Consider the following 72,089-nt stretch of genomic DNA (forward strand, 5'->3'; position numbering starts at 1 on the left):
GGAATTCTGTTTGCCATTTTCTGGAAAGGGGTAGGCAATATTGATCAAGGTTATAAGAGCTCATTCAATTCAAAGCAATAGAGAGACATTAAGACAACAAATACTTTCAACTAAAGAATAAAAGGGTTGGTGATGCATCAGATATGCATAATTATAAACAATCACTGCCTTCTTAATTGGATGACTGGGAAAAGCTCTTTAGCTGTAGGCATACTACTGCTAGGGTCAAAAATGTTCATTGTGTACACTAGTGTCTAATGAACAGTCTTCATACCCATAGCTCTGGCTATCTATAAAAGTACTCGACCTTTAACTTTTCAGTAATAAAAGCAAACCAGCCTTAATTTGTAGCATGATGAGAAGTGGAAAAGGAACATGCTAGTACTAAATAAGGAAGATAACTTTTTCCTTAAAACCTATGGCAAATTCAAAACAGCTAATTAAGGCACAAAAAAGGTCATTTTATTTCCTGAAGCTAGAAGTTTCTGAATTTATATCTAATACAGTTCAAGCAAAAGTATGGACTTAATTTTAATGTCAATGGATTGGGAGTTATGTATATTTGTACAAAGATAAATTTTATTTAACTCTATACAGGGCTGATTGACTATTATGTAAGCTGATAAAAATATAGCTTGGCATCATTGTAGCAACAACAGCCAATGGAGCACTTGCTTTTGGAAATTGGACCAAAGCTAGTGATCCACGAAGAGCACTGGTATTTTCATGGTCCTGTAGAACTGGTCTTCATTTTTTTTTTTTCTGAAATTATCTGGATACTCCTAGTCAATTTCACACAGTCCACTGAGCAGCACATAGTTGCCTATGTCAGCCATCCTACATGATTTTTATAGCAACTTTCTGTAACAAACAAAGTAGATTTTATCCATCAAATATCTATCATAGAGTAGGGAAAAATGCAACCTTCAAAATGGGATGAAGAAGGCATTTCTTCCAATGTACTGCTACACTTAAAAAAGAAAGAAAGAAAAAAAAAAAAAAACTAGGTTAAGATTTAGCTTATTTCCCAGATAATACACTGCAGCAAAATCAGCAGGGAATCCATGCCTGCCAGGGGGTAGTTATAGTGACAGATACAGATACTGCAATCTGGTTTATTTCTAATTGTTCTGTCATTCAAAACATATTTGTGTGAAGATTAAGTAAAAAAGAGATGATACTTAAGTATGTGTAAGGGTGAGATAGAAAGTGAAAAGAAACCTTATCCCCCAGTTGACTGTTTTCTACCTTCTTTCCTTTGTGTCTCTGAATTTCAATATTGTGTTAAGTACAACCATGTTGTGCTATAATAATAGAGTCTTTCAAAATACCACAGACTAGAACATGAGTTGAGCCTCTATGTTTTATGATGCTATTTCCCCAGGCAGCCTGGCTTACTATACCTCGTCTTGCCTCAGCTTTAGCATTAGAAGGAAATATTAACAGTTCCATCATTGCCTGTGAGGTGAAATACATCTTTGAAGGCTCCATAAAGGCAGGAATGGAAATATTATAAAGAACTTCACCAGGGAATTAAAAAGGCATTCCACATTTATTTTTAGGTTTAAGAGTAAATGCCTAAGACTCTATTCAGATAGTAAGTTTCAACAAAACATTACATGCAGTGGCTTTATATATAATCTGACAAGGCATACTATTTTTCCTAATTTCAATTTGCAAAGCAAAAAAACATGCGATAAACACATATAAAAGCAAGAGAAGAATTGCCAAATCCAAAACTAAATTATTAGAGTACATCTTTCATTATTTTACATCCTACTGAATATAATTTTCTTAAATAGCATGTGTACTAAAATCCTTTGTGTCAGTTGCAAAACAGCATGGGCAGTTGGTCTGTAGCGCCAGAATTTTAAACCCATTAAAATTCGTACATATTTTTCAATTTTAGCAAAACTCCAAAGCTTCAAAATTAGAGCAAATATTTGCTACCATACTGTAACATCCATCAGGGTAAAAACATTTTTGTATTTGCCACTTTAGCCCTACCACAGAGCCTGTCAACTCCAGGACTAGGCCACCTCAGGTCAAACAGCTAAGCACACCCTGACCCATTAGCAGAAAGCTGGATTAAAGATATATGAGCATGGCCCTGCCCACCAGAGAAAGACCCAGTATTTCCCACAGTACCTCCCACCAAGAAGCTTGCCCAAACTTCTTATCCTCATTCATCAGAGTGCAGACAGAAAAAGCAAGAACTACAATCCCACAGCCTCCAAAATGAAAACCACAGTCACAGAAAGCTAAGCAGAATGATCACATGGGTCACAGTCTTGTATCACTCAATGAAGCTATGAACCATGCCATGTAGAGCCACCCAAGATGGACAGATAATAGAGAGCTCTGACAAAATGCAGTCCATTGGAGAATAGAATGGCAAACCACTTCAATATTCTTCCCTTGAGAATTCCATGAACACTATGAAAAGTCAAAAAGATATGATACTGCAAGATGAAACCCCAGGTTGGTAGGTGTCCAATAAGCTACAAGGGAAGAGTGCATAAATAGCTCTAGAAAGAATACAGTAGCTGGGACAAAGTGGAAACAACACCCTGTTGTGTATGTATCTGTTGGTGAAAGTAAATTCTGATGCTATAAAGAACAATATTGCACAGGAACCTTGAATATTATATCCATGAATCAAGGCAAATTGGACATGATCAAGTAGGAGATGACAAGATTGAACATACATTTTAGGAATCAGTGAACTAAAATGGATGGGGATGGACAAATTTAATTCAGATGACCATTGTATTTACTACTGTAGGCAAGAATCCTTTAGAATAGGTGGAGTAGCCATCACAATCAACAACAGTCCAAAATGCAGTACTTGGGTGAAATCTCAAAAATGACAGAATGATCTCAGTTCGTTTCCAAGGCAAACAATTTACCATCACAGTAATCCCAGTCTATGCCCCAAACAGTAATGCCAAAGAAGCTGAATAGTCCTATGAAGACCTACAAGACTTTCTAAAAGGGAAAGATATACTCAACCAAATGCAGATTTCCAGAGAAGAGCAAGGCGAAATAAGAAAGCCTTCTTAAGTGAATAATGCAGAGAAATAGAGGAAAACAATAAAATCGGAAAGACTAGAGATCTCTTTAAGAAAACTGAAGTTACTAAGGGGACATTTAATGCAAAGAGGGATACAATAAAGGACAGAAACCGCAAGGACCTAACACAAGCAGAAGAAATTAAAAAGTGGTCACAAGAATACACATAAAAACTGCACAAAAAAGTTCTTAATGATTTGGATAACCACGATGGTGTAGCCACTCACCTAGAGCCAGATATCCTGGAGTGTGAAGTCAAGTGACCTTAGGAAGTTTAGGAACCATTATGATGAACAAAGCAAGTGGAGGTGATGGAATTCCAGTTGAGCTACTTAAAATCCTAAAAGATAATGCTGTTAAAGTGCTGTAGTCAATATGCCAGCAAATTTGGAAAACTCAGCAGTGGCCACAGGACTGGAAAAAGTCGGTTTTCATTCCAATCCCAAAGAAGGGCAATGCCATAGAATATTCAAACTATCATACAATTGTACTCATTTCATATGCCAGCAACGTAATGTTCAAAATCCTTCAAGCTAGGTTTCAGCAGTACTTGAATCAAGAACCTCCAGGTGTACAATCCAGATTTAGAAAATGCAGAGGAATCAGAGATTAAATTGTCAATATCTAGTGGATCATAAAAAAAAATGGAATTAAAAAAAAAAACTACTTCTTCATTGACTGCATTAAAGCCACAATTTCTTGTGGATGACAACAAATTGTGGAAAAGTCTTAAATAGATGGGAATACCAGACCACTTTACCTGCCTCCTGAAATACCTGTATGCAGAACATGAATCAACAGAACTGGACATGGAACAAGGGATTTGTTCAAAACTGGGAAAGCAGTATGTCAAGGCTGTACATTGTCATCCTGCTTATTTAACTTATACGTAAAGTATATCATGTGAAGTGCCAGGCTGGATGAATCACAAGCTGGAATCAAGATTCCTGGGATAAATATCAGTGACCTCAAATGTGAAGATGATACCACTCTACTGCAGCAGGTGAAGAGGAACTAAAGAGCCTCTTGATGAGGGTGAAGTGAAAAAGGGACAGTGAAAAAGCTGACTCAACACTCAGTAAACTAAGATTGTGGCATAGAGTCTCATCACTTCATGGCAAATAGATGGGGAAAAGTGAAGGCAGTGGTGGATTTTATTTTCTTGGGCTCCAAAATCATTGCAGATGGTGACTATAACCACAAAATTAAAAGATGCTTGTTTCTTGGAAGAAAAGCTATGATAAACCTAGACAGTGTAGTAAAAGCAAGACATCACTCTGCTGACAATGGTGTGCATAGTCAAAGCCATGGTTTTTCCAGTAGGTCTTGTACAGATATGAGAGTTGGACCATAAAAAAAGGTGAGTGCTGAAGAATTGATCCTTTCAAACTGTGGTGCTGGAGAAGACTCTTGAGAGTCCCTTGGATAGCAAAGACATCAAACCTGTCAATCCTAAAGGAACCCAATCCTAAATATTCTTTGGAAAAACTGATGCTAAAGATGAAATTCCATTGCATCAGTGATCTGTTGTGAAGAGCCAGCATATTGGAAAAGACCCTGATGCTGGGAAAGACTGAAAGCAGGAAGAGAAGAGGGCAATGGAGGATGAGATGGTTGGATGGCATCAGAGACTCAGTGGGCATGAATTTGAGAGACTTCTGAAAGATAGTAAAGGAGAAAGAATCCTGGTATGCTGCAGTCCAAGAATTTGCAGAGTCAGCCATGACTTAGTGAGTGAACAATGAACATCAACAAAGTACCAAAAACTGTTCATGATACAAAGCAAATGCTCAAAAATATTTTTAACTAAAAGAGAATCGTAAATATTTTCAGAAGTAAAAATGACAAAAACAGCATATTTAGAATTTCTGTGCTTACCAACTCATAATTTTTTTCCACTGAGTGAAAAATAAATCCTGGCAATTCCTTTTAAATGATTTTACTGTTGGTTATACTTTATAGAGGTCTTCCTTGGTGGCTCAGTGGTAAAGAACCTGCCTGCCAAGCAGGAGATGTGGGTTTGAACTTTGGGTCAGAAAGATCCCCTGGAGAAGGAAATGGCAACCTACCCTAGTACTCTTGCCTGGGAAATCCCATTGACAGAGGAGCCTGGCGGGCTACAATCCACAGGATCACAAAAGAGTCAGAAATGACTTATTGACTAACCAACAAAAAGAAATACTTTATAGTATTATAAATCTCCTTCTTACACTGAAGTCTTAACCCCTAGCACCTCAGCATATGACCCCATTCAGACATCAGGGTCTTTACAGGAACAATTGAGTTTAAATGTCATTATGAATGGTTTTAATCTAAATATGGCCAGTGTCCACATCAAATATGACATGTAGGGGGAATGCCATGTGAAAATGAAAGCAGAGATCACAGTGATGTTTCTACAATTCAAAGAACAATGAAAGATTGCCAGTTAACCACCATAAGTTAAGAATAGGTGGAAAACAGATTTTCCCTCACACTCCTCAGAAGGAACCAACTCCTTGATCTTGGACTTTTAGCCTCAGGCACTGAGACAATAAATTTTTGTTGTTTAAGGGACACAGTTTCTGGTATTTTATTATAGCATCTCTACCAAAATAACACATCTGTGTAAGTCTTGTATGGTATTTGTTTCATATCAGGAAATATAATAATTATTCACAATATGCCACAAATATTACACTATTATATTTAATGTGAAAACAAACTTTATTTAAAAACACTGTTATCCTTATCAAATAAGGTCTGTATATTACATTTTCTCCATATTCAATAGAGATTTTTTTTCAACCCTAGAAGTTTTTCCAATTACTTTTTTGATACATTTAATGAATAATATTTTGCAGCTTTCTATAAATATGAAATTATTCAATAAATTCACATGTGTAAGAGAAGACATGTTTTAAATACTTTTCAATTCTCTAATTATCTTTAGACATGAAGCTTTCTCATGAGTTTAATTTTTTACAATCCCCATGGGCTATTTTAGCCAAATACACAAAAGAATCTTTTCAAACTTGTAAATATTAATATAATAACTATATTTTCAGTACAATTCAGTCACTCAATCATGTCCCACTCTTTGCAACCCCATGGACTACAACACGCCAGGACTCCCTGTCCATCACCAGCTCCCAGAGTTTACTCAAATTCATGTCCACTGAGTCAGTGATGCCACCCAACCATCACATTCTCTGTCATCCCTTTCTCCTCTCACCTTCAATCTTTCCCAGCATCAGGATCTTTTCAAATAAGTTTCGCATCAGGTAGCCAAAGTATTGGAGTTTCACCTTCAGCATCAGTCCTTCCAATGAATATTCAGGACTGATTTCCTTTAGGATGGACTGGTTGGATCTCCTTGCAGTCTAAGGGACTCTCAAGAGTCTTCTCCACCACAGTTCAAAAGCATCAATTCTTCTGTGCTCAGCTTTCTTTATAGTCCAACTCTCACATCCACACATGACTACTGGAAAAACCATAGCCTTGACTAGATAGACCACTGTTGTCAAAGTAATGCCTCTGCTTTTTAATATGCTGTCTATGTTGGTCATAATTTTTATTCCAAGGAGTAAGCGTCTTTTTATTTCATGGCTGCAATCACCATCTGCAGTGATTTTGGAGCCCCCAAAAATAAACTCTGCCACTGTTTCCCCATCTATTTGCCAGGAAGTGATGGGACCAGATGCCATGATCTTAGTTTTCTGAATGTTGAGCTTTAGGCCGACTTTTTCACTCTCCTCTTTCACTTTCATCAAGAGACTCTAGTTGTCCCTCACTTTCTGTCATAAGGGTGCTGTCATCTGCATATCTGAGGTTATTGATATTCCACCTGGCAGTCTTGATTCCAGCTTGTGCTTCCTCCAGCCCAGCGTTTCTCATGATGTATTCTGCATATAAGTTAAATAGGCAGGGTGACAATATACAGCCTTGACGTACTCCTTTCCCTATTTGGAAACAGTCTGTTGTTGTAATTCACATTTATGAAGATTCTATGACATTAAAAAATGTTTTATAAATCCCTTAATCCTCTCAACAGCTCTATTGGACGATATCTCAGGAGATATTTTTTGGAAATTTAACTGAACGTCAAATTAACCAAGACCTGGAGGAATTGGATATTTGACTGTGTTATGGAAAAAAGTTCTGAAAGAAGATAAAATGCAATACACATATATAAAATAGATAAACAACAAGGACCTACTGCATGCACAACTATACTCAACATCATGTAATATCCCATAATAGAAAAAAACTAAAAAACCATATATATATATATATATATATATATATATATATACACACACCTGAATCACTTTGCTATACATCTGTAACACTGTAAATTTGTACTATTAAAAATTAAAAATAAAGTCTTTAAAAATTTTAATACAATGTTCTACTTTTGTGATGATTATATACTGCTATTCCATACAACATACTGTATATATATGATACATATATCATACTTGTAATCTATATAATATACTGTATATGTATGATAAGAAGATAATCACCCTTGTATTTTAAATCAAACCCCACCCTAAAGTCTTTAAATGAGACTTGGCAGAGATATGTGTCTTCATTTTCAGCTTTGCTTAAATTTTAAACTCTTCAAATTAACTACAACTGGAAAATGTTTGCTTACTTTGCTCAAAGTTCTCGCAAGCTCAGCATGATCTTACAGAACACAAACTCTCAGCTTTCTGCATTCTTTTCTCTCTGTATGCAATGCTTCTGTAATGATATTCAACCTTTTAAGATGTCTCTTTTTTAATTACTCATCTTTCTGTATGTGTGAGATATCTCACCCATGCTGAGTCATTCTTGCTCACAAATCTGTAGCTATGATTACTCAGGATGTAAAGTAAAATTCAGAGCATGTCACTTAATCTTGAGTTAGAGTATGTTTAAAATAAGTGATCATCAACTTATACAGTTGAAGTAAAGAATTAAATAGCATTCTTTCTGAAATTTTATTTTTAAATTATCTATTACCTTTGCAATTACTCTTGATTTGTTATGAATAACTTTGGAAAATATTTTGGGATCTAATTCAGATGACCTATCACAGTTAATAGTAAGTATGCATTATTCAAAATTATGTCCCTAAACATTTAATTTCCTCTTGTTATCCAAAGTTTGGAAACTATGCTCATACTTGGCTTATAAGTGTTATTAACACAACTGCAAAGCTGCTGTAAACAATGAGAATATAATCATTTTGGTAGTTCTTTGTTTAACATAAACTGTCTCTAGTAATGAACATCTGTATCTTCTCTTACTTCGACTGAAAGTGAAGTGAAGGTGTTAATTATTCAGTACTGTCTGACTCTTTGTGACCCCATGGACTATAGCTCACTAGGCTCATTTGTCCACGGAATGTTTTAGGCAAGAATCCGGAGTTGGTAGCCGTTCCCTTCTCCAGGGGATCTTCCCAACCCAGGAATACAATCTAGGTCTCCAGCATTGCGGCAGATTATTTACTGTCTGAGCCTCCAGGGAAACTCAATGAGAATGTAATTCTCTAAAGTAGATCTGAGTTGGAGCATGTTTTTGGACGACTTGCTACTATAACTGACTATACTGATGCAAACTGAAAACTCCAGAATGTTCAGATACATTCCTCTATGTTGGTAGAAAAAAAAAAAAAAATAGCTTTCCTCTTCAACCAAAAATGTATAATTAACAAATGCAGAAGTTCATGCTTAGTCACTGATGCCAGTGAAACTATGACTGGCTGTACAAATAGTTATTCTAATGATAAAGCAGTTTCTGTTGCGACCTTGTAACAATTTTATACTTCAAATGGCTACTAAATACCCGTATTTATTTTATGCTGAACATTATGATGCAGAAAAGTTATCTATGAATGCAGAAAAGTTCTCTGGCTCAGGGGCTCTCCATGCTGCCTCACATAGCATTAGTGATTCTGGCTGTGGTGGACTGGTTACCTCATCACCATGTATGCATCACCCTTTGGATTGTTGTGAAGTTATCATGCCATTGTTTTCATTTTACCTGACACTGCATTGTAGAAAAACATGACAATCTCAGAACTTCCTTCTTTTTAATCACTTCCTTTGTTCCTTTCTAACATCATTAATGTCATTTATATGCAAGGAACTTATTTTATATTTAACATTAGTGAACATGAATAAATATACTAGAGCTCAGCATATAACAGAATTACAAAGGAAAAACAAAATCACAAGCAAAAGTGAAGAAAAAAACCTCAGTTTATGTACCACAAGATAGAATTATTGTTTTTATCGATACTGGTAAATGAATACACATTTCTAAACTTTCCAATTGCAAACTCCTAGCACTGCCCTGAACAGATAATTTCTTGCAGTTTTAGTGAATACTGTAAATTTATCAAAGTAAAGAACACATTCTCCACTAAAAAAATAATGTTTAATTTGGAGTCCTTTGCTCTGGGAATATTTCCAATCCACTGTAAAGAGAATTTCTTGCCTTCAAAATGTAATACTGTTTTGATTTTTAGCAAGGTAGTTTCTCTCATATTAATGTTAATGAATTTGAGATCAGTTTCACACCTGGAAAATCAATAAAAAGCATAAGAGCAAAGAGCATTAATTTGCACTAAAACTTACAGCTCAAAGTTACTACTTTTGAATTACTTTCTTATATGTCTTTCTAAGCACAAAGTGGGCAGTAGTCATATGTTCGCTAATCTGTGCATCCTTAATAAAAAACCATAACTTAGATCTCTGCTCATTAAATTTATCTTTTCAATTACATTGCATGAAATTGAATCAGCTTGGTTCAGTTGCTCAGTCATGGACGACCCTTTGTGACCCATGGACTGCAGCACACCAGGTTTCCCTGCCCATTGCCAACTCCCAGAACCTTGCTCAAACTCATGTCCATAGAGTCAGTGATGTGATCCAACCATCTCATCCTCTATCATTGCCTTCTCCTCCTGCCTTCAATTAGGGTCTTTTCCAGTGGGCCAGTTCTTTGCATCAGGTGGCCAAAGTATTGGAGTTTCAGCTTCAGCATCAGCCTTTCCAATGAATATTAAGGACAAATTTCCTCTAGGATTGACTGGTTTAATATTCTTGCAGTCCAAGGGACTCTCAAGAGTCTTTTCCAATACCATAGCTCAAAGGATCAATTCTTTAGTGCTTAGCTTTCTTGATGGTCCAACACTCACATTCATGCATGACTACTGGAAAAACCATAGCTTTGACTAGACTGACCTTTGTGGGCAAAGCAATGTCTCTGCTTTTTAATATACTGTCTGCTACTGCTGCTGTTAAGTCACCTCAGTTGTGTGCAACCCCATAGAAGGCAGCCCACCAGGCTGCCCCGTCCCTGGGATTCTCCAGGCAAGAACACTGGAGTGGGTTGCCATTTCCTTCTCCAATGCATGAAAGTGAAAAGTGAAAGTGAAGTCGCTCAGTCGTGTCCGACTCTTCGTGACCCCATGGACTGCAGCCCACCAGGCTCCTCCGTCCATGGGATTTTCCAGGCAAGAGTACTGGAGTGCGGTGCCATCGCCTTCTCCGAATATACTGTCTAGGTTGGTCATAGCTTTTGTTCTAAGGAGCAAGCATCTTTTAATTTAATGGCTACAGTCACCATCTGCAGTGATTTGGGAGCCCAAGAAATTAAAATCTGTCACTGTTTCCACTGTTATCCTATTTGCCATGAAGTGATGGGACTGGATGCCATGATCTTAGTTTTTTGAATGTTGAGTTTTAGGCCAACTTTTTCACTCTCCTCTTTCACTTTCATCAAAAGGCTCTTTAGTTCTTCACTTTCCGTCATAAGGGTGTTGTCATCTGTGTATCTGAGGTTATTGATATTTCTCCTGGCAATCTTGATTCCAGCTTGTGCTTCCTCCAGCTCAACGTTTCTCATGATGTACTCCGCATATAAGTTAAATAAGTGGGGTGAAATTTTACAGCCTTGACATATTACTTTACTGATTCTGAATCAGTCTGTTGTTCCATGTACAGTTCCAACTGTTGGTTTCTGACCTGCATACAGATTTCTCAAGAGGCAGGTCAGGTGGTCTGGTATTCCCATCTCTTTCAGAATTTTCACAGTTTATTGTGATCCACATAGTCAAAGTCTTTGGCATAGTCAATAAAGCAGAAGTAGATATTTGTCTGGAACTCTTGCTTTTTCAATGATCCAGCAGATGTTGGCAATTTGATCTCTCGTTCCTCTGCCTTTTCTAAAGCCAGCTTGAACATCTGGAAGTTCACAGTTCATGTACTGTTGAAGCCTGGCTTGGAGAATTTTGAGTATTACTTCGCTGACGTGTGAGATGAGTGCAATTGTGTGGTAATTTGAACATTCATTGGTATTGACCTTCTTTGGGACTGGAATGAAAACTGACCTTTTCCAGTCCTGTGGCCATTGCTGAGTTTTCCAAATTTGCTGGCATATGAGTGTAGTAGCACTTTCACAGCATCATCTTTTATCATTTGAAATAACTCAACTGAAATTTCTTCCCCTTCACTAGCTTTGCTCATAGTGATTCTCCCTAGGCCCATTTGACTTCACATTCCAGGATGTCTGGCTCTAGGTGAGTGATCATACCATGGTGGTTATCTGAGTCATTAAGTTTTTTTCTATAGTTCTTCTGTGTATTCTGGCCACCTCTTCTTAATATCTTCTGCTTCTACTAGGTCCATACTGTTTCTGTCCTTTATTGTGCCCATCTTTGCAAGAAATGTTCCCTTGGTATTCCTAATTTTCTTGAAGACAATGTATAAATGAATTCATTTGAATGAGTAAATGATTTTAAATCAGTTAAATGTCACATATTGATTCATCTTCACTTTATTTAGTGCCGCATCAGTTAAACTATAAAGATTATAATTGCACTTAGTTATATCATCCTTAATAAAAATACTTTTAAATAAATTGAATGATATTTAAGATGCACTAAAATTTTATAGTAAAAATGCTTTGTGCCTCTAGCAGATAGAAAATAAACTTTTATATGAATTATAAACTTGTACTTTGTCATCCAGGTTCACATTTCCTATAATAAAGTTTTTAAGTACATCACTTATAGACACTCTTGTAAAGTAATTAGCCTTCAATTAAAATAAATAAATTTAAATTAAAAAAGAAATTGTAAATTAAAATTTCTTACAAACAGATATTAATATTTAAGACAGAAGTCTTGATGAAAAATTTTAAACTGTTGACTTTTGGAAATATGAATGATAAAGCATAGATGGAAAGACTGGTTCATAAGGAAGTGCCTGGAGAATATAAAAATGGTGTGAATTCATTTCAGGTTTGGCGAGCTGCCTGAAACAGCATTGGAATCAGATACACGCAGATGGGGTTCAATTCCTGGGTCAGGAGTATCTCCTGGGCATAGCAACCCACTCCAGTATTCTTGCCTGGAGCCTGGGAGCCTACCTATAGGATTTGCAAAGAGTTGGGCAGGACTGAAGTGACTTAGCATGGATGAGGAAGAAAACAGGGAGGGGCACAGACAGTTTCAGCCCTTGCAGCTATTAAAAGATGATCACTAGAAATTTACAAAACTGAGTTTTGAAATACCATTATCTTCATTAGCATTTTAAATGGGAATCCACCATAACCACCCCCAGGAAGGAGTTCTCAGAAAGAAAGCAGGCAGTGGGCTGCACAATGTACTTTCACATAGAGTGGGAAGGAAAGGAAGGATGAGGTGACCTCTGGAAGTTGCTGGGTAAACTAAAATTCAGCTCAACCCTGAAAAACATGTTTTTTTACAGCTGGCATCTTGTTAGTTTAATTGAGTTCCTTCTTTATTCCAGATAAGCAACAGAGCTCTCTTTTTTCCCATCAGTGAGTTTCAGAATATCCAAGTTCCTTTTTATTGCTTATTAAATGTTTGTCAAATGAGGTGCTTGCTCAGGCCTGTTAATTGGTATGGTTTCCTATTTCCTGTCTTACTGACTTGGCCAGAAATGCAGCAAAATAAAGATCTGCTAATTAGTTGTGTGGGTCTGTTACAAGTTATTTCACAGTGCAAATGTGCACAGAAACATTGAAAATGCTTTTCATCTCTTTTCTTCCTTCTTTTTTAATATCTCAGTTTTAAAACCTATGCTTAAAAAAAAAAAAAAAAAAAAAAACCCTATTGTTAATAGACACCAGTGGCAAAATCTAATACAACAATTTTATGAAGTTCTACCAAAACTGCAAGTGAGATTAAATACATACAGGATAATATTGAGGAGAATTTGTATGATCTAGAAAAGATAGTAATTTCAGCAGAATTATGCAAAGATACAAACTTTTAAAAACACAACAGCTATGTAAGATGACTTTAAAGTAATTCATTATTTGGAAAGTAAGAATGGAAATAAAAAGCACTCCCGTGATTTCCACAAACAATAATAATAATAATTGGAATAATATAATCTTAATAATGCATCTAATTCCCAATATTTTTCTGCAAAGATAGAGTGAAATTGATGATAATACACCAGAATAGTCTCCCATTCAAATACTAACCAGGGCCAACCCTGCTTAGCTTCTGAGATCACATGCATTGAGAACCGTGTGGCCGTAAACAGAATGGAATGTTACCCACTAATCCCTTAATTCCATTCTTTCTGGCCAGTATTTAAGGCTTCTCTGGGACAGAGGTTCCTAAAAGTCTGGTTTTGGGCAGCCAGTAAGACAATCACTGTGGGCATCAATGTGCTCAAGAATCATTTTTTTTTAATAAATAAAATTTTAATTTGAAATAGAACTATCTCTTGCATTCTCTTTCTATATTAAAAAATGCATGCAATCCTCCATACCTTTCTATAATTGGAACCTGGAATGAAAAATGCAACTTGAACAAAAATTGAGCACTTACTCTATGATAGGTACTGCCCCCTGAATATTATCATTTAATGTTTTACTATATTTATTAATTGGCTTCCCAGGTGGCTCAGTGATAAAGAATCCACCTGCCAATGTAGGAGACCCAGGAGATGAGGTTCAATTCCTGGGTGGGGAAGATCTCTGGAGGAGGAAAGGGCAACTCACCCCAATAGTTCTTGGCTGGAAAACCCCATGGACAGAGAAGCCTGGTGGACTACAGTTCATGGGGTTGCAAAGAGTCAGACAAAATTTAGAGACTGAGCATGCACATATTTATTAATCACATTTTGCTGATATGAAAACAAACTCAGAAAAGATGAATAACTGTCTAAAGTCATGCAGTATACAGTGATATTTGAATCTATGGGCCTAATTCTGAGAGCTCATTTTACTGAGAACCTATTATATGCCAGATGTTCTAAGAAATCTACATACTTAAACATACTAAACCTATACAATAATACAATGATGGAGGAAATATTTACTGCTTGTATTTCACAGATGAAGAATCTGAAGCACACGAAGGTGGTAACCTGCCCACCACTATCATTTTGTAAGATGGTAGAGCCAAGACATGAACATAGGCAGTCTGACTGAGGAATCATCTCTGAGTCTTCTTATTTTCCAGCCACTCATTATTTACTGCCTTAGTGGTTTTGTTCATACAAGGAATGCTATTGGCTCCTAATGATTAAGCACTGCTTCAGGTACTGTAGATACCAGGGGAAATAGACCAGAATTGAATGGCTGAAGTCTTTAGGAAAGCCTGTCCGTAAGAAGTTTTTGGGTCTTAGCCTTGCAGGACAAGGAGGGATTAACATGAACAAAGAGCTCAAGTATGAAGAGCTTTGGGATCTAAGAAAGTCCAGAACACATAAGGTATTAGAAGTAGGTCAAAGGGTCTGGACTGGCAGAGAGCAACAGATGTGCTAGATGAGGCTGGAGTGGTGAGTGGGGAGCTGTTACTCAAAAACACTATGTCATATCTGATAGTTTTTGAGAACTTGAAATCCAGAGAAACTCCATGGTGTTATGGGACAATATCATCCCAAACAGCCCATGTTGCCTATATACCTATCCGGCTCTAATTCAATGATTACTTTTACTGAACTAAGCTGTCCTTGGGGTCTAAAGGAAGGGGTGTGGAGGGTTCAAGCAAGATTTTCTGCCCTGACGGAACCAAGAAGGCAAGAACTAGTAAAGGATTTCCATTCCTTCTAGTCCCAGATCATGAAATGAGTCAAGAGACTTACAGTTGAGAAGCTGAATCAAAAATTAGTGTGAACTTGAGCAAGAACAAGAGAAAGAGAGAAAGAAGTTGACTGAATATTGTATATACAATTTGTGGGTTCCAGAAGAAGGGCCTCTGCTACAGTCTGCCTTTGAGAAACTAGGAAAATGTATGCCTATTTTAAATGAATGATTAGAAATAAGGCAACTCCCCTGGGCAGACAGCTTGGTAAGCAGATGGTGTCCTTTGTGTGGAACACTAAGTACCCCTTCTTTCAGGCGCATACAGGCCAGTGCTGTGCAGGCTGGGGGAGAAGAACACGAGCTGTATTTTGACCTGGATTTTTCTTTTTCCTTTATTAAACCTTATTATAAGTTGTAATCTTGCTCTGAGTGGAAAAGGAGCTAAATAACTATTAGCATCTTTGGGGTAAACTGCCTACAGGAAAACTGCAGAGAGCTGAAAAGTTCAGCAGATCCCACCTGAATCTAGAGTGCTACAGGGTGACAGCTTCTGCAGAGAGCTGAAAAGTTCAGCAGATTCCACCTGAATCTAGAGTACTACAGGGTGACAGCTTCTGCAGGAGGTACTCTGATAAGTCAGCTACTGAGGAATTTCATGTTAGAGAAGCAAGCAGACAGACAAACCATAAAGGCCTCCAAATGGAATGTAACTACATGAATAGACAGTTAACATCTTGAACAAAAAAATAATTATAGCATTAAATAATGCTTTATGAAAATTGAAAATATTGTTTCTGAATTGAAATATTCCAGAAATGAATTAAAGAAGAGAATGATCATGTTTGAGACCTAATTAATAGGCCCAGGGAGATTGAAAATCTGGGTTGAAACTTATGAAGGATAAGATTTTGCAGATAGAAATGAGGAATACATTAACAAAACTAAAAGCAGGGATCTTTCCAATCTTAAAGAAGGGCAATGCCAAAGAATGTTCAAACTATCACACAACTACACTCGTTTCACATGCTAGCAAAGTAATGCTCAAAATCCTCCAAGCTAGGCTTCAACAGTATATAAATCGTGAACTTCCAGATGTACAAATTGGACTTAGAAGGAAGAGAAACCAGAGATCAAATTGCCAATATCTGTTGGATCATAGAAAAAGGAAGAGTTCCAGAAAAACATATACATCTTCTTAACTGACTACACTTAGTCTTTGACTGTGTGGATCACAACAAACTCTGGAAAATTCTCAAAGAAATGGGAATACTAGACCACCTGACCCACCTCCTGAGAAATCTGTTTGCAGGTCAAGAAGCAACAGTTAGAAGTGGTCATGGAACAACAAACAGACTGGTTCCAAAGGAGTGGGTAAAGGCTGTATATTGTCACCATGCTTATGTAACTTATATGCAGAGTACATCATGAGAAATGCTGGACTGGAGGAAGCACAAACTGGAATCAAGATTGCCAGGAGAAATATCAACAACCTCAGATATGCAGACGATACCACCCTAATGGCAGAAAAAAGAACTAAAAAGCCTCTTGATGAAGGTTAAAGAGGAGAGTGAAAAAGCTGGCTTAAAGCTCAACATTCAGAAAACTAATATCATGGCATCCAGTCCCATCACTTCATGGCAAATAGATAGGGAAACAATGGAAACCATTGAAATGGAATGGAAACAATGGAACGCAAATAATGGAAAATAAACAGACTTTATTTTCTTAGTCTCCAAAATCACTGCATGTGGTGATTGAAGCCATGTTACTAGAAGACACTTACTCCTTGAAGAAAAGTATGACAAACCTAGACCGTGTATTAAAAGGCAGAGGCATTATTTGCTGACAAAGTTCCATATAGTGAAAGCTCTGGTTTATTTCAGTAGTCATGTATGGATGTGAAAGTTGGGCCATAAAGAAGGCTGAGCACCGAATAACTGGTGCTTTCCAACAGTGGTGTTGGAGACTGTAAGAAAGCAAACCAGTCAATAATAAAAGAAATCAATCGTGAATATTCATCGGAAAGACCAATGTTAAAGCTGAAGCTCCAATACTTTGACCACCTGACGTGAAGAGCTGACTCATTGGAAAAGATCCTAATGCTGGGAAAGATTGAAGGCAGGAGGAGAAGGGGACAACAGAGGACAAGATGGTTGGATGGCATCACTGACTCAATGGATGTGAGTTTGAGCAAGCTCAGGGAGATGGTGAAGGACAGGGAAGCCTGGCGTGCTGCAGTCCCTGGAGTCTCAAAGAGTTGGACACCAGTGAACGACAGAACAACAACAAAAAAGGAAGTGATGGAGGAGAAAAAATACTTTACCAAATAAACCAAGAATAGATTAAAAACACTGACTATGATAAAGATGGATATTCTACAGTGGTAAAATGCTCAATTTACAAATAAAATAAACAATGTAAGAAAAAAATAGCACCAAAATAACTGCCCAATATATTAATTCAAACACTATTACAAGTGCAATTAGAATATGATGACTATAAAATAATTGCAACATTTTAATAACTATCCCCAAAACTGTTAGAATTAGCTGCTAAAACTAACCAAGGATATAGAAGAAGTGAATACAATTTTTTAAAAAATCTATTTAATAAATCTACTAAATAATGAATACACATTAGCATGAATAATTACTAACATTTTTAAAGTATTAAATACTTAAAAATATTAAAATATATTTTAATATTCCAAAAATATAGAAATAATAACTTTTAACCTCAAACACTCAACTGCCTGAAAATTAAGAAACTTAATCTTAAATATATCTTGAGCCAAAGAATATTTTAAAAATGAAAACTACACTTTATATAGAAAACAATGAAGAGAAAATATTTCATCAAAACTAACAGAGGACAGCAAAATATACCTCAAAAATGTCTATAACAGTAAAGAACATTAAAGGCATCACTGACTCAATGGACATGAGTTTGAACAGACTCCAGGAGATAGTGAAGGACAGGGAAGCCTGGGATGCTCCAGTCCATGTGGTTGCAAAAAGTCAGCAACAGCAAAAAGTAAAGAAAAGAAATATTTAAACTTAAGAATTTTCGTAGAATCACAAAAGATCCTGAATAGCCAAAATAATCTTGAGAAAAAACAGAGCTGGAGTAATCACATTCCCTGACTTCAGACTCTACTACAAAGCTACAGTAATAAAAACAATATAGTACCAATACAAAAACAGACACATAGATGAAAGGAACCAAACAGAAAGCCCAGAAATGTACCCATACACTTATGGCCAACTAATCTACAATGAATGAGGCAAGAATATACAAAGGAGAAAAAGAAGTCTCTTCATTAAGTGGTGCTGGGAAAACACTATAGCTATATGTAAAAGAATAAAATAAAAAAATTTCTATATCACCATATTAAAAAAAAAAAACTAAAATGTATTATAGACTTTAATGTAAGTCCAAATACTATAAAACTCCTAGAGGAAACTAAAGGCAGAACACATTTGGACATAAATCACAGCAATATTGGATCTGTAAAAATGAAACCAAAAATAAACAAATAGGATCCAATCAAACTGAAAACCTTTGCATAGCAAAGGAAACTATAATCAAAACAAAATGACAACTCACAGAATGGGAGAATGTACTTATAAATGATATGATCAATAAAAGATTAATTTCCAAAATATACAGAAAGCTCATAAAACTCAATATAAAAATATAATAATAAAGTGGACAGAAAACCTAAATAGGCATTTCTCCAAAAAAGACATACAGGTGGCCAAGAATCACATGAAAAGATGCTCAGTATCACTAATTATTAGAGAAACATAAGCCAAAACTACAAAGAGATATTGCCTCATACCCGTCAGAATGGCCATCATCAAAAGTCTGCAAATAGTGTTGCAATGGAAACCCTGTATACAAGACAGCAAAAGAGACACTGATGTATATAACAGTCTTTTGGACTCTGTGGGAGAGGGAGAGGGTGGGATGATTTGAGAGAATGGCATTGAAATATGTATAATATCATATATCAAACGAGTCGCCAGTCCAGGTTCGATGCACGATACTGGAAGCTTGGGGCTGGTGCACTGGGACGACCCAGAGTGATGGTATGGGGAGGGAGGAGGGAGGAGGGTTCAGGATGGGGAACACATGTATACCTGTGGCAGATTCATTTTGATATATGGCAAAACCAATACAATATTGTAAAATAAAATAAAATTAAAAAAAAAAAGAAAGAAAACAGGGGTACTTGCATCTTTTTCAATTATGGTTTCCTCAGGGTATATGCCCAACAGTGGGATTGCTGGGTCATATGGTGGTTTTAGTCCTAGTTTTTTTAAGGACCCTCCATACTGTTCTCCATAGTGGCTGCATCAATTTGCATTCCTACCAACAGTATAAGGGAGTTCCCTTTTCTCCACAGCCTCTTCATCATTTCTTGCTTGTAGACTTTTTGATGATGCCCATTCTTACCAGTGTGAGATGATACCTTATTGTATTTTTGATTTGCATTTCTCTAAAAATGAGCGACATTGAGTACCTTTTCACGTGTTTATTAGCCATATCCATATCTTTAGATAAATATCTGTTTACAATAGTTAGGACATGGAAGCAACCTAGGCATTCATTGACAGATGAGTGCATAAGGAAGTTGTGGTACCTGTATACAATGGAATATTACTCAGCTATAAAAAGCAACACATCTGAGTCAGTTCTAATAAGCTGGATGAGCCTAGAGCCTATTATACAGAGTGAAGTAAGTCAGAAAGGAAAGACAAATATCATATATTAATGCATATATATGGAATCTATAAAGACAGTATTGACAATACTACTTGCAGGGCACCAAAGGAGACACAAACATAAAGAACAGACTTTTGGACACAGTGAGGGAAGAAGAGGGTGGGATGATTTGGAAGAATAGCATTGAAAAATATACATTACCATATGTACAAGTGATAGCCCTTGGGAGTTTGATTTATAATGCAGGGAACCCAAAGCTGGTGCTCTGTTACAACCTACAGAGTGGGATGCGAAGGGATGTGGAAGGGGAAAGAGGGAGGGGACACATGTATACCTATGGCTGATTCATGTTGATGTATGGCAAAAATCATCACAATATTGTTAAGTAACAATCCTCTATTTAAAAAGAAAAAAAAAGTCTGCAAACAACAAATGCTGAAAAGGGTATAGAGAAAAGAGAACTCTCCTATATTGTTGATGGGAATGTGAATTGGTACAGACACTATGGAGAACAGTATGGAGGTTCCTTAAAAAACTAAAAATAGAGCTACCGTGGTACCCAGCAGTCCCACTCCTAGGTATAGAAGACTAATTTGAAAACATCCAGGCACTTCAATGTTAATAGTAGCACTATATACAATAGCCAAGACATGGAAGCAATCTGAATGACCATCAATAGACAAAGAATGAAGATTATGTGGTACCTATATACAATGGAATATTGATCAGCCATAAAAAGAATTAAATAATGACATTTACAGAAACCTGGATAGACTTAGGGATTATCATACTAAGTAAAGGTAAAGGTAAATAGGTAAACAGGAAAGGTAAATAGGTAAAGGTAAGCAGTCAGATAAAGGTAAATATCATATGGTATCACTTATATGTTGTATATTAAAAAACATACAAATGAAATTATTTAGTCTTACAACCATAGAGAACAAACTTCTAGTTACCAAAGGAGAGAGGTCAGGGGGAAGGCTAAATTAGGAATTTGGAATTAACAGATACATACCCCTATATATATGAGTGGGCTTCCCTGGTGGCTCAGACGGTAAAGCGTCTGCCTACAATGCGGGAGACCTGGGATCGATCCCTGGGTCGGGAAGATCCCCTGGAGAAGGAAATGGCAACCCACTCCAGTATTCATGCCTGGAAAATCCCAAGAACCAAGGAGCCTGATGGGCTATAGTCCATGGGGTCACAAAGAGTTGGACATGACTGAGCGACTTCACTTCACCCATATATATAAGATGGTTAAGCAACAAGAACCTACTGTGTAACTCAGGAACTTATATTACAAATATTATAATAACCTAGGCTAGAAAACAATCTGAAAAAAAATATATGTATAACACTATCTATGTTGTATAACTGAAACTAACATAACGTAAATCGATGATAATTAAAAAAAGACAGCAGTCTTTCAATGAAATAAAAAATATATATGCAAAAAGAAACCAAGAAAGTAGAAAATTAAAATTAAAAAAGTAACTAAAAGTAATGAAATATAAAATAAAATATTAAAAGATAAAGCTGCTTCAGTAGATAGATAGGAAAACAAAGAATCCAAGAAAGCAGTGTTCAAAATTAGAAGTGGGAAAGAAGATGGCAACAATACATAATACATTCCAAGAGACTTACATCACATCATTCTTTTTTGTTCAATTACATTTATTTATTTTTAATGGAAGGATAATTTTTTTACAGTATTGTGCTGGTTTCTGCCACATATCAACATGAATCGACCATAGGTATAATGACAGTTTTCTCAGGGCTGAATTTTAGGGCTTATAATCATGCTAACCTTTCTCCGTTGACATCACTGTAAGGGATTAATGGGGCACAGAGAAGACCCGGAGTCAAGGAGTAGCCCTGCATTTTAGCCTTTTAGGGGTTTTCACTGAATTCCACAAGCTTAGAAATCATTTTAACAAACTGAAAACTGGGTAACTGTATAAGGTCTTAAATTTAATTTTGAGAATGAGCACTTTATCTTTCTAATACCTTGTGATATGGCAAGTGCACTGCCTTTAAAAAAGTTGCTACTAATACCTTAATCTATCAAAATGTATGAGTTTTCTGAAATGCTTTCACAAGGATTATCTCCCTTCATCTTGACAACAGACCTCTGAGCCAGGCAACAGACTTAGAACCCTGATTCCTATTTTACACAAGAAGAAAACAGAGACCCACTAGAAACTTAAATCTGGAGACTTTTTCCACATCCCACACTTTACCTCACTTTCTTTTTCTCCCTTACATCAATCAAAATTATAAATAACTCTACACGATTTCTGGCTTCCCTGGTGACTTAGATGGTAAAAAATCTGCCTGCAATGCAAGAGACCTGTGTTCAACCCCTGGAGAAGGGAATGGCTACACATTCCAGCATTCCTGCCTAGAGAATCCCATGGACATAAGAGTCCATGGGGTCACAAAGAGTTGGACACAACTGAGCGACTAACATTTTCACCCTGAAATATATGATTCCTATTGGCAACCATCCAGGCCACTTATACCATGATCAATAATTATGCCATATGTATCTGACCATTTGTGTTCTGTATAGGTTATTTTGTTCTGTAAATGCAAGTTGCTTCCAAAATTACATTTTCATAACAGTGATAAATTTAATTTTTCTTCCACTCTTCTAATGAAACAATAACTTCTATTTTAACTTCATCTTTGTTTCACATTCTGCACTGTATACAGATACCTAGTATTTCTTGTTACCAATTTGCCACTTGAATTATTTCTTGCAAGCCAATTTATCACTTTTTTAGGCCATAATCTCTGTTTATCCATCCTTCTCTCAGTTCTTCATTACAATGAAAACATATAAGAGAGGATAAAAGAGAGACAGAGAGAGAGAAAGAAGAACAAAAGAAAGAAGGAAATAATACCCTAAAGTTTTTTCTCAGTCTTGCAGGTAGAAACAATTGTTCCATCCTATGGTTTAAAAACAGTTTTTGACATATCTTTGCAATAGGACACATACTTCATAATTTTCATCTTTGGAATTCTCTAAATATTTTATTAAAAACATAGTCACAACCCCAACCCAGGGCAGTCACAAAGTTTACAAGCCTTTGAACCATTATCCATATGTAATGAAGATGGGTTTTTCTAGGCTCCTGGCCAGGAGGAAATCATGAGCTGATGCAGATATGATCAGCTCACACCAAACACTGGTGAAAGGGAAGATCCCCCTCTGGATATGGGGACAGCCCCATCTCTCACTCTATCATGTCCTCATGGAATGGCAAGAAGGTGTTTAAAAATGCCCTAAAGTCTGAAGATGGAAGACAATCCACAGTGAACAGCTTGAGTAGGATGAACATACCTGTGAGATCACTTCTGTGGGACAATCCATGGGTAACCAAAGGCAGCTGAAGATGTGTTACACCCACAGAAGTACATAAACACAGACTTCAATTTCACATACAAGTTTCTGATTAAGCACTACTTAGGTGGGACTGTAAACTGAAGAATATGTGAAGAGTGAAGGAAAAAAGCTTAGAAGATATAAAATAACAGGAAGTTTAAGGGAATAGAAAAAGATTCTAATTGCATAGAAAAAAAAGATATTTAGTGAGAAATAATTTATACTAGATAAGGCAAAAATGATGGACCATGAAGGACTCTGAATGCTATGAACTAACGCTTCAGTGGGGAAGCTGACAAAATTGGAGTCATCCAGGCGTCTTGAGAAACCTATATGCAGGTCAGGAAGCAACTGTTAGAACTGGACGTGGAACAACAGACTGGTTCCAAATAGGAAAAGAAGTATGTCAAGGCTGTATATTGTCACCCTGCTTATTTAACTTATATGCAGAGTACATCGTGCGAAATGGCAGATGGATGAAGCACAAGCTGGAATCAAGATTGCCGGGAGAAATATCAATAACCTCAGATATGCAGATGACACCACCCTTATGACAGAAAGTGAAGAGGAACTAAAAAGCCTCTTGATGAGAGTAAAAGAGGAGAGTGAAAAAGTTGGCTTAAAGCTCAACATTAAGAACTAAGATCATGGCATCTGGTCCCAACACTTCATGGGAAATAGATGGGGAAACAGTGGAAACAGTGTTAGACTTTATTTTTGGGGACTCCAAAATCACTGCAGGTGGTGAATGCAGCCATGAAATTAAAAGACGCTTACTCCTTGGAAGGAAAGTCATGACCAACCTAGATAGCATATTCAAAAGCAGAGACATTACTTTGCCAACAAAGGTCCATCTAGTCAAGGCCATGGTTTTTCCTGTGGTCATGTAGGGATGTGAGAGTTGGACTGTGAAGAAAGCTGAGCACCAAAGAACTGATGCTTTTGAACTGCGGTGTTGGAGAAGACTCTTGAGTGTCCCTTGGACTGCAAGGAGATCCTGCCAGTCCATTCTAAAGGAGATCAGCCCTTGGTCTTCTTTGGAAGGAATGATGCTAAAGCTGAAACTCCAGTATTTGACTACCTCACACAAAGAATTGACTCATTAGAAAAGACTCTGATGCTGGGAGGGATTGGGGGCAGGAGGAGAAGGGGATGACAGAGGATGAGATGGCTGGATGGCATCACCGACTCAATGGATGTGAGTTTGAGTGAACTCCGGGAGTTGGTGATGGACAGGGAGGTCTGCTGTGCTGCAATTCATGGGGTTGCAAAGAGTCAGACACGACTGAATGACTGAACTGAACTGAATTTTATGAAGATTACTGGAAAATCAGTGTATATCATAGACTGGGGGGATAAGATGGATAGGAAGGGTAGTTATGAAGTTACTGTAATAAAGCTACCAAAAGAAGCTAAGAGAAATGGGTGTAATTACCAGAAGACTGTGGGCTTCCTTGGTGACTCAGATGGTAAAGAATCTACCTGCAATACGGGAGACCTGAGTTGGATTCCTGGGTTGGGAAGATCCCTTGGAGGAGGGAATGACAACCCACTCCAGTGTTCTTGCCTGGAGAATCCCCATGGACAGAGGAGCCTGACAGGCCATAGTCCTTGGGGTTGCAAAGAATCAGACACGACTGAGTCAACTAAGCACAGCACCAGAAGACAGCAAAGACAAAGAGGAGTGTAAGAAATTTCCAGAGGTGGATCCCTGTGGTTCTGTGGCAGCTCCATTCAATTACAATCAAACTTCTGGTATTGCAGGAGAAATTCCAGAAGACTGAGGAGTCTACCATTGGCTACAAAGATGCTTGTTATTGAATATTCTTAATGAAAAATCTATCACTATAGGAAAGCTGTCCATATTAGTGATATGCTCTCTAAATTTTTAAGCTTAGTAAAAGTCATGTATTTATAGCTACAACCACCTATTACAGAATATATTTGTTCACAATAAATATTTTTAAAAGTTATCAAGTGCTACACATTCCCCTATTCTCTGATGACATAGCAGCAGTGAACAAAACAAAATTTGTGCCCTCATGTAGCTTATCATCTATAAGAGGGAAAACTATATATACACACACATATACATATATAAAATATATTAGGACGACCCAGAGGGATGGTATGGGGAGGGAGGAGGGAGGAGGGTTCAAGATGGGCAACACATGTATACCTGTGGCAGATTCATTTTGATATTTGGCAAAACTAATACAATTATGTAAAGTTTAAAAATAAAATAAAATTTAAAAAAAAATAAAAGTCATCTGTCCTCACAAATGGCTACCTAAGCTTCTTGTCAGAAAAATCAAATCTGTCAGCTAAATGACACAAGCTGTCATGTATTAAGTATGTATATCATGAGCCTATGATGTATTATATTTCATATTTCAAGGCTACTCAATGTTACTTGGAGAGGAGGGAAGAAGAAATATTAAAAAATAATTTAAAAAATGATTCTAAGATTTCAAAAACTAGTTTAAAATATGTTTAAACTTAATTAGAATGCTGAATTCTAAAGCTGACTTTACTTATCACTTACGCAAAGTGAAAATTCTTTCTTGAAAGTTAAAGTTGCTCAGTCATGTCTGACTCTTTGTGACTCCATGGACTGTAGCCTGCCAAGCTCCTTTGTGGAATTCTCCAGGCCAGAAAACTGGAGTGGGTAGCTGTTCCCTTCTCCAGGGGATTTTCCCAACCCAGAAATCGAATCCAGGTCTCCTGAATTGCTGGCAGATTCTTTACCATCTGAGCCACCAGGAACGCCCAAGAATACTGGAGTGGGTAGCCCATCCCTTCTCCAGGGGATCTTCCCGACCCAGGAATCAAATCGGGGTGGATTCTTTACCAGCTGAGCTACCAGGGAAGCATATTTATGTAACATTCTTTTTTGGCCACACTTCATGGTATGTGGGATCTTAGTTCCCTGACCAGGGATCAGACTCACGCTCCCACAAAGTGGAAGTGAGGATTCTTAACCACTGAACTGACAGGGAGGTCCCTGTAATACTATTTTTTGCATTGATTGTTTATATTCTTTATGGTAAATGAAGTTGTTATAGTATACCAAATTCTTATTTTGTTCTTTCTGTTTGTATTCCTAATAACATGGTTCACTTTAATTTCTTTTATCTTCTTATGTTTTTTCAAGTATATTGCCAGAATTGTTCGCACTAACCTTGTCTAGTTTCACCTTTGACTTCATTATTTCTACACTAACTTTTTTTGGTTCTAAGCAATACATTTAAAAAATAATATGCACTCTTTTTCTATGCTTTCTTTAAAATAATAAAGGCTGTCACTGAAAAAAAATATATTAGGAACATATATATCACATTGAATATCTGATAAATGTTATTATACATCATAATACATACAATGTATATAATAAATATTTATTCAAAAAAGAAAAATGTCCTTAATATATAAATAAAATATCAAATGATGGTAAGAGCCATAGGAAAAATAAAGCAGGGAAAGAGAATAGTGAGGGTTGGAGGAAAGCTGCAATTTAAACAGGCTGACCAGAGAAGGCTTCTGAAACATGACCTTTGAGTGAGGTCTCAAAGGAGAGGGAGAAATGAACCATGTGGATACAGGGCTCAAGAGAGTTACAACAGAGGGAACAGCCAGCACAAAGAGCCTGAGACAGAAGTGGGTCTAGCATGTTCAAGCAAGTGCAGAGGGGAGAATACAGCTGAAGGAAGGAAGGCAGGAGAAATATCAGTTGGAGTCATGGTTACAGACATCTTGGGTCCAAACTATATATAGGACACTGTAGGTCATTGTTAAGGATTGGGGTTCAGCTTTTACCCTGATAAAGAATCTCACTGCAGGGTTTTGAGCAGAAGAGTAACAGGATCTGACAAGTTTTAAAAGACTGAGCCCATCTGATACAGACATTGGACTGTTGGGAGTGGGGTACAGAGCAGGATGATCAGTTGGGAGGCTACCATACAGACAGGATGAAAACCAGAAGGCAGCAGTTTAGACCAGGCTAGTAATGGTGGACAGGCTCAGAGTGGTCAAGTTCTGTAACAATGTTGAATAATAGAAAAAAGACAAATACCTTTGCTCCAGTTATTCACGAACAAAACTCTTACAGTAATTCAAGTTTAAAGATGAATATTTGGGCCTTAAAGTGAATTTAAATTTTTAAAGTGATTTAAGCCAAATTGTTCAGACACTCCACCTTTCCCGGGCCCTGGTCAATAGTCCATAGTCTCCAAATTTTTTGAGCTGCTCCTAAAGCAAACACTAACAGTAACTAACCTTGACAGACTGATGTGTACACAACAATCAGTTAAATATCACCTTTATCCAGGAATATGCCAGCATTCATGTGCATATTCAAAGATTTTTCAGCTAGTTCATCCTGTACCCTTAGAATTCTCTTTTGCCCGCTTTTCACATTTAGTACAGGTTCATTTAATTATGTAAAGAAGATGACAACCTATCTTACATCTAAAGGAATAGTGTCTGTTCTAAAGTATTTTAAAATGCAAAACCAAATTTTAAATTTAAAATTAAGCTTGACGATGTCATTGATATGAACTGCACATCATGATTAATGAACTGTGAGAAAGCATAACTAAACAGACTAGTTCTGGACCACTTCCTAGGTTAACTAAGGAAAAGTTTGAGAAAATTGATATGCATGGGGCTAAAATTAAAGTATAATATTAATATATATATATATTCTTACATAAAGTAAGAATCTAACAATATGTACAATAAAAAACAGTCAATGATTTATTGACTTCAGTTGTATACTTTACTCAAATGAACAAGACACACACACTAGTGATAGCAGCAAGGATTTCCAATAAAGTCATTATTTGTAATATTATTAAATTGATATTAATAGAAGTTTATATACTATATTATATTGTTATAAATTTGTTATTAATCACTGGTTTTCAATAAATTAAAAAGCAGTTGTTCAGTTGCAGTCCCAGTTGGAATAAGCACACCACCACGTCTTTTCTTCTTAATGCAACTATAAAACATGGGCAGGCTGCATGGAGTTACTATTTGAGGACTCTGAATATTAAATAGTAGCAGGTAGACTGGTGAAGAAAACAGCAATTTGAAATATTAAGGAGGCTGTGGTAAGCTTACCACTTTCCTTTTTCCCCAGTGTTCCAGCCTAAAGTCAGATAGTTCCAAACCTGGAAGTGGGCATGAGGGTACAGACAGAGAACTCTAGCAGAGTTTCCCTAGTGCTGGTTCGAAGGAATTCTTTAGCTGGGGCAGTAACACCTTCAAGACGACCCCATAGAAACCAAAAATTATTAGAGAATAGAATCTTCCTGTCCAATCAATGCAGCAGTGGTCCCAAGCATGGGCTGAATTACCTTTGCAAATCTCCCCTTACAATTCTGTCTTGGCCCCAGGTATTGGCACAACCATCGAAGTATATACCAGACTGGGATTAACTAAAACCTTAGCAAAATTAGCAAAAAGGGAAGCCCCAAGGAATCAGAAAATATCCAGGGAATCACAGAGGGCTCAGAAAAGCAAGCCCATAAAGCTATTTATAAAACTCCTGGGCTCCTTTCCCAGAGCTGTGCATGCATAAATCTGATCCTAGTCAGCAAATTAAGACTTTAAGAACTGAACTCAGAAAGCCTCTGGGCCCATACTGGTCACTGAGTGAATAACACTACATGGGCTGTAACTGAACTGACATCGAAACCACAGCCAAACTGAAGCTGACTGAGCTATTATTTTTTCCCCAACAACTATACAGTCAACACTGCTGCATACTCTGCTGAAATGAAAATGCTTTCTTACTGATGAATACCATAATCTAACAGTGTAGTTATTCTATAACATTTATATTCAATAATATAAATCTGATATTGTTTGATATGCTTTACTCTGTGAATACAGTAATTAACAGTGTTCTCTTAATTGCGAAAATGTTCACTTTTCCTTATTTTTTAAATAAAGGTGCATATTTATTAAAGCAATGCTAGAAAATGGATGTATGGCAAATACAGAAAAAATGGTCAAGATTTCTCACCCATTTGATTCCAGTCTTTTTCCAGTACAAATTTTTGCTTAGTTTGTTTGTAATTTTAAAAATTGCTTTTACATCAAAGCTAATTTATAGGTATTTTCTGACTGATGTTATTTTTAATTCAGATATAACACAGGCAGAGGATTTCTTATAGGTTGTTGTCATTTTAGTGATTCAGGAAAAGTGTTTTGGGAATATTTTTCACATTTGTGCATCTTTCTCTCTGTTTCCTCCTTTCTCTCCACAGATATATTGAAGTATAATTGATATGCAAAGAGTTGCACAAAAAGTCTAAAACTTGGTAAGCTTTGACCTATGCATACACCCTACAAACCCTTACCACAATTAGGGTGGTGAACATATACATCAGCCCCCAAAGTTGTCCTTTTGTAAAACTAGCCCCCTGCCCTTCAGCCTCTGCCCTAGGTATTTAGTGATGTGCTTTTGGACACTGAAGATTAGTTTTCACTTTCTGGAGTACAGGTATATTTCAAGATAAATTTAAAATATATATAATTTACTGTGACATATATTCTCAAATTTGCAGATATCATCAAATTACTGTACAACTCATCTTCAGCAGCAGGTACAATAAAGTTTGTTTTTGTACATCCTTGCCAAAACTGGATTTTATTGAACTTGTTGATCTTTTCTGTTTAAAAGGAAATAAAATGCCTTGCTATTGTTTTCACTTATTTTCATTAAATTAAGAGTGAAGACAAATTTTGTTTCATATTTATTGGTAATGGAAATCTCCTGTTCATGTCATTTGCCTAGATTTGTATTGGGTTGCACATTTTTTGATTAATAAGAGAAATTTTTATTTTCAAAAATTAAGCTCATTTCTCTTATAATTTAATTGTATTTAAAAACCATTTTGTTTTTTAATAACAGAATAAAAAATTAATGTATAATAAAGCCATCATGGGCTTCCCTGATGGGATGGCTCAGCAGGTAAAGAAATCGCCTGCAAGCAGGAAACACAGGAGACGTGGGGTTCGATCCCTGGGTTGGGAAGGTCCCCTGGAGAAAGAAATGGTGACCCACTCCAATATTCTTGCCTGAAAAATTCCATGGACAGAGGAGCCTCGTGGATTATAGTCCATGGGGTCACAAAGAGTCAGATGCAACTGAAGGACTGAGCAGAGCACAAAGGCATCATATCAATTTAGAGCAAACAAAAGATCAGATATTTTTATGAGTAGTTTCACAGTATTGATAGGCATTCTGTAAACAAATGAACACAAAAAATTCATTCCATAAATTCATGTGTATGTGCTAATTTGCCTCAGTCTTGTCTGACTCTTTGCGACCCTGTGGACAAGTAGCCTTCCAGGCTCCTCTGTTCAAGAGATTCTCCAGGCAAGAATACCAGAATTTGTTGTCAGGCCCTCATTCAGTGGATCTTCTTGATCCAGGGATTGAACCCATGTCTCTTATGTCTCCTGCATTGGCAGGCGAGTTCTTTACCAATAGCGTAATAAAGTCAAGATATATTGAGAAATGTAAAAAGAGAAATTACAAATATACCAGAAAAACATTGGTAAATGTGCTTGTAATCATAAAGTAGAAAGCTTACCTAAGATAATTCAAAACACAAATCATACATAAAGTATGTTTATATAAATACTGAACATTTCTCTTTATAAAAATTCTTATTTTTTTTAGTGGTCAAAACTTCATTGTTTATAAATTTGACTAGACCCAATTATACAAAAATTTATACCCACAGCACACAACTTTCCATAAATTTTATATTCTCTTTATTCTGTTTATATATTTAAATGCTGTCTTAACAATGATGCAATAATTTTTGTGATTAAATTAATGCTTGTAAAATGAAGATATCACTCTAAGAATAAATTATACACTCTGAAACAAATTATAATTTTAACCAAAATAATACTTACAAAGCTTTTTTTTTTACTGCTTTACTAGAACACTCTAACAAGGGTGATGATATTTGGCAAATTAAGAAGTGAGAAGGGTCAGCTCATATTTAAAGTGGAGGTAATGGATGAGCAGAGGAAGCTGAGATCAAATTGCCAACATCTGCTGGGCCATAGAAAAAGCAAGGGAATTGCAAAAAATCTACTTCTGCTTCATTGACTACGTTAAAGCCTCTGACTATGTGGATCAAAACAAGCTGTGAAATATTCTTGAAGAGATGGAAATACCAAACCACCTTACCTGCCTCCTGAGATACCTGTATGCCAGTCAAGAAACAACAGTTAAAAATGGACATGGAACAAAGGACTGGTTCAAAATTGGGAAAGAAGTACTTCAAGGCTGTACATTGTCACCCTGCCTATTTAACTTATATTCAGAGTACATCATATGAAATGCTGAACTGGATAAATTAAAAGCTGGAATCAAGATTGCTGGGAGAAATATCATCAACCTCAGATATACAGATGATACCATTCTAATGGCAGAAAGTGAAGAGCAACTAAAGAGCCTCATGATGAAGGTGAAGGAGGAGCATGAAAAAGATGGCTTAAAATTCAACATTCAAAACACTAACATTATGGCATCAGGTCCCATCAGTTCAGTTCAGTTCAGTCGCTCAGTCGTGTCCGACTTTTTGTGATCCCATGAATCACAGCACGCCAGGCCTCCCTGTCCATCACCAACTCCCGGAGTTCATTCAGACTCATGTCCATCGAGTCAGTGATGCCATCCAGCCATCTCATCCTCTGTCGTCCCTTCTCCTCCTGCCCCCAATCGCTCCCAGCATCAGAGTCTTTTCCAATGAGTCAACTCTTCGCATGAGGTGGCCAAAGTACTGGAGTTTCAGCTTCCTCACTTCATGGCAAATAGAATGGGAAAAAGTGAAAACAGTGCCAGATATCATTTTTTGGGCTCCAAAAATCTCTGTGGATTGTGACTATAGTCACAAAACTAAAAGATGCTTGTTCCTTGGATTAAAAGCTATGACAAACCTAGACAGTGTATTAAAAAGTAGAGACATCACTTTGCTGGAAAAAGTCCATATAGTCAAAGTTATAGTTTTTCCAGTAGTCATGTGTGGATCTGAGAGTAGGACCACAGAGAAGGCTGAGTGCAGAAGAGTTGATGCTTTTGAACTGTGGTGTTAGAGAAGACTCTTGAGAATCCCTTGGACAGCAAGGAGATTAAACCAGTCAATAACAAAGGAAATCAACTCTGATTATTCATTGGAAGGACTGCTGCTGAAGCTGAAGCTCCAATATTTTGGCCACCTGATGTGACGAGTCAACTCATTGGAAAAGTCTCTGATGCTGGGAAAGATTGAAGGCAGGAGGAGCAGGGAGCCACAGAGGATGAGACAGTTGGATGGCATCACTGACTCAATGGACATGAGTTTGAGCAAACTCTGGGAGATAGTGAAGGACAGGGAAGCTTAGTGTGTTTCAGTTCATAGAGTTGCAAAGAGTTGGACACAACTGAGCTACTGCAACAATGGATGAGCAAATACATGCAATCTGTTTTAAATTTCCCAACAGTAAGTTTACAATGTGGGACTTTTTATCTCAATTATAAGGACAGGGAAGCTTAGTGTGTTTCAGTTCATAGAGTTGCAAAGAGTTGGACACAACTGAGCTACTGCAACAATGGATGAGCATGCAATCTGTTTTAAATTTCCCAACAGTAAGTTTACAATGTGGGACTTTTTATCTCAATTTAGCTCATAAGCAAGTGAGCATATTACATTAAAATTTCATTTTTCATTTTCAAAAAAGTATACCTAGCAGTACTAAATTATTTTTAAAAAATGTCAGTGTCTGAAACACCTGGCTGAGAAAAACTTATGGATATTTCAGGATTTTCTATTAATCACATATCTATTTTCATTATGTATTTCCTAAAAATAGTATTTCAAATGAACACAACTTGATACATTTGGCATGAAAAGTCTAGCTAATCAAACTCTCTAAATTCATTTTCATTACTTTTTAAAAAATGCCAACATTTCCTTTAGTGCATAGTTAACAGGTGTTAAAATGTCTGAATTACTATAACAACTAACATTATAGCCTTTGGTCCTAATTTAATATTGAAGCCAAGAAAGTCAGGAAATATCTTCAATAATTATTTTGGGCCAAAGTAGAAAGACTAAGAGGTGATGTTCTTAGAATTGCTTGGGCAAGACAGGAGAAACTTCATGACAAAAGTGTTAGAGGCATCACATGTTCTATGGAGTTTGATTCTTCATAGTGTTTCAGGTTATGAGTGGAAGAAGGGAGAATGCATGTAGGTGGTGGGGGACTCAGCTTGTATAATTCATAAGGACCAAACTGATGGCCTTGGACGCAAAGCATTTTTCAATGCGAAGACCAGTATTTCTCAGTTAAAAAAACAAAACAAAACAAAACAAAACCATGTTCCCTGTTTTTTAGGGCTGAACAGTATTCCAACATATGTATATGACACATTTTCTTTATCCATTCATCTCTTGATGGACAGTTAGGTCATCTCTATGTCTTTGCTATTGTAAACAGTGCTGCAGTTAACCCAAAAGTCCTAATATCATTTTGAGATTATGATTTCAATTCTTTTGGATAAATATCCAAAAATGGGATTACTAGATCATACAGTAAGTCTACTTTTAATATTTTGAGGAACCTACATACTCTTAAATAGCAGCTGTATCCATTTTGCAATCCTACCAACAGTGTATAGGGTTCCAATTTTTCTTCATCTTCATCAATACTTTTGTCTTCTGGTTTTGTTGTTGTTGTTGTTGTTTGTTTTGTTTTGTTTTGATAACCATCCTGAGGAAATTTTGCAACATGCAACAACATGGATGAATCTTCAATACACTCTGATAAGTGAAATAAGCCAATGACATAAAGACAAATACTACATGACCATTTATATGAGGTATCGAAAGTAGTCAAATTCATAGAACTGAAAAGTAGAATAGCGGTTCTCAAGGGTTGCAAGGATGGAGAAAAAGAAAGTTACTAATTAATGGACATCAATTTCAACTGAGCAAGGCAAATAAATTTCAGGGATGTACTGTACAATATTGTACGTATAGTCAAAAATACTATATTGCACACTTACAAATTTGTTATGTGGGTAGATGTTATGAGTTTTTGCCACAATGAGATAAAATTAAACTAAATTTTTTTTAAATGTAAACATGGTTTCTCTAATTTTTCATCCAATAAGATAAAATTCAACTAAACTTTTTTAAAAATGTAAACACAATTTTTCTGATTTTTTTCCTGCATGTCTGCAACACCCAAAAGGATTTTTTTTCCAGTAGTTTGCATAAAGAATAGATATACTGAACACACTTCTTTATGTTCCTTACTACGAAGTCTTCCCTCCCTTGAATTCTTGTCTCAAGAATGAGACTCTTCATCTCTCAAAGTTAAGAATATTTGTTGCAAACTTTGGGGAGATCATCATTTGTTGAACAAGTATTAGTTTATTACTATGTATCTTTCAACCACAGGTTGAACAGAAGGAGATATGAGCAGGTATGTGATAGGCATGTTTCTCTGGCAGCATTTGGTGGATAGACTACAAGGATCATTAGTTCTTACATATGTTCACACAGGAGAAATGTAAAACAATATAGAAAATACCAGTAATACAAATGTGTGAGACACTATAGAATAGGTAGCCGTGATTGAGGACACAAAAATTGAAATTATTTTTCTGGGTATTCAAAACTTTATTAACACACATTTTGGTTCTAAAATCATGTTAGGCCTCCAAGAGCAGGTGAGTTTCTGAGTACCACCATATCATACTCCCTGTGTTTCTGGGCTGTACACAAGGTAGTAATACTCAGTACAAGGAGAAGGAATACATGATTTTGATTGACTTTTCCAATCAGGTCTCATGGCTGCCTTCTGGATAGATGGTGGTAAATCACAAGCCCCTATATCTCAGAATAACATTTTAAGTTTAGTTTGGCTTATTTGGTAATGTACCATCTTAAGTGCATGAAAATTTTATCTGTGCCCCTATCCTTCTTAACACTTATTTCACAGTGCTAAAACTCAGCAATGACATGAAAAGGGAGTCTAAGGGGAAGGATGGAGAGGGCTTCACCAGTTGGTTGCAGGAAAGGCTTTAGATTCAGATGTAAGTTTTCATTTCCCCAGTCTTCCATCTACTTCAAGAATGCCAGTCTCTACAGCTACTCCTTAAGGCTCCATGATTTTCTTTATTGTCTTTTTGTCTTTAAGGCTGACTCTGACATATGAAACCATCTGATCTCCAAGCGATAGACTGAGGTGATGAGAAGTTCAGTCCCTTATCTGCACATGTTACTTTTTTTCACAGCTTAGGAATTTACTGGGAAAATATTTGGTTTATGGACTAGAGTTTGGTTTATGTTAGCATTTCCATTATAAACCCTTTGGGAGGCTACTTAATATGACTATCAACTTTCTTAAAGCATGAAGTAAGCAAAGGCTCTGTATAGTTTTGGGTATATATGTTGGGGAAAAAAAAGGTTTCTTATTTCATATCATCTTAAATAGGTTGATCAATATTTCTTTTAGATTGCTTATTCACACAAGGAAAATACTATACTTTGAAGTATACATGGAAATAAAATGCATCAGGGCAACATTACAAATGTGTAGGTTAACTAAGAATGATGCCCCATTTTTAATTTCCCATAAACTCATACTAAAGTCATTTAAGGTATACTCCACTGACACGTTTGCTTAAAATAAAGATGGATGTATATACAGGAAAGAATTTTGCTACCTAATGTATTTACCCTAATTTCAGTGATTCTACATAATATGATATATTTATTGGTAGAAATACACCTTTAAAAAGAAACTTGGAGATCTGTCTTAACCCCTGTTGGCCTTGGTACGAGAGTGTACAAAATAGAATAAGAATGGTCCTTCATCAAAGAGCATTGCTATTATGTCATTTTACACAAGTTTTTTTGTTTTTGTTTTTGTTTGTAGGAAGAAATGTATAAAAGTGATAACTGAAAATTAGTGAACTGCCTCTAGGTAAGGTGTTCTGATATTGGAAATCTGGGAATTGTAGGAATATACTGAATTTAGTTTATGTACATAATCTGATACAATGTTCTTCTTTCTCAATCACTAACAGATAATATATTATTAATAGGTATTTTAAAGAGATTTACTATGGAGGAAATAAATTTATTCTTTTTAGTAATGCATGTCTTTTATTTTGCTTGTGCAATTTTTTTAGGAAGATATTTCTTCTGTTGTGGGTATGTGTGTTTTCAGTCATGTCCGACTAATAGGGACTTTCAAATGTCCTGGAACAATAAGATCATCAAATTTTGAGAACAGTTTGTATTCGTCTTTTTGATTGATACTTATTGTGAAACACCAAAAGGATTTCATAGCTGCCATGATAACCATGGGTTTTCTTAATTCAGTTTCTTGTTCTAAGCAGTTTAAAGCTTTCAATCTGGTATAGAAAAAAACCACTTTATTATGGCCCAGTCAGATATATTAGCATGGTCATAGAGCTCTAGAAGGAATTAAAACACAAGATAGAATTTTATAAAATATGAAATAGAGTTCTACACAATGATACTATATTTAAAAATAAGGTAAATCTGAATAAAATATGAAATATATTTACAGAATATATTAGTTTTTAGTCTATATTCTCTGATGTCTTATTCAAGTTTCCTTATAAATTTAAAATTTTCTTTTAAGGCATTTAAACAGTTCCCAATAAATAAGGCTTAAAGCACAAAAAAAGGACATACATTGTAAACCACATTTATGTGAGATGAATATTTTAGAAACTGAACCGTAAGACTTTTCACATTGCATTGCAGAGATGAGTAACCCTTGGTATCTGCAGTTACTTTGAGTGGCTTTATGGTGTGTTTCCAAATTATATCATATAAAAAGGTTGAGGCACAAATTCAAGGACGATTCAAGCCTCTTGTCATCCTCATAAAGAGAGAGAAACAACAGTTTCGTAGTTTTGTACTTAACCTGGGGGCAGTGTGAAGATAAAGGAAAAAGAGAAGCAACAACAAAAACATTGAGAACAACAACAAAACTTTGCTCATCTTTGAGCCCAAGGTCACTGCCCCAAGACTTCTTTCTGGATATTGCTCTGATTCTCAGTTCAGTTCAGTCACTCAGTCACGTCTGACTCTTTGCGACCCCATGAATTGCAGCACGCCAGGCCTCCCTGTCCATCACCAACTCCCGGAGTTCACTCAAACTCATGTCCATCGAGTCAGTGATGCCATCCAGCCATCTCATCCTCTGTCATCCCCTTCTCCTCCTGCCCCCAATCCCTCCCAGCATCAGGGTCTTTTCCAATGAGTCAATTCTTTGCATGAGGTGGCCAAAGTATTGGACTTTCAGCTTCAGCATCAGTCCCTCCAATGAGCGCCCAGGACTGATCTCCTTTAGGGTGGACTGGTTGGATCTCCTTCTCAAACATCTCTAAATCTCTCCCAGCTCTGCTTCTTGGAACACTGTTAAGATGAGAGTGATAAGGAAGGTTCCTTCCCATTTCCAGTTCCCCTGCTTTTCTCAAGATAAGCCTTAGTTACAGCTACAAGAAATCAGGCATGATTCTTTGTAAGCTGTTAGTTGCTTAGTCATGACTGATTCCTTGTGATCCCATGGACTGTAGTCTTTCAAGCTCCTCTGTCCATGGAATTCTCCAGGCAAGAATATTAGAGTGAGTTGCCATGCCCTTCTCCATGGGATCTTCCCAAACCAAGGATAAAACCCTGGTCTCCTTCACTGCAGGCAGATTCTTAACTGTCTGAGCCACCAGGGGAGCCCTTCTTTGTAAGCTGCATGGATCTGTATTCAGTGGTGAGAGAGGTGGAGACAAGCACTGAGTCACCTTTATTTCAAGCATTATATGTGAAAACCACTATCTGACCAAGTTGTTTCCAAAGCTCTGTACAGTTTGCCTTCCTCAAGGGATGGATGTGAAAATGAAAAAGCATTCTTCTTAGATAGTCACCAAAGTTGTAAATACATATGTGGGATTAGTGGTCCTAAAATTCAGAACAGTTGGGTAATAACAATGTAAGAGTTGGACCAAAGCTTGAGTATGTAGCATTGATTAGTTAGGATGATGAAGAATAGAAAGTATCTAGGGACATCTTATGATATTTAAGAATCACAGCTATTCATAAATAATACAAAATACTATGTTTTATCTTTGGAATAGTTTTTAGCATGATTGCTTTCTGTTTGTGCTGATACTTCTTCCACAGAACTAAGTACCATTTCTCCTCCGACCAGAGGAAGATGGTCTGTGTTCTACAGGATTCACTGTACCCAGAGGTGCATCTTCTATCCTTACTCTCAGTTAGTATGTGCCAACCACATATCTGACATCAGCTAAGGGCCTCCACTGCCCTGCATTTTCCATTTATCTCCCACCTTGACTTCCTTATGCCAATGAAAGGAAAAATAGACATTTGTACATAGATACTCTAGTCTTGTACAAACATAGGTCAAGGTCTTTAGAGAATCCAATGTCCACACTAAAAAGACAAATTAATGATATATGACCATATTTCTTATATCAAGACTAGTCTTATTAAGACAATCACTAGCCTAGATTACTTTTTGATCTTTTTTGTTATCATTTTTAATCTCAGGGTTGAACAGTTCTGAGGGCTAAATTAGTGTTTCAGGTGCTAAAAAGATCATCTAATCATAATCATACATTAAAAAACACTCATTCCCCTTGTTTTAGGATTTTTTCTTTATTTATAAAATAATAAGATATATCCAACCTATCTGTAATTACTTCCAAAGAAAATAAGCCTGTCAGCAAATTAGCCACCTTACCTTCACATTCTGAATTTTAGCATTCAGTGAACCAAGCTCCCATAACGAGGGAGGAGAGAGTCGGGCTGTGACTTGCATGTGTGGATGTGTTTGTATGTGTTCTGTGGCAGTCTTGCCACACTAAAATAAAAATGGCTTTCTCTTTCTATCTCTAATTTTTACCTCTGGCTAATAAGGGAACATTAAAAACAAATAAAATAACAAGGAAGAGGAAAGTCATGAAGGTGTTAATTATCCTTAAGGAAGAAACTATGACTTTAGGTTCTACTACCCATAATCAAGAAGTAGCCAAGGAATCATGTCCAGTTACTAATTAGCAACTTGTTTTTTTAAAAACAAAAGGTAAACCTTTTTGTCAAAGATTTCCCCTCGCAAATCTCTCCCAAAGACTCGCACTGTTCCTTCAGTACTTACAGTTTGCCTGATGTAAGTAAGAGCCAAAGAGGAAGAGAATATTCTGACTTCCATTTCCTGGGTAGATGTTACTGACAGCATGGTGCACACCAGCTACCTGGTAGGAGGCAAAGCCTCAAGCCCATCTAAAGGAAATAAGAATTCATTAAACTTTATGTAACCTAGGTCCCATTCCACCAACATTTTTCAGCTACTTCCTATTTCACCTCTCTTCTTCCACAGCCTGATATAAACAATTGTTTGCCATTCAGTCGCTAAGCCATGTCCGACTCTCTGCGACCCCATGGACTGCAGCACACCAGGCTTCCCTGTCCTTCACTATCTCCTAGAGTTTGCTCAGATCCGCATCATTGAGTCAGTGATGGTATCTAGCCATCTCCTCCTCTGCCGCCGTCTTCTTTTGCCTTCTATCTTTCTCAGCATCAGGGTCTTTTCTAGTAAGCTGGATCTTTGTGTCAGGTGGCCGAAGTATTTTGGAGCTACAGCTTAAGCATCAGTCTTCCCACTGAATATTCAGGGTTGATTTCCTTTAGGACTGACTGTTTTGATCTCCTTGCAGTCCAAGGGGTAAACAATAGAGGCTGGAAATTATTAAGCAAGATAGCTGCCTCCTATCAGTTCAGTACCTATTAGTCCTAAAGGATCTCATCAGGTCATACAGCAGGCCCTGTCTATGAAGAGGGCTGCTACATTGGCCACATAGAATTTGCAGTCTCTTTTGAACCATAATGCTTTTGATAGCATTTCAATGGAAAGATCAGCCAACCAGCCCTCATACCTCAATGAAAACTTGGACACAGATTTAATAATGCTGATTTAGAAAAAAAAAAAATATGGGACAGATGAAGAAATTCAGTAATATTTAATTCTTTTAATGCTCATATTTTAAAAGCAATTACGTTTTTTGCTTGAATGTTTGGAAACAGAATACATTTGATAGCCATTTTGATATGACCAATTTAATACAGTAGAAAAGAAATGACCCTGTTAACACATTAGATTTAGACTCTGCTTCTTGTTACTTAATCACCAAGGGCTTTGGTTTATAATTTATTCATAAGTTTCCATGATTGGATGTTACCTTTATAGTAAGACAAAATAAAGATACATGTTTGGATTGTGGTCTATGTTAGTCCCTGAGTATCACTTTTGTGTACCAAATTGTCAGTTTAAAAATGTTTCACAATATTAAATGTAATTAGTACAGTGAGAGCTAGCTGATAGCAATGTAATAAAAAACTGGGTGTCCTAGGCCTTTCAGATATAATAATGATCTTAAATGTGACTGTGTTTCAAATACCACTTTTCCATGGACCTTAAAGTTTGTGGGGAAAAAAAAATGAGCAAACTTGAGATAAAGCAACCATGGATCCAGGTGAGTCCTGAGATAATGTTCATGTGCTTCTTATAACAGGTGATGGATACTGAGGTATGTGTAAGGGAGTGAAGTACTTACTCTTAGCTACATGAAGTTTACAATGGATTGGGCCTCATTCCTAGGGCCTCTAACTGTCTGCTTCATCTTTGGTCCAGATCCTAACACCTGCTCCAGGCTCAGAACATACCTCATCCCTCATCCTCATTGCAGGGTGAGGTCAGTTTAGTGATAGGATGAGGCTGAATGACTGTAAGCCAAGTCTAAACCAATCCTGTATCAAAATCGCACATCAAAGTGGCATATCTAAAAGTTTCTAGCATCAAAATAGGTGCATAGGTCAAAAGAGCCCTATCAAAATGTCATCTACACATCTAACTCTTCACAACCCAATCACAAAAGACCAAGACTTCCTAAGATGACTGAGAATTCATGCCACTGAATGGTACCCAAGAATAACAGAGGATGCATGGATATTACTGGGGTGAGGAAGGGGAAAAAAGAACAAACAACACACAAGCAAGCTAAGAAAGCTAAAAATTGCTTCAATCTTTTTTTTCCCCTAAGAAAGACTCACCACAAAAGTGTTTAAATAGTCCTTTCTCCCAAAACTTCTGTTGAAACTTTCACAATGAGTTGCATTAGCTTCTCAACAAAATGGTAAGTGTTTTTTTCTATCTTAAGATATGGCTTCCCCTACGTGGAAATTAAAATACATATCAAGCATAGAAATAAGGTGCTTAGTGAGGATGAAATGTAATACAATTTTCTGTTAAAGACCAAATCTCATTTAAGAAAGTCTTTCATAGAGATAATTTATTTTTATCAATAATAATATATTTTGTAAGTGGTTCACTTTGAAATAAGGATAACCAAGGACATTATTTTCCTGTCAGAAACAAGACATATTAGAACAGCTAATAGTTATTTTTCATTTATAATTTCTATATCTCAAGAATGAAGAATATTCTGACTTTGACATAGAGTTTAACTTTTTTTTTTTTTTAACCTCTCCTAGCATGCCTTATTACATAAGGAGTAACTGGGTTCTTTGTATGAGAAACATTTTGAAGACTTTACTAACATATTTAACATCAACATGGATTCCTGCCAATATGTGTATATGGCACTATATGTAAGGCACTTTCTCTGCCCTTTTTAAATAATGATACAGGTTTCTGTCCCTCCACCCCGCTTGAAAATTCCTTGCCAGATTCCAGCATGATTAAGCTCTGCCATCTCCTCCTTTCAAGGTCATCTAACATCCTCCTTATTTATTATCACTGGTAGTAAAGAATTCAGTCCCCCAAATAGGACAGTTATAATAACTGTAACTATTATATTTTTGGATGCTGTATATTTACTTTATCTTCCCTATTTTTCTCAGTCTCCAACGTCTTCTTTTTTAGTAGTTATTCATATTTCATGTTGATCTAAGTCGATCCTGTATTGACAGCTTATATTTAAGATTGTAGATAAAGAAATGATGCACTCATATTCAGTAATGAAGTGTTGGATATATTTGGGCCTGTTCCCTAATCTTGCTATCCCTTTAGTTCTGATATTTTATGATTCATCCCAGCTGGATCAGCAGTGGTGGGTAGCTGATCTCTAATAAAACTTCTAAATCTTAATACAGTTTCACTGATGGAGCACATGGATGGTAAAGCTGTGAAAATCCATATACAGACCATTTTTGTCTAAGGAAATTCTGCCAACTCAAGATCAGATGCTTTAGCTGGGCATTCATAATTGTAGGGGGGAAAAAACAAAGAGATAAATATTGGTATTTGTTTTTCAAATCCTTGAGACAAACAACAGTTCTGCAAGAAAATTATTATACAGCTACTTTGTTCAGGCCTGGAGTATAAAAACAAATAAAAATAAAGAATATTATCACCGATTGTAATCTGCTTCCTAAAGCTAGTTACAGACTCTACATTATTTTAAGAGTCTTTTGCTTTTCATTTGTTTTCATTTCTGTTTTTCACTGCAGGACTTTTCATTCAAACAAGCAAAGCTGTGGAAGAGGATAAAATGCATTCTTGACAAAAACAGGTGCTAAAATATTAAATAGAGAACGTGTATCTCTGTAGCCACTGCGAGAAGAGACATGAGAAAATACTTTCTTTTCTCTGTGATTCCTGAACTTAAACATAAATGAAGAGAAAACACTTCTTATAAAGTGGTCTCAAGTATGGTGTTCACTGTTTAATAAAAGTATGGCATAGCAAATGAGATGATATAGGCAAAGAACCTGTCAATGCAAGAGCCACAGAAGATTCAGGTTCAATCCCTGGGTCAGGAAGATCCCCTGTAGGAAGAAATGGCAACCCGCTCCAGTATTTTTGCCTGTAAAATCCCACGGACGGAGGAGCCTGGTAGGCTGCAGTCCATGGGTCGCTAGGAGTCGGACACGACTGAGGGACTTCACTTTCACTTTTCATTTTCATGCTTTGGAGGAGGAAATGGCAATCCACTTCAGTGTTCTTGCCTGGAGAATCCCAGAGATGGCGGGGCCTGGTGGGCTGCCATCTCTGGGGTCACACAGAGTCGGACACGACTGAAGCGACTTAGCAGCAGCAGCAGCAAGAATATTTATTTTCCTAATCAAGTTAGGGTTGTTAATATTAAAATTATATTTGGCTTTTTTCACACCACTTGGTTAAATTTTCTCCTTGTCTTATAAATGTGGACAGTAGAGTCCAGAAAGAGTAAGAAGGATTTTGCGCAGAAACTGAAACGGTCACTGGTAGGGACAGGACAAATATCCTTAATCTTGTGCTCATCCTAGACTTCTTCCTCTTCTAAACATTGCCACCTCAGCCCTGTCCACCAGCTTTCAGTTTTTGTGACATATTTTCATAAAAATATGATCTTTACTTCTTTCAAAATTTAATTTTAATTAATTAGCTGGTATAACTATGCAAAGAACAGTGGAGATATCAGGTACAACCTTCAGCTCTGTTTTATCAGTTTATCATTTTATTTAATATGTGCATTTCAATTTCACTTGAAACTTAAAGTATGGCAGGGACCTTTTGTAATCTTCTTCCTACTCTGTTCATAATTGTGTTTTGGAAGGCAGTTTTTCAATAGTTACATAAATACTTGGATGATCTTATCACATGGCTTATGAAATTTTAAAAGATCTTCTCTGACTACTGTGTAAAGTCTAAATTCCAAGCGTTCAAAGCTTACTTATAACCTGACCCCAAACTAATAAACTACTTAATATTTATAACACTCAACCCAAACCCGAATTATCTATTTTTTTGTTATCTACTTCTTTTATGCACATAATGTATATTTTCTTACCTGTGAATTTGTTTGACCTGCTTCTGTGATTCTTCACTGGAGTAGAAGTCATAATGTTTTAAATGTTTATAGTGTGCCAGACACAGTGTTCAGAACTTTACATGCATTAGCTCACTTCATTTTCACAGTAACCTTAATAGATAGTGTATGTGCATGCTCAGTTGTGTTCAACTCTGTGTAACCCTATGGACTGTAGCCCACCAGGCTCCTCTGTCCACGGGGTTTCCCAGGCAAGAATACTGGAGTGGGTTGCCATTTCCTTCTCTGAGGGATCTTCCTGATCCAGGGACTGAACGTGCATCTCTTGCATCTCCTGATTGGCAGGCAGTTTCTTTACCACTGAGCCACCTGAGAAGCCCCTATCTATCATCAGTAGACAGTATTGAACTATCGTTGTACCCATTGCATAAATGAGAAGACAGGCCCAGAAGAGTGTAGCAACCTGCTTAGAAGCATACAGTTAATCCTTGGTTGAACCAGGCTTCAACATAGAGCTGTCTGCCTCCTAAGCCAACATGTTCCTCTTCAGTTCTGGCTCAGGAGCCATACACTCTGGAGCCTATGCAAACATGCAAGGCCCACTTCAAACACTAGAGTGCCAACAGAGATCACACAACTTCTGACTTCATCAAGCTCGTACTAAGCGTCCTACTAACCCTGTGCATATCAACTACTGAACTTCATCATGTGACATACTCACCATTTCACATCCTCACAAACTTTTTTTGTACCTACAACTTATTTTCCCATCTAGATTGTAATCTTGCTGAAGAATTTCTATTTCCCTTTTGAAAATACAATGGATACCATGCAATACTTTATTTTCCCCTACATAACACAGGGTCTCATCAAATATAATGTCAGGATAAATGATTTTAGAAGTGCAAATTAGTGTGATTTTAAAACATAATTAGGAGTCATAACTACTTTGGGCCTCCACTTATTCTTCATATTCATAAATGAAACAATAATACATTAAAAATATCTTGTTAGGATGAAATAGTAATTATGAGGCTTAATACTACATATTAAGTAAATATAATGTGAGAGACACTCATGAGATTTAGTTCTTATACCTGCTAGTAAGTTATTATGCTCACTTTTACAACAAGGGGATATAAGGGATTAGAAAGTATAATGGGATACTTCAGACTCTGGATGTGAGCAAGAGAGCTGGGACTCAAACTGATAACCAATGACTACAAATCCTGTACTCTTTTCACCATAATTTCTCAAGAAATAACCATATGTCAAAATGCTTTGTTCATTGAAAATAAAGTATGTCTTTGATCTAAAATATAATCAGGTATAAAAATACAATTTAGTTAATAGTTTTTTTAAAGAAGGAAAAAGATAACTATAACCATAAATACATACCTGCTTTTTAAAGATAAATACTGATGCTTAAATTATGAGAATTAAAAAAAAATATTTGATCATTAAGAAAGTAAGTAGTTTTAGTTGCCCATTAAACATTGCTTCTTGAGAAGCAGAATTCTCATCATTTTTCTTTGACCCTCTTTCTATAGAGACTTCAGAAATAAACACATAAGTGACAGGAAATAGTTGTATATTTTCTAGCTCTGACACTGAAACAATACCATGTGTGTGTGCTGTACTTAGTCATTCAGTCATGTCTGACTCTTTGCAACCCCGTGGACTGTGGCCTGCCAGGTTCCTCTGTCCATGGGGATTCTCCAGGCAAGAATACTGGAGTGGGTTGCAAGGCCCTCTTCCAGTGGATCTTCCCAACCCAGGAATCAAACCCAGGGTCTCTCACATAGCAGGCAGTTTCTTTTACTGTCTGAGCCACCAGAGAAGCCCAAGAATACTGGAGTGGGTTAGTCTATCCCTGCTCCAGGGAATCTTACTGACTCAGGACTGACAATGAAACAATACTATGCTTATGGTTTAAATAATACATGGTATGATTTATATCTAATGTTTCTACATCCCTTGTAACCGTGGTGAAATGGGCTAAATCACTCTGGCATCCCGATTTATTTTCATATACTATTTACATAACACATACTGTAAATGCAGATTCATCAGCCTTAATTCCAGTGTGTTACCTAAACAACTTTCTCATTTCTGAGGAGATGTCAGTTGTTTCTATAGAAATGCATATAATATGAATTAGATAAAAGCCATTTGAACAGTTTCACTATAACCTGACTTAATAGAGTTGGCAACATTACAGATGGAATGTATATACAACATTGATCACAAAGGGAATTTATATTATTAGTACAGGGAAAGAGAAATCAATGTTAATTAGCAGAAAAGCCATATATGAAATACCATATGAAATCAGGAAAATATATAGAGGTTATAAGACCTTGTACAGAAACAAAATAACTATTCAGGAACTGCAGAGATTGTATATTACTGCAACTTGGTGAGATAAGAATGCAGTAGGGGTTTTGGTAAGCATACTTCAGATTTCAGATAATATGATGCTGTCACCCCTTGTTGCCCTGGCAATAGGATCCTTACCACATAATACAGATGTTATTGTTATTGTTGTCGTTTAGTTGCTTAGCTGTGTCTGACTCTTTGCAGCCCCGTGGACTGTAGCCTGCTAGGTTCCCCTGTCCCTGGGATTTCCCAGGCAAGAATACTGGATTAGGGTGCCATTTCCTCCTTTAGGGAATCTACCCGACTCCAGGGTCGAACCCAAGTCTCGTGCATCTCTTGCATTACCTGATGTGTTCCTTACCACTGAGCCACCTGGGAAAACTCATATACAGGTGACCGATTAAAGCCCCCATATTCAAGCCCCAATGTAAATGAACCTTGAACAACTCAAGGGTTAGGGGTGCCAATGGCCACACAGTCGAAAATCCAAGTATCTCTTTACAGTGGTCCTCCCTGTCCCATGGTTCAGCATTCACAGGTGCAAGCAACCTCAGATAGTACAGTATTATTTATTGAAAAAAAAGTCCACATATAAGTGGACCTGTATAATTCAAACCCATGTTGTCCGAGGGTTAACTAATATTTTTACAAGGAAAACCACTTGCAAATGAAATAAATAGTATTTAGAGACGAAACCACATGCTGTCTAGCCCTACCATGGGGAAGATCTAGAGATAAGTCTGAAATGGACTATGCCACAGGAAATGAGTGAGAATATGACAGTATTAGTTTGCATTATTTATGATAGATAAGAGGGTTAGGCTTAGCTATCTGCCAGAGTCTCTTGGTATGAAACTGTTGTTTCTCTTACAGTGGCCAAAGTCAGTGTAGATAATTAATCATGTACACGTTATGTCCATCGTATATAGCAAATTTTACCAACTGACATCAATGCTTAGAATGAAATGTAGATTAGTAAGTCATAAAAATATAACATCCTTATGATATGTGCCAACTGGGATGTAATCAGTATCAGACACTTAACTAAAATTGCTCTCCTGCTTCTAATTATCACCCAGGAGAGTTGTGTGCACCAGAGAGAATTGGGTGTAGGAGGAGCAGGAAGCAGTCAATACTGAGGATTTTCACAAAATTAGGATATTTTGATCATGATTTTACTACACACACACACACATATATATATATATAATCCTCATTTAATGCTTAGATTCACCATGGAACTAGATATATTTGGAGACAAGATATTTCTCCTAATTTAGAAATTCGCATTGTATAATTTGGATTATACATTTTAAAATGTAATATACTCTTCTGATTTAAAATGTTGAACTCATATTCATTAAATGTCATACAGTGACTAAAATGCACTATAAATCAGACATTTCAAGATATGAACAATCCAGCAAGAATTGTTACATATCTTTCACATGCCAAGGGAAATAAGCATGGGTTGGGAATTCAGATGTCACTGAAGTTGTTGTTTTACTTTTATTTTGGGAAGTTACTTTTACTTATTTTTTTTTCTTTAACTTTTTTTTAAATTTTATTTTATTTAACTTTACAATATTGTATTGGTTTTGCCATATATCAAAATGAATCTGCCACAGGTATACATGTGTTCCTCATCCTGAACCCTCCTCCCTCCTCTCTCCCCATACCATCCCTCTGGGTCATCCCAGTGCACCAGCCCCAAGCATCCAGTATCATGCATTGAACCTGGACTGGTGACTTGTTTCATATATGATATTATACATATTTCAATGCCATTCTCCCAAATCATCCCACCCTCTCCCTCTCCCACAGAGTCCAAAAGACTGTTCTATACATCAGTGTCTCTTTTGCTGTCTCGTATACAGGGTTATTGTTACCATCTTTTTAAATTCCATATATATGCGTTAGTATACTGTATTGGTGTTTTTCTTTCTGGCTTACTTCACTCTGTATAATAAGCTAGATGTCCATCAGCAGATGAATGGATAAGAAAGCTGTGGTACATATACACAATGGAGTATTACTCAGCCATTAAAAAGAATACATTTGAATCAGTTCTAATGAGGTGGATGAAACTGGAGCCTATTATACAGAGTGAAGCAAGTTTTAATTTTTTATCCATGCACAATGTCATCATTGTCTTACTTATCTCACTGCCCATTTTAATTTAAAAGAAAAATAGATGTTATGATGCTTCACATTTTGAAAATGTGTGTGGGGGTAGGGTATGGTTCTTGCCAGCATTCTGAGCCATCATGTGGTACATTTTCCCTTTCCCCCCCGAGCAGATGTACAGAAGTTAGGAAAGGAAGAATGGGAGGTATGTTTAACTGAATTCCAAAGTTAACTGTGTTTTGACATTTACTTTTATAAAGTAGCTAACAAGCTTCTGACGAAGAAGGTGTATGTGTGTGTATGTGTGTGTGTGTGTAAGTATGTGTGTAGCAAATAAATTGATAATACTTCTTGCCAAAATACTTAAATAGACCCACAAATATGTAAAGGTTCAAGTTGGAGAAGCAACACATTGAATCTTAGATACTGTGTCTTTGGTTTAGTCTTTCAGTCATGGTTGACTCTTTTGCAACCCCATGGACTGTAGCACACCAGGGTCCTCTGTAGATGGAATTTTCCAGGCAAGAATACTGGAATGGGTTTCCATTTGCTTCTCCAGAGGATCTTCCCAACCCAGGGATCAAATCCAGGTCTCCTGCATTGTAGGCAGATTATCAGCTGAGCACCAGGGAAGCCCATTGTGTCTTTAGTAGTTCCTATTCCCAATATGCAGTATGAAAGAAAACCACAAATACAGTCCTAAAATCCATGGCAGTACTCAGTTACAAAGTGCTCATCCTAGGGATTCAGAATGCTTACAATAGGCTTTTATATTACTATACAGGTTAACCCCAAAAATACATAAGTAAATCTTCACAGAAAATTCTGAAGCATCTCAAACACACCCAAAGATGAAGAGAGATTACAAGATGCAGCTAGGCTTTCATTTGCTTGTTTTATATCAGTCTGTGTTTTTAGTTTAGTAAGTGAGGATCAGCATGAAAAGTCAAGCTACATGATCCAGACCCTCCTTCCCCAGTAATATTAATAATACCCAGATCTAAAATATGACAGAGATATTTCCAGTCAATATTGGCTTATGGAGACAGAGAGAGAGACTCTTCTATGAGTAAAAAAGTAGGTTCTTAAAAGTAGCCAGCACACTATTCAGTGTAGCAATATGTATACTTATTTATTTTTTGTGACTATAAGATACTTGATTAACTTTTGAATTTTGTTGTTTAGTCACATTTACGTGTAGTAAAAACTCAAATCATTGGGAAATTTTGAGATGTCTATAACGTTTATTATGACTCAGCTAATTTTTGTTTTGAGTATATCATTAAATTTATGTTCATAATATGGAGAGAATAAAATCCCTGGTCAGTACAGAATACTAATTTATTCCAGTGATGTAGTTAAATAGCCAATCTATCCTACCAAAAATGCTAAGTGGTATGTTTTTACAAATCCCCTAGGGACTGGAAAGCTATAAACTCACTCAGTAAAAAATTCCTCTTTTTTATACATAATTTTCAATACAGCAGTGACTGTACCCAGTAAGGTCTGCCCCTAGCCATCCATCTCCAAGAGCTAAGCTCTTTCCTAGGTTTCTTTAAAACTCAAAAACTGAAAAGATAGCAGAAATTTATAATCCAAGCTTCCATAAGTGGCCTTTTCACTCTTTTCAATCATATTTCTTCAGACTCCAAGTGACCCACTGTAACCTAACCACTAAAACAAAGAAGCCTTATTCCTGCCTTTCCCCATTCATTAACACTTTTTTGAAGTTTTCTATTGTCATAATCCTGACAGCTTGCAAGGGTTCACAATAGTTATTTTTCTGACTTGGAGAACAATGTTGGCTTCCCTGAACCCACTTTTATCTTTAAGCTGTAGACTGAAAATTCTGTGAACTCTCCTATGATTTTTAAAGCCCTTAGAGTCATCACATGTCCTGAGAAAAAGTCTGAAAGACTTTTGTAGCTTAATATAAAGTTTATAAAACATATCTATATAATAAGCTTTACAGAGCTGGTGAAAAAGTGATGCTATTCTCTCAATATTTCATGACCTTTAGTTATGCAAACTTACTTGTTTTGTTTCTTGGTACATGACATGTCCGACTGTTATGGGATATACATGAATATGTGTTCATATGCAAAGTATATAATTTAAAGGTATATATATATATATATATATATATACATATTCATGTATATAATGTGTAGTATGTCACTGATTTAGAACATTTTTATATCAATTTGACATAGTTTTATTATTATCCCTCTATTTCAGGTAAGGAAACAACTTCATAGTTGTTAATATTTTGTCCAAGTTCACAAAAGTAGTAAATGATGAGAGAGTGAATCTGACTTGGAATGACTCCAAATGTGATACTTTTTCTAAAGCAATATTTTTATATTTCCTACAAAATCCCATAAGAATTTACTTGGATACTCCCAATCAATGTTGATTTTTAACCCATTTGATCATAGTATTTTCTAATACTAGGGCTCCATTCCAAGAACTATTATCTTATTTTTTCAAATATTACCTTATAAGGTCAATTTATTTCACTTCACTTCAATGTTTTATATAGCTGCTGGTTAAAATGGCCTTAATGTCACTGTCTGCCAATTTTAACAGCTGTGACTATTTTGACTGGGTTCCAGATGACTGATTATTCTTCTTATTATGGATCATACTTTCCTATTTCTCTGTAGGCCTAGTAATCTTTGACTGGAAACCAGGAACTGTGAGTTGCACATTCTTAGGTGTTGGATATTCTCCTGTTCTTATAAATATTTTTTAATTAATTTATTTTTTATTGAAGGATAATTGCTTTACAGAATTTTGTTTTCTGTCAAATATCAACATGAATCAGCCAAAGGTATACATATATATCCCGTCCGTTTTGAAGCTCCCTCACATCTCCCTTCCCATCCCAACTCTCTAGGTTGATACAGAGCCCCTGTTTGAATTTACTGAGCCATATAGCAAATTCCTGTTGGCTATATATTTTACATATGGTAAAGTAAGTTTCCATGTTACTCTTTGCATACAATCTCACCCTCTCCCCATGTCCATAAGTCTATTCTCTATGTCTGTTTCTCCATTGCTGCCTTATAAATTCTTCAGTACCATTTTTCTAGATTCTGTGTATATGCATTAGAATACAATATTTATCTTTCTCTTTCTGACTTACTTCACTCTGTCTAATAGGTTCAAGGTTCATCCACCTCATTAGAACTGGGTCAAATGTGTTCCTTTATATGACTGAGTAATATTCCATTGTGTATATGTACCAAAACTTCTTTATCCATTAATCTGTCAATGGACATCTACGTTGCTTCCATGTTCTAGCTATTGTAAACAGTGCGACAATGAACACTGGGATACATCTGTCTTTTTCAATTTTGGTTTCCTCAGGGTATATGCCTAGGAGTGGGATTGCTGGGTCATACGGTGGTTTTATTCCTAGTTTTTTAAGGAATCTCCATATCATCTTAAACAGTAGCTGTATCAGTTTACATTCCCACCAACAGTGCAAAAATGTACCATTTTCTCTACAGTCTCTCAGGCATTTATTGTTTGTAGACTTTTTGATGATGGCCATTCTGATTGGTGTGAGGTGATATCTCATTGTAGTTTTGATTTGCATTTCTCTAATAATGAGGAATGTTGAGCATCTTTTCATGTGTTTGATAGCCATCTGCATGTCTTCTTTGGAGAAATGTCTGTTTAGGTCTTTTTCCCACTTTTTGATTGGGTTGTTTGTTTTTCTGGTACTGAGTTTTTTGAGCTGCTTGAATATTTTGGAAATTAATCCTTTGTCAGTTGTTTCATTTGCTATTATTTTCTCCCATTCTGAGGGTTGTCTTTTAGCCTTGCTTATAGTTTCCTTTGCTGTGCAAAAGCTTCTAAGTTTAATTAGGTCCCACTTGTTTAGTTTTGCTTTTATTTCCATTATTCTAGGAGGTGGGTCTTAGAGGATCTTGCTTTGATTTATGACATCGAGTGTTTTGCCTATGTTTTCCTCTAAGAGTTTTAAAGTTTCTGAGCTTACATTTAGGTCTTTAATCCATTTTGGGTTTATCTTTGTGTATGGTGTTAGGAAGTCTTCTAATTTCATTCTTTTACCTGTTTCAGTTTCAGTTCAGTCCCTCAGTCCTGTCTAACTCTTGGCGACTCCATGAGCCACAGCATGTCAGGCCTCCCTGTCTATCACCACACTTAGAGTACATCCAAACTCATGTTCATTGATTCAGTGATGCCATAAAACCATCTTATCCTCTGTTGTCCCCTTCTCCTCCTGCTCTCAATCTTTCTGAGCATCAGGGTCTTTTTCAATGAGTCAGCTCTTTGCATCACGTGGCCAAAGTATTGGAGTTTCAGCTTCAACAACAACCTTCCAATGAACACCCAGACTGATCTCCTTTAGGATGGACAGGCGGGATCTCCTTGAAGTCCAGGGGACTCTCAAGAGTCTTCTCCAACACCATAGTCCAAAAGCATCAATTCTTCTGTGCTCAGTTTTCTTTATAGTCCAACTCTCACATCCATACATGACTACTGGAAAAACCATAGCCTTGACTAGATGGAACTTTGTTGACAAGGTAATGTCTTTGCTTTTTAATATGCTGTCTAGGTTGGTCATAACTTTCCTTCCAAGGAGTAAACGTCTTTTAATTTCATGGCTGCAGTTGTCATCTGCAGTGATTTTGGAGCCCAAAAAATAAAGTCAGCCATTGTTTCCACTGTTTCCTCATCTATATCCCATGAAGTGATGGTACTGGATGCCATCTTTATTTTCTGAATGTCGAGCTTTAAGCCAACTCTTTCACTTTCATCAAGAGGCTCTTTAGTTGTTCATCACTTTCTGCCATAAGGGTGGTGTCATCTGCAAATCTGAGGTTACTGATATTTCTCCCAGCAATCTTGATTTAAGCTTGTGCTTCTTCCAGCCCAGATTTTCTCATGATATACTCTGAATGAAAGTAAATAAGCAGGGTGACAATATACAGCCTTGACATACTCCTTTTCCTATTTGAAACCAGTCTGTTGTTACATATCCAGTTCTAACTGTTGCTTCCTGGCTTTCATACAGGTTTCTCAAGAGGCAGGTCAGGTGGTCTGGTATCTCCAGCTCTTTTAAGAATTTTCCACAGTTTATTGTGACCCACACAGTCAAAGGCTTTGGCATACTCAATAAAGCAGAAATATGTGTTTTTCTGGAACTATCTTGCTTTTTCCATGAACCAGCAGATGTTGGCTATTTGGTCTCTGGTTCCTCTGTCATTTCTAAAACCAGCTTGAACATCTGGAAGTTCATGGTTCACGTATTGCTGAAGCCTGGCTTGGAGAATTTTGAGCATTACTTTACTAGCATGTGAGATGAGTACAATTGTGCAGTAGTTTGAGCATTCTTTGGCATTGCCTTTCTTTGGGATTGGAATAAAAACAGATCTTTTCCAGTCCTGTGGCCACTGCTGAGTTTTACAAATTTGCTGGCATATTGAATGCAGCTCTTTCACAGCATCATCTTTTAGGATTTTAAATAGCTCAACTGGAATTCCATCACCTCCACTAGCTTTGTTCGTAGTGATGCTTTCTAAGGCCCACTTGACTTCACATTCCAGGATATCTGGCTCTCTGTGAGTGATCACACCATCCTGATTATCTTGGTCATGAAGACTTTTTTTGTACAGTTCTTCTGTGTATTCTTGCCACCTCTTCTAAATACCCCCTGCTTCTGTTAGGTCCATACCATTTCTGTCCTTCACTGAGCCCATCTTTGCATGAAATGTTCCCTTGGTATCTCTAATTTTCCTCAAGAGATCTCTAGTCTTTCCCATTCTATTATTTTCCTCTATTTCTTGCATCGATCGCTAAGGAAGGCTTTCTTATCTCTCCTTGCCATTCTTCAGAACTCTGCATTCAAATGGGTATATCTTTCCTTCTCTCCTTTGCTTTTCACTTCTCTTCTTTTCACAGCTATTTGTAAGACCTCCCCAGACAGCCATTTTGCTTTTTTGCATTTCTTTTCCACTGGGATGGTCTTGATCCCTGTCTCCTGTACCATGTCATGAACCTCCATCCATAGTTCATCAGGCACTCTATCTATCAGATCTAGGCCCTTAAATCTATTTCTCACTTCCACTGTATAAGCATGAGGGATTTGATCTAGGTCATACCTGAATGGTCTACTGGTTTTGCCCACTTTCTTTAAGTCTGAATTTGGCAATGAGGAGTTCATGATCTGAGCCACAGTCAGCTCCTGGTCTTGTTTTTGCTGACTATATAGCACTTCTCCATCTTTGGCTGCAAAGAATATACTCAATCTGATTTTGGTGTCAACCACCTGGTGATGTCCATGTGTAGAGTCTTCTCTGGTGTTGCTGGAAGAGGGTGTTTGCTATGACCATTGCATTCTCTTGGCAAAACTCTATTAGCCTTTTCCCTGTTTCATTCTGTACTCCAAGGCCAATTTTGCCTGTTACTCCAGGTGTTTCTTGACTTCCTCAGTTTTCCCAGCACCATTTATTGAAGAGACCATCCTTGCCCCATTGTATATTCTTGCCTCCTTTGTCAAAAATAGGTACCCGTAGGTGCATGGGTTTATTTCTGGACTTTATATCTTGTTCCATTGGTCTATATTTTGGGTTTTGTGCCAGTACCATACTGTCTTGATGACTCTAGCTTTGTAGTATAGTCTGAAGTCAGGAAGGTTGATTTCTCCAGCTCCATTCTTCTTTCTCAAGACTTCTTTGGCTATTCAGGGTCTTTTGTGTTTCCATATGAATTGTGAAACTTTTTGTTCTAGTTCTGTCAAAAATGCCATTGGTAATTTGATAGGGATCACATTGAATTTGTAGATTGTGCTTGGTAGTATAGTCATTTTCACAGTATTGATTCTTCCTACCCAGGAACATGGAATATCTCTTCATCTGTTTATATCATCTTTGATTTAGTTCATTAGTATCTTATAATTTTCTGTGTGCAGTTCTTTTGTCTCCTTAGGTAGGAAATTCTTTTTGTTGCAAAGGTGAATGGGATTTATTCCTTAATTTCTCTCTCTGATTTTTCATTGTTAGTATATAGACATGCAAGTGATTTCTGTGTATTGATTTTGTACCTTGCAACTTTCTAAATTCACTGTTAGTTCTAGTAATTTTCTGATACTATCTTTAGTAATTATCTGTTACTATTAGTATCATGTCATCAATGATATGCAAACAGTGAGAGTTTTACTTCTTTTCTTATCTGGATTCCTTTTATTTCCTTTTCTTCTCTGATTGCTATAGCTAGGATTTCCAGAGCTATGATGAATAACAGTGGTGAAAATGGACAGCGTTGTCTTGTTCCTGATCTTAGGGGGAATGCTTTCAGTTTTTCATCATTGAGAATAATGTTTGCTGTAGGTTTTTCATATATGGCTTTTAATATGTTGAGGCAGGTTCCTTCTGTGCCCATTTTTTTAAGAGTTTTAGTCATAAATGAGGAGAAGGCAATGGCAACCCAACTCCAGTACTCTTGCCTGGAAAATCTCATGGATGGAGGAGCCTGGTAGGCTGCAGTCCATGGGGTCACACAGAGTTGGACACTACTGAAGTGACTTAGCAGCAGCACCAGCAGTCATAAATGGGTGCTGAGTTTTGTCAAAGGCTTTTTCTGCATCTATTCAGATTATCATATGGTTTTTACCTTTTAATTTGTTAATATGGTGTATCACATTGATTTGTGTATACTGAAGAACTCTTACACCCTGGAATAAATCCAACTTGATCATGGTGTGTGAGTGTTTTGATATGTTACTGAACTGTTTGCTAACATTTTTTTTTTTTTTTTGGAGGATTTTTGCATCTATGTTCATCAGTGATATTGGCCTGTAGTTTTCTTTTTTTGTGTGTTGTCTTTCTCTGGTTTTGGTACCAGGGTGATGGTGGCTTTATAGAATGAGTTTGGTAGTGTTCCTTCCTCTGCAATTTTTTGAAAGAGTTTTAGAAGGATAGGTATTAGCTCTTCTCTAAATGTTTGATAGAATTCTCCTGTGAAGCCATCTGGTCCTGGACTTTTGTTTCTTAGCAGATTTTTGATCACAGCTTCAATTTCAGTGCTTGTAACTGGGTTGTTCATAATTTTTATTTCTTCCTGGTTAAGTCTTGAAGATTGAACTTTTCTAAGAATCTGTCCATTTCTTCCAGGTTATCCATTTTTTCCCATATAGTTGTTCATAGTAGTCTCATAACTCTTTGTATTTCTTCACTGCCTGTTGTTACCTCTCCTTTTTCATTCTAATGTTGTTGATTTGATTCTTCTCTCTTTTTTTCTTAATGAGCCTGGCTAAAGATTTGTCAGTGTTGTTTATCTTCTCAAAGAACCAGCTTTTAGTAATATTTTCTATTGTTTCTTTCATTCCTTTTCCATTTATTTCTGCTCAGATCTTTATGATTTATTTCCTTCTACTAATTTTGGTGTTTTGTTTTATTTTTATTTTTCCAAGTTGTTTTAGGTGTAAAGTTAGGTTGTCTATTCAATGTTTTTCTTGTTTCTTGAGGTAGGATTGTATTGCTATAAACTTCCCTCTTAGAATTGCTTTTGCTGCATCCCATAAATTTTGAGTTCTTGTGTTTTCACTGTCATTTGTTTCTAGAAATTTTTTGATTTCCCTTTTGATTTCTTCAGTAACCTGTTTGTTATTAAGAAATGTATAATTTAATCTTTATATGTTTATGTTTCTTACAGTTAGGAGAGCCGGGCAGCCATGGAAGCAAGGCAATATGGCTGAGTCATGTGTAGGGAGTGGAGCCATCACCATCTTATAAATATTCTGAAGCTATGTTCTGGGATGCAGTTAAGTTTCTTTGGGACAGTTTGACCCTCTCTAGTCTTGTTTTTATATGTTGGGTGGACTTCAGGCAGTAACTAGTCTAGAGCTAATTAATCCCAGTTCTCCAAGTACTTTTCTCTCCAATTACTTCAAATGGTTCTTTGCTTGTCTTTGGGCACTAGCTAGACTGGAAAATTACATCATTGCTGCGGTATTAGGTGGACTTCTTGAAAGGTAGTTTCTGAATATCCAGGAATAATTAGCTGTAGACTAGGTGAACAGAGTGTCAAACCATGCTTCCCTTAGCTGAACAGGAGTTCAACTTTTCCTATTTAATATTTATTCAGTGATTAAACCTATATTTTAAATTAGCCTAACCTTCTGCTAGGCACTTTCCCTTCCTATTCCTCCTTGAAATTCAGTTCCCTCACCTGTAATATAAGAAAAATAATAACATTCACCCACCCTGGATTATTGTGAAGAAAAAAATGAAATGATGCATATGAAGTTTCTATTTTTTTTTCTTACATGCAGCACTCAAGACATTTTAATCACTTTTATTGACTACAGCTGAAATTCCTCTGTCTGACAGTAAGGTTTTTTGGATTTCTCTAGTGGGTCAGTGGTAAGGAATCTGCCTGCCAAAGCAGGAGACACAGGTTTGATTCCTGGGCTGGGAAGATCCCTTGGAGTAGGAAATGATAACCCAATCCAGTATTCTTGCCTGCAAAATCCCGTGGACAGAGAAGACTGGCAGACTATAATCCACTGGGTCACAGAGTCAGACATGCCTTAGCACCTAAACAACAACAACATAACCTGATTTTATACCCTATTCCCCATCTACCCTATTAGTTTTGATCTCATAAAAAAAAAAAAAATACTTTGCTCTCATTCTCTTCACTATCTTTACAAAGATCTGTGACCTCTGAGCCTCTGCTTTATTTCTCCCATTATTCCTGGACCTTGAAAATCATCTTTTGACAACTTCCGTTCATTCAGATCCTTCTATCTCCTATAATCTAGCTCAAGTCATTCTCTCCAAACCCCTTCTGATTTTCCTGACTTGAATGATTTAAATTCTTACAATACAGTCCATAGGACATGATTTAGCAATTAATTTGGCAGAATTTTTCCCTGTTGATTTTTCACCATGAGATACTTGTCTTCAAATAAATTTATTCCTTAATGAGTTTTTAATTTTTTTGTTTTTTAAATATTTATTGGAGTATAGTTCATTTACAATGTTCTGTTTGCTTCTGCTATAAGCAAAGTGAATCAGTTATACATACACATATATTCACTCTTTTGTAGATCCTATTTCAGTCTAGGTCATTACAAAGTACTGAGTAGAGTTCCTTGTGCTATAAAATGGGTTCCTAGTAGTTATGTATTTTATATATAGCAGTGTGTGTATGTTAATCCCAGTCTTCCAATTTACCTCTCTTCCTCTTCACCCTTGGTAAATGTAAGTTTGTTTTCTACATCTGTGATTCTGTTTCTGTTTTGTATAATAGAAAAGTTCATTTGTACTATTTTTCTCATAACTTCTCCTCTGCCTCTCACAGTTAACTGATCAATATTACTAATTTATTCACTAAGATTCTTTTAGAGAGAATGTTTATTATTATTTTGAGCTTCCTCCATTTCTCTAAATAAGCATAGGAAATACTACATTTCAGTAATAGCTCTTTTGATTTGCCAACTATACATTTCATATCATGTATTTTATTGCCAATAGGCATAAAAGCATTTTACATAGATTAAAACTGCACATGTGCAATTATATGGGGCTTTTGCACTTAACACAGTCATTTTTCGTTATTCACAGATTTTGTATTTATAAATTAGCCTACTCACAAAAATTTACCTGTAACCCCAAAACCAATACTCACGGAACTTTCCCAGTCATTTTTGGACATACATAAAGCTGGTAAAAATATGCTTCACTAACACACATTTCCAACTGAGGCCAAACAAGGAGACACCCTTTTTTCTTGGTTCAGCTGTTAGTACTGAAAACAACTGTCCTTTGCCAGTCTGTCTACAGCAATGTTTTTGTATTTTTATACTCTCTGATGGTGATTTCCCTGTTTAAACTGACCCAGGAGTATAGTGTTTAAGTCTTGCCTAATGTTCCTGAATGCAAGAAGGCTATGCTGTACCCTATAAAGCAAATACATGTGTGAGATATTCATGTTCATTCAGACATGAGTTAAAAGCTGTCAGCCCTGAGCTCAGTGTTAATGAATCAATAATGCATATTAAATAAGATATCTGTAAACAGAGATACATATCAAAGAAGGTAATATACTGATGAGTTGATGAAAATATTGTGACCAGAGGATTGCCAGGCTCTGACCCTGTCTTTGGGTTTCCCAGGTGGTGCTAGTGGTAAAGAATCTGCCTGCAATAAAGAAGACATAAAAGACCTGGATTGGAAGATCCCCAGGAGGAGAGAATGGCAACCCACTCCAGTATTCTTACCTGGGAAATCATGTACAGAGGAACCTGGTGGGCTACAGTCCACGGGGTCGCAAAGTCATACACAACTGAAGTGACTTAGCATGCATACATGCAACCCTATTTTTCTCCCAGATTGATGGTTCAGTATTCACTGCATTCAGCATTTGCAGAGATCATACAAGACATTACTACTGTAAATAATGAGAACTGACTATAATTAGTATCTTATTTCTACATTATTAATGGATGTATCACAAGAATTTTAAGTGTTCTCAGTAAAATAGAACTTGATATACAAATGAATATGTAAATTACTTTATTTTAAGTGTACATTGATAATTTAGAAAAAAAATTTGAAATGCTAAATGCTTCACTTTCTTCAATAATAGATAAGTTCTTGCCCTTACTCTCTAAATCTAGGACTTTAAAAGCATCACATGACTTATTAAATCTGACAGATGACTTATAATTTGAACTGAACTAAGTTAAAAAGAATTATGTTTGTTCTGACAATAATCTTAAATGATATTTCACCATTGTCTATTACATAAGGGGTTAATATTCTCTGAAAGTAACACAAAAAGCTCAATTAAGTTATTTTTTAGGATAAAGAAGTCAGATTATACCTATTTTTCAAATGGAGGTAAACCAATTCCATTGATACGGATGTGTTTATTTTATATTATTTCAGATGATCTAGATGAAGAGAGGCTAAAATAGATTTTTTCCAATAGTTTTAAATCCTTACTTATTTTCTTTTAAATAGTAGAATAAAGTTACAAAAGAAGGCTCATGTTTGAAATTCTAAATATGGAAATCATTAAAATAAATCATTTAGAAAATTAATTTATTTGTGCAATATATTCAACCTATTTATGAATGTATATATAATGTTAAATAATTAGGTAATATATGTAAAATATAATTTTTTTGTAAAATATAAAATTTTATATATACTATCTGACAAATTCAATCAATTAAAAATATTCACTGAGAGCCAGTTTAGGAGCTAGCAAGTAAAATTGTATTAGTTATAGCCTAAGTCTCCAAGAGGCTTACAGTTGATTATAAAGAAAAAGAATCATAAGCAATAAGTTATAATAGACTGTGATATTTATAATCAGTACTGATTCCTTAATTATAATAAAAGCACCATACTCATGCTAGATGTTATAGAAAAAAAAAATAAGCAAAAGTGTTTGATTTTTTTAAAACCAGGCAGGAAATTTTGTTCCATGTGAACACCATTGGTTATATGTATAGACCCATGGCTTCCCTATAAAAACCAAAGCTGCTTCCCCAGCAGATTAATTTTGGATAAATACAATTTGTCCAAGTTTTTAACATTATCAAAGTCTTCAGGCTACAGTCCATGGGGTAGTTAAGAGTCGGACATGACTTCACTTTTCACTGGAGAAGGAAATGGCAACCCACTCCAATATTCTTGCCTGGAGAATCCCAGGGACAGAGGAGCCTGGTGGGCTGCTGTCTATGGGGTCACACAGAGTCAGACACTGAAGCAACTTCACAGCAGCAGCAACTAGCTCGAAGTCTGTTTACGTCTTTTAGTACACCAAAGTTGGCTAAATATTGCTTGTTGACTGGAAGGGTTCATTGAGGGAAACAAAGTCCCTTGAAACAAAAGAAAACCAAAGAAAAACGAGGAAAAAAAAAAAAAGGCATAGCTAAGAAAAAAGAATGAATGTATCACCAGAAATACAGAAACAAAACATCATTTTAGCATGGATAAGATACTTCTTAAGGACTTCCCTGTAGCTCAGATGTTAAAGAATCTGCCTGCAATGCAGAAGACCCAGGTTTGATTGCTAGGTCTGGAAGATCCTCTGGAGAAGAGAAAGGCAATCCACTCCAGTATTCTTGCCTGGAGAATCCCATGGACAGAGGAGTTCCAGAGTCGGACACGTCTGAGTGATTAACACTACTACTAAGATACTTTTTATCATACAATTTTTTGAAATTATAAAATGTCAGATGTAGAAACATGGATGAAGCATATGTCTGTAGATGGGCAGGCTATCAGTCGTGTTGGTCCAAATCTTCATGTAACGTGTATAAGCATGTGAATGTAGCTGCATGTGTATATTGACATGAACTCTCAATGAACGTTCTGGAAAGCAAGTAAAGTATTAACCATTTTTAACTAAAATAAGGAATGAAAGCATAATTGTGGTACACAGAAGTCTAAATCATCTATGAATTTGACTATTTTGCTGAAAAGTTGGTACTTAGACATGTTAGCATATGTCATCCATTAAACAGGTAAATACAATAATTTTGCATACTTTTAGAGTGTTGAATATTGGTAAGACTGGAGAGTCTCTGAGAGTTTGACAAAAAAAAAAAAAACAAAAACTAGCACTACTCTTTCTGGAAACTGACACTTAAACCTACCTCTAGCATGTACATGGGTTCATAAGTACAATAAGGGACATTGTATACATGTGAGGTTCCATGGATCCCATATTTTAAAATTCTTTTTCTAAAAGACTATGTTAATGGAAAGTGGCCCCTTTCAGTAATAGGGAAGGCTCTCACTGAGGCAATGAGAACACTAGATCCTCCTAGAACTATACTACAGGGAAATCTATTTTGGCTCTAAGGAGAGAGAAACAAAGCAGAACAGGCAGAATGAAGAAACCATGCCTTGAACATGCTGATTATGCTTCCAAGGGAGTTTACCTCTCAAGTCATTCAGTTAATTGTGTGTTAACTGAGAGAGATATTTCAGTGGCTTCTACTGAGTATAATTAACAGTAAGAGAGAGATTCTAAATCAGGCTCTGAGAGAAAGAAAAAATAAACAAAAAACACCTGGAAGGAAAAAATGAAAATATAACATTTTTAAATAAAGAGAACTCTGGAAAGAAGGCTGATTTTATCAGAAAAAGAATTTATCCAGTCAAGGGAAATTAATGAAACCACAACCATGTGTAAAAGTATGTCAAAATACCAGTATACCAGTATGCATATTCTTTCTGAGACTTGAGGGAGAAGATACTTGATCCTTTGAAAAAGGATTTGGAAGGAAATGTACTATTCTGCAGAGCCAGTTTTGGCTCTAGACACATAATTGCAAAGAATATATTTAGCCTCCTAGAGTTAATGAACCATTAATGGAAAAAAAAAGTAGCAAAGAAGTTAACTGACCTTCCAGATCCTGTCAGAATCGTGTCATGGAAGTTGCAGTGGAAGAGTGACAGAGAGGCAGAGACTAAATGACAATGACTAGAAAGACTGATTTCAATTAAATGTATCTTTGATAAACTGATTTGGAACAGATGTGCTTATTTATTAAACAACACTTTTAATTCTATTTGATTATTTGCTTTCTTCCTGTTGTCAATGTCCTGGTGTCCAGACATTTGAAATTTTGGCTAGGAGGAGAGAAAGGGTAATGTACTTATATATGGATATATGGATAAGGGTAGGGGTCTTTCTCACTTGCTACTCCCTCCATCACCCTTGTACACCTCCCTTCAAAACCCTCACACTGAGTGCTTCTTCTAGGGTATGATATGTCAGTACTGTCTCACTTGCCAAAGCTATCACTTGATAAGTAGTCTAAGTGTATCCCTATTTTGGTGTTGAATATTTCTAAATACAGGTATCTTTTAAGTTTATGCAAATATACAGACAATAATTATATCATCATTTCATTATCTCATTTTATTTAAATTATTTTATGTCTATGTTTTATTATTTTTTTAATATTCTATAGAATTATACAATATAATAACATTATATATTATTGTTATAAGTACAAATAACAATGATTGGCTGATGGTTATATTAAAGTGAACCTCAATTATAGGGACCTTTAAATTATTTTTCACTCAAAACAGGCACTCAGTACTACGGACTGAGTGAATGTTTTTCCCTCAAATTTGTATATTGAAGCCCAAATGACCAAAGGAATGGTATTTGGACATGAAGTCTTTGAGAGGAAGTTGGGTCATAAGGGTGGATCCATCATATGGGATTGAAAGTGAAAGTTAGTTGCACAGTGTATCCAGCTCTTTGTAATTCCATGGACTGCAGCCTGTTCTGCTCCTCTATCCATGGAATTCTCCAAGCAAGAGTACTGGAGTTGGTTGCCATTTCCCACTAATCTACTTGGGATTAGTACCCTTAAAAGAAGGTTCAGGAAAGACAATCTCTCTCTGTGTCATATGAAGATACATTAAGGCCTTCATCTGCAAACAAGGAAGAGATCTTTCACCAGAACCTGTCCATGTTGGTACCCTATAGGTTCAGAGGTCTAAAGACTTCCAGCCACCAAAAGAGATTACTGTTGTCTATAAGACCCCAGTCTATGTCATTCTGTTATAGCAGCTCAAACGAAGACACTAAGTCAGAGGTCAAGGAGTAAAAACACACTGGAGAGTCACTGAAATAACTTCCCATAGATCAACGTAGTTCTAGTATTTATTTCATTATTAGTCCCACCATTTATTATTTAAGAACGTTTTTAAGATCTTCTTTAAGATACTGTTGACTCTTAATTTAAACAATTCTAACTTTTTGATTTTTTTACAATTTTTTAAAATTATTGTCTTATTTAGCGTCAATTTTAGAGCCCAGCCTAAATATTTGTATTTAGTAATCACCAAACATCATTTAGAATGATGGGAAATTAGAATCATTAGAATGATTAGAATCATTTAGAATAGAATGGGAAAGACCAGAGATCTCTTCAAGAAAATTAGAGATACCAAGGGAATATTTCATGCAAAGATGGGCTCGATAAAGGACAGAAATGGTATGGACCTAACAGAAGCAGAAGATATTAAGAAGAGGTGGCAAGAATACACAGAAGAACTATACAAAAAAGGTCTTCACACCCAGATAATCATGATGGTGTGATCACTCACTTGGAGTTAGATATCCTGGAATGAGAAATCAAATGGTCCTTAGGAAGCATCACTATGAAAAAGCTAGTGCAGGTGATGGAATTACAGTTGAGCTATTTAAAATCCTAAAAGATGATGCTGTGAAAGTGCTGCACTCTATTTGCCAGCAAATCTGTAAAACTCAGCAGTGGCCACAGGACTGGAAAAGGTCAGTTTTCATTCTAATCCCTAAGAAAGGCAATGCCAAAGAATGCTCAAACTAACACACAATTGCACTCATCTCACATGCTAGTAAAGTAATGCTTAAAATTCTCCAAGCCAGGCTTCAGCGATACGTGAACCATGAACTTCCAGATGTTCAAGCTGGTTTTAGAAAAGGCAGAGGAACCAGAGATCAAATTGCCAACATCCGTTGGATCATCGAAAAAGCAAGAGAGTTCCAGAAAAATATCTGTTTCTATGTTATTGACTACTATGCCAAAGCCTTTGACTGTGTGGGTCACAATAAACTGTGGAAAATTCTTCAAGAGATGGGAATACCAGGCCACCTGACTTGCCTCTTGAGAAAACTATATGCATGTCAGGATGCAGCAGTTAGAACTGGACATGGAACAACAGACTGGTTCCAAATAGGAAAAGGAGTATGTCGAGGCTGTATATTGTCACCCTGTTTATTTAACTCATATGCAGAGTACATAATGAGAAAATCTGGGCTGGAAGAAGCACAAGCTGGAATGAAGATTGCTGGTAGAAATACCAATAATCTCAGATATGCAGATGATACCACCCTTATGGCAGAAAGTGAAGAAGAACTAAAGAGCCTCTTGATGAAAATGAAAGAGGAGAGTGACAAAGTCAGCTTAAAGCTCAACATTCAGCAAACAGAGATCATGGCATACAGTCCCATCACTTCATTGCAGTAGAAAACAGTGGAAACAGTGGCTGACTTTATTTTTGGGGACTCTAAAATTACTGCAGATGGTGACTACAGCCATGGCATTAAAAGACGCTTACTCCTTGGAAGAAAAGTTATGACCAACCTAGACAGCATATTAAAAAGCAGAGACATTATTTTGCCAACAAAGGTCCGTCTAGTCAAGGCTGTGGTTTTCCAGTAGTCATGTATGGATGTGAAAGTTGGACTATAAAGAAAGCTGAGTGCTGAAGAATTGATGCTTTTGAACTGTGGTGTTGGAGAAATCTTGAGAGTCCCTTGTACTGCAAGGAGATCCAACCAGTCAATCCTAAAAGGAAATCAGTCCTGTATGTTTATTGGAAGTACTGATGTTGAAGCTGAAACTCCAATTCTTTGGCAACCTGATGTGAAGAGCTGACTCTTTGGAAATGACCCTGATGCTGGGAAAGATTGAAGGCATGAGGAGAAGGGGACAACAGAGCATGAGATGGCTGGATGGCATCACCGACTCAATGGACATGAGTTTGAGTAAACTTCAGAAGTTGGTGATGGACAGGGAGGCCCTGTGTGCTGCAGTCCATGGGGTCTCAGAGTAAGACATGACTGAGCGACTGAACTGTACTGGACTGAAACATCGTTGGCTAAATTATTATTACAATGACTTATCTCATTCTTTGTATGCTATATGAAATGAATGGTACATCTTCTCATTCAAGGTTTGAACCTTTATTTGGCAATTAGACCCACTCAAAGCCACTGGTAACTGATGTGTTGGGGAAACTAATAAAATCAGTAATCTCAAAGATGGTGTTAGTTTTATGTGAGCCATCAGGAAAGAGACAGAGATCAGCTACAGATACTAATCAGCTCCTCTCTGATATTTGAAACCAACAGCAGTCCGAGCTCCAAAAATATGGTCACTGTAAAAGTTTATTCCAAACCTCAGAGGGTACATATTTCTGTCCACATCTTGGGCGCCTCACCTCTTTGTTCACTTGTCAGAATTTCAACTACTTATCTCAGAACTCTCTCCTTCTCTTATGCCACATGTACTTTCCTTTCTCTTCTAATATTTTCTCTCCCTACCCTACCACTAACTTCCTTCAGAATATTTCTATTTGGGTTAATCAGGCCAGAAAACTCCCCCACATTTTTTTTCTTTGTGGAGCCAGATTTGAATATTCTCCAGGACCTCATACCCCATATCCCCATATAGCATTATTATTATTATTATTTTGGTACCCACTACTCCAATCTCAAGTTCCCAGTGTCTCAGCACATGAAGAGGAGGAGAAACAAACCAGACACATCAGAATTCTTCTCACAGTATCATTCTTCCTTTACAATCTTGTGAAAAATCCCTCAGTTTCTACTCCTACTATCCAGATATATTAACCTCTACTCAGTGTTAGCAGCCAGGTAACAAATTTTGCTATATTTCTTGGAACCTTTACTTTTGACTCCAAAGTCTTCAGTTCTATCCAAATTGTGTTCATTATTATCAGTCACCCATCACTGATAATGTCCCCTATTTGAACGTCCAAGTTTAAAGACACACGATATAAAAGATTAGGAGAATTCCTTTGTCATCCAATGGTGACCACTCCTGCACTCCCAATGCAGGGGACCTGGGTTTATCCCTAGTCAGGGAACTAGATCCCACATACCTCAACTAAGGCTTTGCATACCACAACTAAAGATTTCACATACCTCAACTAGAAAAAAGATCCCACATGCTGAAACTAAGACCCAGCACAGCCAAGTAAGTAAATGAAGAAATATTAGGGCTTCCCTTGTGGCTCAGCTGGTAAAGAATCTGCCTGCAATGTGGGAGACCTGGGTTCAATCCCTGGGTTGGAAAGATCCCCTGGAAAAGGGAAAGGCTACCCACTCCATATTCTGGCCTGGAGAATTCCATGGACTGTATAGTCCATGGGATTGTATGGATTTGGACACAACTGAGCGACTTTCTTTTATAAAAAAAAATATATATATATATATATATAAAAGGAGACACCTCAAAACTCCCATACATTGAAAGGAAAAGAATAAGTTGCCTACTAGTTTTCTCTAATGTTTTTCCTTACTCTTTCTAGTAACTTAATTCTTTTAATTATTCATTTGATTTTTTCTCTTAATATGTATTTTATCCGTGTTTTTATAAGGAATGGGATTCCCTGATGGTTCAGATGGTAAAGAATTTGCTTGCAATGCAAGAGACTCAGGTTTAATCCCTGGATTTGGAAGATCCCCTGACAGAGGAAATGGCAACCGACTCCAATATTCTTGGTGGTGGTTTAGTCACCAAGTCATGTCCAACTTTTGTGACCCCATGGATTGTAGCCCACCAGGCTCCTCTGTCCATGGAATTCCCATGCCCGGGAAACCCATGAACAGAGGAGCCTGGTGGGCCACAGTTTATGGTGTCCTAAAGAGTCAGGCATGACTGAGCAATTAACACTTAGAAGGAATAGTAAACCAAACTAGACCTAATGTTTCAAATTGTTTTTTCCTTTCTTCCCTTACTCCCTCCATTCCACCCTTCTCTCCTTTCCTTCTTTCCATCTATTTTCTCTAAATTACAGCAAAATAGAATTTTAGGCAATTAAGATTGCTTAATGACATAGAATAAAAGAAATGAAGCATCTATAGTGAAAATGGAAATTGAAGATTAAATAAAAACTGTAATAAAACAAAAGCTCCTCCACATATATAAATTGGGGTCAGAATTTGGTTTTGAACCTTCAGTGGTGAAAGCAAATGAAGAAGAACAATCTCAGTGACACCATAAGGTAATTAATTTACTCAGATTTACTCAAAAGAAATTCCTCTTTTGATGGTACTAAAGTCTGGGGAAATTTCTCTTGTGGGTCCTCATTATATTTAGTCCAGTGTTCTCAACAACATCCTGAAATAAAACTAGGATTTGAAATTGAACATGGCTCAATCTTAGAACATTGTTGGTGAAAACTCAGGGTAAAAAAGCCACAGTTGAAAGCAACACAGCCAGTATCCAATATAAAACCATAAAATATGAAAATCTATTTCAGTCAAGTTTGTTTTGGGATAAATGTCAAACTGGTTAGAGCATCAGTTTTACTTTCAGTATATGTATAAAACTCAGGCAACTTATGAAAAATAAGTTTTATAAAAAAAAAAAAAAGAAAAAGAAGTTTTGTTTGTTTCCCACTGAAAGATGAGATATATGAGGCCCAGGATGAACAGTTTTTACCCTCTGGACAGAAACTTCATAAAAGCAGGATGATGAAGGAGGCTGAGCCCTGACCAGATAAGAGATAAAAGACCACATATTCCTCACTTGCAAAGTTAAGACCTCCTCAAATACGGATATGAAGAAGGAGTCATTGGAGGTCAAAGATGGAGAGGGTGTCACCTCATAATAAGTGATGTCAACTACCCATAGGCTTCTTCACTTGGCTAAGGGATGCACACTCGCACACGGGAGGACCCTGAGATAAACCAAACTTGAACTCAGATTCAGGCAAAGCAAGGTGACTGGCCAAAGGAAACCCAGAAAGATTGCCTATAAAAGTGATTCAAACTACCATGAAGGTGCGACTCTCTCTCTGAGCCTGCCCACATGTCTATCTATCCACATGTACTGTACTTCTTTCCTCTTAATAAATACTTTACTTGTTTCAGTACTTTCCATCTATGTCTGGAAATCCATTTCTAAATGGCTGACCCACCAGGCACTTGCCACTGGCCATTAGTCCCCAGTGGTTAGGATTCAGTGCTCTCACTGCCACTGCCCAACCTTAGTTTCTGGCCAGGAACCAAAATCCTGCTTCAAGCCTCTGCAGGCCAAGGCTACCCAACATCACCACCAACACTCAAAGCAGTTATCCTTGAATCCCAATATGAATAATACTTATCTGAAGTAATAAATAAGCTGCTTATTCTTTAGGATATCTTCTACAAAGTTATTTCTCACATGCAGTTTTTAGATAAAAGTTTGCCTGCAGAGAGTATAAAATTATAGTCTCTATAAGAATCCAGCGAACCTACATTCTGAATTCCTGATTAATAATAATATTAAAAGAATAAAATTGTTCTCTTTTAATTTTTTTTAATACAATGAAGTATGTAATCAAAATAAATGCCTGAGAATAAGAAGATTCTATAGGCAGGAAAATTTTTACCTCACAAAATATTTTGAATCTATCCCCAAATAAAAGTAGATGGGTGATTCTAAAAAAAAAAAATCTGTTAATTAAAAAATAGATGAAGGGTGTGATAGAAGTGCCTACATTCAACAGCTGCTTTTTAAAAATGTTTAGCCTGGAAAATTTACAGAAAAGCTGTTACTACCCACTAGACCATTCAGGTATGACCTAAATCAAATCCCTTATGATTATACAGTGGAAGTGATAAATAGATTTAAGGGCCTAGATCTGATAGATAGAGTGCCTGATGAACTATGGAATGAGGTTCGTGGCATTGTACAGGAGACAGGGATCAAGACCATCCCCATGGAAAAGAAATGCAAAAAAGAAAAATGGCTGTCTGGGGAGGCCTTACAAATAGCTGTGAAAAGAAGAGAAGTGAAAAGCAAAGGAGAAAAGGAAAGATATAAGCATCTGAATGCAGAGTTCCAAAGAATAGCAAGAAGAGATAAGAAAGCCTTCCTCAGCAATCAATGCAAAGAAATAGAGGAAAACAACAGAATGGGAAAGACTAGAGATCTCTTCAAGAAAATCAGAGATACCAAGGGAACATTTCATGCAAAGATGGGCTCGATAAAGGACAGAAATGGTATGGACCTAACAGAAACAGAAGATATTAAGAAGAGGTGGCAAAAATACACAGAAGAACTGTACAAAAAAGATCTTCACAACCCAGATAATCATGATGGTGTGATCACTCATCTAGAGCCAGACATCCTGGAATGTGAAGTCAAGTGGGCCTTAGAAAGCATCACTATGAACAAAGCTAGTGGAGGTGATGGAATTCCAGTTGAACTATTTCAAATCCTGAAAGATGATGCTCTGAAAGTGCTGCACTCAATAAGCCAGCAAATTTGGAAAACTCAGCAGTGGCCACAGACTGGAAAAGGTCAGTTTTCATTCCAATCCCAAAGAAAGGCAATGCCAAAGAATGCTCAAACTACTGCGTAATTGCACTCATCTCACACGCTAGTAAAGTAATGCTCAAAATTCTCCAAGCCAGGCTTCAGCAATACGTGAACCGTGAACTTCCAGATGTTCAACCTGGTTTTAGAAAAGGCAGAGGAACCAGAGATCAAATTGCCAACATCCGCTGGATCATGGAAAAAGCAAGAGAGTTTCAGTAAAACATCTATTTCTGCTTTATTGACTCTGCCAAAGCCTTTGACTGTGTGGATCACAATAAACTGTGGAAAATTCTGAAAGAGATGGGAATACCAGACCACCTGACCTGCCTCTTGAGAAATCTGTATGAAGGTCAGGAAGCAACAGTTAGAACTGGACATGGAACAACAGACTGGATCCAAATAGGAAAAGGAGTACATCGAGGCTGTATATCATCACCCTGCTTATTTAACATATATGCAGAGTACATCATGAGAACGGCTGGACTGGAAGAAACACAAGCTGAAATCAAGATTGCCAGGAGAAGCATCAGTAACCTCAGATATGCAGATGATACTACCCTTTTGGCAGAAAGTGAAGAGGAACTCAAAAGCCTCTTGATGAAAGTGAAAGTGGAGAGTGAAAAAGTTGGCTTAAAGCTCAACATTCAGAAAATGAAGATCATGGCATCTGGTCCCATCACTTCATGGGAAATAGATGGGGAAACAGCGGAAACAGTGTCGGACTTTATTTTTCTGGGCTCCAAAATCACTGCAGATGGTGATTGCAGCCATGAATTAAAAGACTCTTACTCCTTGGAAGAAAAGTTATGACCAACCTAGATAGCATATTCAAAAGCAGAGACATTACTTTGCCAACAAAGGTCCGTCTACTTAAGGCTATGGTTTTTCCTGTGGTCATGTATGGCTGTGAGAGTTGGACTGTGAAGAAAGCTGAGCACTGAAGAATTGATGCTTTTGAACTGTGGTGTTGGAGAAGACTCTTGGGAGTCCCTTGGACTGCAAGGAGATCCAACCAGTCCATTCTGAAGGAGATCAGCCCTGGGATTTCTTTGGAAGGAATAATGCTGAAGCTGAAACTCCAGTACTTTGGCCACCTCATGCGAAGAGTTGACTCATTGGAAAAGACTCTGATGCTGGCAGGGATTGTGGGCAGGAGGAGAAGGGGATGACAGAGGATGCGATGGCTGGATGGCATCACTGACTCGATGTACGTGAGTCTGAGTGATCTCCAGGTGTTTGTGATGGACAGGGAGGCCTGGTGTGCTGCGATTCATGGGGTCACAAAGAGTTGGACAGGACTGAGTGACTGAACTGAATCACCTACAAAA

Source organism: Bos indicus x Bos taurus, chromosome 1 (assembly GCF_003369695.1).
Source record: "Bos indicus x Bos taurus breed Angus x Brahman F1 hybrid chromosome 1, Bos_hybrid_MaternalHap_v2.0, whole genome shotgun sequence".
Lineage (NCBI taxonomy): Eukaryota > Metazoa > Chordata > Mammalia > Artiodactyla > Bovidae > Bos > Bos indicus x Bos taurus.